The sequence below is a fragment of the Melitaea cinxia genome, chromosome 22, assembly GCF_905220565.1.
Source record: "Melitaea cinxia chromosome 22, ilMelCinx1.1, whole genome shotgun sequence".
NCBI classification, from domain to species: domain Eukaryota; kingdom Metazoa; phylum Arthropoda; class Insecta; order Lepidoptera; family Nymphalidae; genus Melitaea; species Melitaea cinxia.
This window is the reverse complement of record NC_059415.1, coordinates 8,534,648-8,606,736: the sequence shown is the minus strand read 5'-3', so window position 1 is coordinate 8,606,736 and position 72,089 is coordinate 8,534,648. Positions and strand designations below refer to the sequence as shown.

The 72,089-nt window shown below is 33.0% G+C and overlaps 4 protein-coding genes and 1 long non-coding RNA gene across 5 annotated transcripts in view; 3 read left to right on the top strand and 2 right to left on the bottom strand.

Moving 5' to 3' along the window:
• LOC123664670 overlaps positions 1 to 834 on the top strand; it is a 983-nt gene extending 149 nt beyond the window's left edge. Inside the window, exons 1-2 of the long non-coding RNA XR_006744861.1 lie at positions 1 to 117; positions 567 to 834. The exon at positions 1 to 117 is cut by the window's left edge and continues 149 nt beyond it. This is a non-coding gene — a long non-coding RNA (uncharacterized LOC123664670). The remainder of the gene's footprint in view (positions 118 to 566) is intronic.
• Positions 835 to 8,593: 7,759 nt separating this feature from the next.
• Positions 8,594 to 15,847, top strand: LOC123664669 (UDP-glucosyltransferase 2-like). Its single transcript, XM_045599183.1, has 4 exons — positions 8,594 to 9,421; positions 10,879 to 11,101; positions 11,899 to 12,118; positions 15,437 to 15,847. The coding sequence occupies exons 1-4, from the start codon at positions 8,594 to 8,596 to the stop codon at positions 15,720 to 15,722; spliced, it is 1,557 nt and encodes a 518-aa protein (XP_045455139.1). The 3' UTR covers positions 15,723 to 15,847.
• Positions 15,848 to 25,301: 9,454 nt separating this feature from the next.
• On the bottom strand, positions 25,302 to 44,073 carry LOC123664455 (UDP-glucosyltransferase 2-like). The gene is made up of 9 exons (XM_045598998.1): positions 44,060 to 44,073; positions 34,863 to 35,178; positions 34,068 to 34,290; positions 33,500 to 33,719; positions 33,038 to 33,305; positions 26,910 to 27,755; positions 26,582 to 26,804; positions 26,073 to 26,292; positions 25,302 to 25,587 (listed from the first exon to the last, which is right to left on the bottom strand). Exons 1-9 carry the CDS (start codon positions 44,071 to 44,073, stop codon positions 25,302 to 25,304), a joined length of 2,616 nt encoding a protein of 871 aa, XP_045454954.1.
• A 117-nt stretch (positions 44,074 to 44,190) lies between these two features.
• On the top strand, positions 44,191 to 49,442 carry LOC123664454 (aldo-keto reductase AKR2E4-like). The gene is made up of 7 exons (XM_045598997.1): positions 44,191 to 44,229; positions 44,573 to 44,656; positions 45,408 to 45,578; positions 46,339 to 46,449; positions 46,576 to 46,737; positions 47,539 to 47,742; positions 49,151 to 49,442. Exons 1-7 carry the CDS (start codon positions 44,191 to 44,193, stop codon positions 49,340 to 49,342), a joined length of 963 nt encoding a protein of 320 aa, XP_045454953.1. The 3' UTR covers positions 49,343 to 49,442.
• Positions 49,443 to 52,635: 3,193 nt separating this feature from the next.
• LOC123664453 (UDP-glucosyltransferase 2-like) lies at positions 52,636 to 56,151 on the bottom strand. The gene is made up of 4 exons (XM_045598996.1): positions 55,414 to 56,151; positions 53,992 to 54,214; positions 53,373 to 53,592; positions 52,636 to 53,041 (listed from the first exon to the last, which is right to left on the bottom strand). Exons 1-4 carry the CDS (start codon positions 56,149 to 56,151, stop codon positions 52,747 to 52,749), a joined length of 1,476 nt encoding a protein of 491 aa, XP_045454952.1. The 3' UTR covers positions 52,636 to 52,746.
• Between the last annotated feature and the right edge of the window lie 15,938 nt (positions 56,152 to 72,089).

The following is a 72,089-nucleotide window of genomic DNA, read 5'->3' as shown; positions in this document are numbered from 1 at the left end:
GTTTAAACGTCTCGAGTGATTCATTATTTTTTGTCAAAAAATGCCGTCTTGTGTTATTAAACATTGTAAAAGTTGTTCCTAAAACCAAAAAAAAGAGGATGGAATTTCATTTCACAGGTAATTATAAATTATTTAATTGATTTTATTATTTATTCACTCAATAAATTATATGATTATCTCGGAACACAAAACCTCGACATTAATTCAACTGTGTTGCCAGTTTTCGGCGAAATGTTTTTCCCTTCAATTGGGGAAACTACCTGACGGTCTAGACGTTAGTGAGACTGACTTTTAAATGTACGGACGTGTATTCGATTCCCACACGTAATATCACGCCTAAATAGTTATTCCGAATTTAGATGTATTTTTATCTGTTATTACCATTTACTGTGATTCGGTCATATGATAATGATGAAGTAATTCACATATATGGTATATTTTGTTAAGTTGTGGGCAATAGCTAGATTATATAATATTAGTGGAATTAACGGAAGATGTTAGATATAATATTTAAAGAATACATATTGTAATCAGTGTCAAGTTTTATTTTTTAATGATTTTTGCAGATTGCCGACAGATGTTGTTCTACGCGAGGAATGGGTTTCTATTATTCGCCAAAGCAGGCAAGACAATAATTGGCAGGCATCAAAATTTTGCGTTGTGTGTTCATTACATTTTAAAGAAGATGGCTTATGCTTTACCGAAAAATGTCGTAGGTTGATAAAAAAAAATCCAATGTAATTATTTGTAATACTATCTAATCTTTTGGTCTAGTCTTTAAATTGTCTGTATATCGATGTATGTGTGTGTGTGAATAAATGATGATGATTATTATTATTATTATTAATAAATATTTTAAATTATGTATGTTTTTTTAATTTGTCTAATGAAATAAATATGATACTACTGAAAAACACTAAAGTTTTATTATCTAGAGTTGTAAACATTGTAAAGTCCATTTAAACCTTATTAAACAAAAACAAAATTAATACCCGAAGCAAAGTGTGGTAGGACCGCTAGTTATAAAAAATCTTGACATATTACCTATTTCTTTCGTTATTTTTAAGGAAACCTTTATTAATGTTGTTATTATTATTAAAGTATTTATTTAGTTATAAATTCATGTATCCAAATAAAACTTTAGAACCTATTGTCGTAAAAGGACATTTTAAAAAATACAGGGAGTTTTTTTCTTTTTATGGTATCATTATACAAACATAGATGCACGTGTTCCTACACTGCCATTTCTAGTCGCCACGCACACATGAATAAAAAGTGGCTTCATACTTTTTGTTGCACACGCTCCATCTGCCTTTTGTTTATTAATCTGAGCCCTACTATGAGTAACGATCGCTATCAGGTGTATATGATAACAACCGGGACCGACGGCTTAACGTGCTCTCCAAGGCACGGTGGGGAGACCCACAAGGACTGCCCCGCACATGACAAACATTTGTATTGGCCATACAGGCGTTTGCCGTGGTCTGCTAGGCGTAAAACTCGAAAAGAGGTAGTCTGCTACATCTGATATTTTTTTAAATTCACCATTAACTATAAATTAGAAAGAAGATTTTTTTTTATGGAATAATAAGTTTGAAAAATTGTACAGAATATTGGAAAATTTCAGAAAACGTACAATAACTTCTCGGGTTGCACAGTCGCAAGACAGAACAATGACTATTAAATCATTTTATATATATATATTCATTATTATTATCGTTTATAAAATTTACAATACATAAAATAATGAAAAATAGCAACAAAAAACCACTAAGATTTCAACCTGTGCTATAGACATAATACGATTTTTCTTATAATGTTTAAAATATTAAGAAAATTACAAAAACCATGAGTGATGTTTATACAGTTTAAATAATTTTTAGGTCTGAATATGTAAATAATGTTGTTTTAATTTAGTTTTAATATTTCTATTTTAAATATTTTTGCAGAAATCTAGGGGTAGGTTGTAGTCGAGGAACAATATAAGCGGTTGTACGCTCACCATACATAGCTGCGTACGTTGTTGTCTCTCAGTGATCGCCCGTGTGCATGCAGAATGTTTAATAATATTATTTAACGACAAATTGAAAAATCTCCCCCTCTCTTCCCGTGGGTGTCGTAAGAGGCGACTAAGGGATAACAAGGTTCCACTACCACCTTGGAACTTAAGAAGCCGACCGATGGCGGGATAACTATCTAACTGGCTTTGAAACACACAGGCCGAAGACGGGCAGCAGCGTTTTAGGTGCGACAAAGCCAGCCTTGCGGTCACCAACCCGCCTGCCCAGCGTGGTGACTGTGGGCAACACACATGAGTTCACGCATTTTTAGCGCGAACTTGTGGAGGCCTATGTCCAGCAGTGGACTGCAAGAGGCTGGAATGATGATGATGATGATATTGAAAAATCGTTCTTTAAGAAATATAAAATCTCCTTTGGAATGTACTTGTAAAACTTTACAATGATTAAAGAGTTCTGATTAATTATTATAAAACTGACTTTTTATCTTTGGTTTATCTTTGGTGACACTATTATTTTAAGATTTTTAATTTAAGATATAAATCTTATCAAGATAAGTTTTGTATGTACGGCCGTAGCTACTAAGGTCATATTGTATATAGGATTCTCCTAATGCGTTATAAAGCATAATTTAGAACTTAAACGGGTTACGATTTTTAAGTATTGTAACATTTGCAAGTAACTGAGGTAGGGCACAGCAGGAATTTCCTGCTCAAAATATGGAGCAGCCCGACTGGGGTAATACCTCGACCTTACAGAAGATCACAGCAAAATAATACTGTTTTCAAGCAGTATTGTGTTCCTGTTGGTGAGTAAGGTGACCAGAGCTCCTGGGGGGGATTGGGGATTGGGTCGGCAACGCACTTGCGATGCTTCTGGTATTGCAGGCGTCTATAAGCTACGGTAATCGCTTACCATCAGGTGAGCCGTACGCTTGTTTGCCGACCTAGTGACATAAAAAAAAAACTGTCTTAGTTTATCACAACACCTCGTTCAATTTGGCGATTCCAGTTAAATTTGTTATCAATAGTCAGCTCAAGATATGTCTGTGTCTGGTTAGTCTCTATAGTTGGATATTTAGAATTTGCTTTACTTTTCGCACGAAGACAGTCATGGTTATGAGCAATTAAATTTGCTATTAGAAATTGTTTAATGTATAGAGACTTAATAATTAGTTCCCTTTTTTTCTTGCGTTGAGCACTAGACCAGAGTCATGGCACCATCGTAATACGTATACGTATACCGGGTATCCAAGTCGACTTGTAATTTGTTTACAGGGGCTTCGGGATTTCTGTTAGCAATTACAAGACTTGTATCATTCGCGAACTGGTAACATGTGCTATTAATGATACAGTTGCTGATGTCGTTGACACAAGGTAAAAAGAAAAGTGGGTCCAACACAGAGCCCTGAGCTGTACCCCTAGTCATAGATATACGTCTTCTGCATATATTATCTACTTGAACAGTAAAGGTTCGGTTTTCAAATTAGTTTTTTGTACCAGGTCAGTATTGGGCCACACACTCCACAGTCAATCTAATCTGTCAACTAGCTACCAATGCACCAATGTATCAAAGGCACGGCAAAAATCAATAAAGAGAACTAAGATGATTTTTTGTCATTAAGTGTTTGCTGTGTGGCTACGGTACTAAAGAATATAGCCACCCCCTCTCTCCCCGTGGGTGTCGTAAGAGGCGACTAAGGGATAACACAGTTCCGCTACTACCTTGGAACTTAAAAAGCCGATCGGTGGCGGGATAGCCATCCAACTGCTGGCTTTGAAATACACAGGCCGAAGACGAGCAGCAGCGTCTTCGGTGCGACAAAGCCAGCCCTGCGGTCACCAACCCGCCTGTCCAGCGTGGTGACTATGGGCAAGACACATGAGTTCACGTTTTTGGCGTAAACTTGTGGAGGCCTATGTCCAGCAGTGGACTGTATAGGCTGTAATGATGATGATGTATGATGATAAATTGGTCTTATGCAACCTACTTTTAAAGCATCCGGGTAGTAACCACTCTGAACACTACGATTAATTAAGTCTAAAATTGAGCCTGAAATGCTGTCGCTTATAACTTTAATATCGGAAACATTAATATTGTCCAAGCCTGGAGCTTTCTCTGAGTTTAATTGTTTAATTATTTTATTGACACAATTTGCTGATGCTAGTTTGAACAAGATACTTGAGTCCAAAGGTTTACGTATAACTGTAGAATCAGATAACTTTAAATTAAATTTTGGAATAATATATTTTACCGCTCTATCAAAAGCTGATGCAAAGTTCTCGGCAATGTCTTTGGTATTAATACTCTGTGCATCTAAGGCCCCTATGCTGTATAGCCATATCTAGTGACAGTGTTATTCTTCCTAACATTTCGTTAGCGATTTAATATATTTTCCTTGTGTTTCTAAAATTATTGATAACATATTGTATGTAATAATTGTTCATCTTGTATTCTAAAATTTTATGAATTTTATTTCGAATTTTGTTATAATCTAATTTAATTTTTGGGTCAAGACTATTTTTCCACTTAAAAAATATAAATGTTCTCTTATCACAGAGCCAAATAATCTTGTTATTTACCCAGGTTAACTAAACCTCTGAAAGAATATTCTTGTTTTTTAATAGTGCTTTTATTGTTTGCTGTCTTTTTTGCATGATCAAAAGAATTATAAATAATTTTAATTTTGTTTTTGTTTTAAACCATTCTAATTTTTTAAGTTCCTCATATAAAGTGTTGTAATTAATATTTACTTTCGAATCAACCTGTATACACCTTAGCACCGAGAATGTGTCGTCAACACAGGCAAATATTATTCCTCGATGGTCGGCCAGTACGACGTCGAGTACTGCCGTGAACGGATGCAAAGTTGAAAAAAGTGTATATATGTGATCTATACATGATTTGGTAACATTTTTTTTTTCTTACCTCAATTCTGGTAAAGTCTATTATTCCACAGATTAATACATGTTCACACAGTGCTCCTAAGTATGAATTATTGTATGCCGAAGTACCTTTTAAATCAATATTTATGTCAAAAACGAGAAGGAAGTTTTGCTTTGAATTAAACTTAGTTATGTGGTTATTGAGCTCCCAGATACCTTACGGTTGTAGAAGGTAGTCTATATATTTCACTCACAACTATGTCATAATTTAATTTTTATTTTTAAGGTAAGAGTTTCAAAAGTTTTAGTGTGTTGTTCTATTCGTGTAAATTTTATATGGTTCGGCACATAAATAATAATCCCGCCACCTTTTTGGCTTTTTCGCAGATGTGATTATAGCTTGTAGCCGGGTAAGTTGTATAGGTTAACTATATTGTCAAATATACCAACTTCTGTTAAGATTATGAGGACTAATGGAAACTTTCAACAGTCCGTTGCAATAAGTTCCTTATAAGCGATCGGATATTAAATTGTAATCAGGTTAAATTTATATATTAATGTAATATATTAATATAATTGTATAATTTTAAGGAAATTATTTGTTGATTAACTATTAAATATTTCTCTTATACTCGTATAATTATATCCATAATTCAAAATTAATATTTGTATGAAATTGCTCAAATGACTTAGAAAGGTTTCGACACTTCTGACTATTTCTCAAACTAACTCATAACTTTTCAACTCGTTATGTAGTAAATTTTACTATCATTAGACTCATTAGACATCGTTGCGTAAACTCTTCTGTTCCTACACCAAACGTACTTACAAGATTTGTTTAGTAACTGGGTTTTAGCTATATACAGTAAAGATTTTCGGTATTTTGTTTCGTTCTCCCGGATGTTAATTGGATCTTCATCTTTTTATATCAGAACGTTTGAAATTAGCTGACCTACTGTGAGACGATGTGTCTTCCCGGCTTCTAACCATTGCTGCTAGAGCATCTAATCTTATTTTTACAAACTAGGATTTAAGATTTCTTAAATCTTAAATTCTAGCTTTAGAAATTGTAATAGTTATAATTTGCCAATATCATTAGATATAAAGATAGATATACATATCTAATGACATTCACCAACCCGCCTGCCCAGCGTGGTGACTATGGGCAAAACACATGAGTTCACGTTATTTTTAGTGTAAACTTGTGGAGGCCTATGTCCAGCAGTGGACTGTATAGGCTGTAATGATGATCTAATGACATGGTAAATAAAAAATATTAACTAAGTTACAGTTTTAGTGTTTAAATTATCTGTGTAATCTATCCTTCTAATATGTATGTGTTATTTATATAATGGTCATGGTTAAAAGTAAAAAAAAAAAAAAAAACTTAGCGTATATTATTACCGATTGGAAAGTTTCAGTAAAAAATACTGTAGTTAGGATTTCTAAAAATTTTGAATATGTATTATATCAAAAGAGAATAAAAATATAGATAAATATAGATATATTCATTGGAAACAACATCACTGGTCGATATGTCGATGACGAATTGAGTTTACTATGTTTCAGAAAATGACAAAATGTGCTCAAGTGATAGCCACTTAATTTTTTGCTTTAACTTTAATCATAGACCCAACTGATGGAGACGGGTAATTAAAGTAAACTAGATGGTTCCTTTATTAAATAGTTATTAAACATATTAAGATATATAAATATATATTATTAATAATATATATAATAATAATTTTATATAAATAAATGTTTTTATTGCATTGAAAGATCCATTTAAATATTTTTAAAACAAAATCATGTTATTCATTTGTTGTGTGCAACTTACTAATTAAACCAAATGTTTTAAGCAGGAAAACAACATTTAATTAGTTAATTAAATGTTGTTTTCCTGCATAGTTACTGTACTCTTGAACAACTCATTTGTTTTGTTTTCCACATTAAAAGTTATTTTATAAATAACTTATAATGTTATTTGATAAAATAATATTTCCAACATAAAATATATTAAAATACGTATACCTAAGTTAAAAATTATTTTTTTTTTAAAGTTATACTTTTAGCGCGTTGGGGAAAAATGATGAGATTAAATTTTTACGATGTGCGCGCACACCGTCACAAAAAAAACCGACACCCTGAAGTTAGCTAGCCAACGAAGAAGAAGTTAGCAACGTGAAGTTAGCTAGCCAATGAAGTATAACTTCTTACGTGCGTACATAAGTACACACACACATTTTTTATTTTTATATTACCGTAGGATGCAAAACATATTTAAGGTCAACACTCTGTATTGAGTATTTTTCTATGTATAATGGTAAAAGGCCCATTTTTTTCATAACATTATACAAAATTAACAACAAATAAAACAAAAAACATAAATAGTGTAATTGAATATAAAATATTTAAGATATATTAAGCGAGAACGAGATATCTAAAAGAAATAAAAAAACCAGTCAAGTGCGAGTCGAGCTCGCGCACCGGGGGTTCCATACAAGCAATTTTTTTTTAATATTTTTATTATATGATGTAACTAAAAATTTATGCATTTCGCAATTTTTCCTTTATCTGTACTAGAAGACGCTGTTTCGTACCAAGTTTTAAGATTCTGAATTTACGAGAAGTACCAGGGTACTAATAGGTTTAGGTTAGGTCTTAATTTCCTTTCGAGTGTCGAAAATTTGCAGCATAGCTGTCTGTAGCTTTTGATTGCGTTGGCTTAGAAATTTGATTTTTTGACAGCTCCAAAGGACAGTAGATTGGAGTATTTAATATTAATTTCAGCTTGATACCTCTATGCGTTCTTGAGAAAAAGGGTATTAACAAATAGACGGAAAACAAAGTGTTCCTATAAGGGTTCCGTTTTTTTTCCTTTTGAGGTACGGAACCGTAAAAATTAGTAGAAGACCTCTTTCAGTTACGTTTTAACTGCTTTTAACGAGCACTTATAAAAACAAATCAATGTTCTATAGTCCACACAAGAAAAAAAATATCACAGAAGCTCACAGCAAAATAATACTGCTACCAAGTAGTTTTATGTTACTGTGGTTGTTACTACAATTGTTACTACAGTGTGTGAAACGACTTGTTTTCTTTATTAATACTTACCATTACATTTTGAAGTGTGATGTAAGTGGTTTATTGTTAATTTTCTTAAAAGTGTTTATAAAAATGTTTAGAATGAAAATATGCATGACACAGTTTTAAAACATGGTAAATATACAAAGTATTTAAAGCCATATGGTAATACTAAGATGCAATTATTATTATAACGTAATATATATAAAAAAGTTGTTCATACTATATTTAGGTTTAAAGAACTTTATTTTTTAAGAACATTACAGTTCACTTATGAGTGTTGTACCAGATAGATACTTTATTATATATCTAACAAACTTTTAATTAACAATAACAATTACAATACATATTAATTAATAAACAATTTAATAAAATTCACATAATACTTTTTAATAATAAAACAAAGCTAATTGTGGTTGAATTACTCGTATCAATACACAGAAAATTAAGTAAATTACTAACTTTTAAATTGAATGATAAAATATAGTTCGTTTTTTCCTTATTTCAGAGCAAAAACTTTGTTAACTTGAAGCTAATGTTGAGTTGTAATCTAGCTCCGATTAAATAAAAGCTAACGTAAACAGTTGCTAAGTAATATTCTAAATAATGACAAGGATACTTCTTTTAAGAATATTATGTATCTTCCTCTTAGAAGAAATTAGAGCTGCAAAGATATTGGCAGTATTTCCAACGCCCTCAATAAGTCACCAAGTTGTATTTCGACCGTTGATTCATGAGCTGGCGAGACGTGGTCATGATGTCACAGTCATCACCACTGATCCCGTGTACCCACCAGGTCAAGCACCGGATAACCTCACTGAAATAAATGTTCACGATCTGTCCTATAAGATTTGGATGGAGGAATTCTTTAAAGCTACTGTTGAAGACGACACTATAACTGACCAAGTATCTATTATAATGAGAGCGGTAACGAAAATCACTATAGATCAATTAAAAACAAAAGATGTTCAAGATATTATTCAGAAAAAAAAGGGAGAATTTGATCTGTTACTTCTAGAAGCTTACGTTAAACCAGCTCTGATATATTCACATTATTTCAAAGCTCCAGTGAATCTCGTCAGTTCACTAGGTGCTATGAAGTTTAACTACATAACAGTCGGTGCTCCAACTCATCCTCTCTTGTATCCACCATTTTTACACCAAAAACTATATAACCTAACGAATTGGGAAAAACTGCAGCAATTATATAGTCACTGGTGTATAGAAGACAATGTTTGGAAAACTGAGCAAGAAGCTGACAAACTACTGAAATCTGAATTTGGAACTGATATTCCAACCATAAGTGAATTATCTAATAATGTACATATGCTTTTTATAAATATGAATCCGGTTTGGGTAGACAATCAACCAGTGCCACCTAACGTTGTTTATATAGGAGGAATACATGTGATGCCTCGGAAGGAATTACCGAAGGTAATAAGTTTTTACCATATTTCTCTAACAGTTTTGTAATGTTCATAAAACTAAAAATAAAATTTTTGAACAAGAGCTAACCTATCTTTTGCGTAAATAGTTCGTACGAAGTAAATTTTGTTAATCCTTTATAACAGTTTGGCATACTAATTTTAATTACACTAAATTGAAACGTCACTTTTCGTAACTTTTTTCACAGTGAATATTTCTCAAGTGATATTATGCAACAAAGTTTATTGAACCTTGTGACTCCACTTACACACAATTAACAAATACAGAAAGAAAGAAATTAAGACGCGTCATAAATTTAAAACAGTACAGATTACTAACTTATTAATGAAAAGCGAAAAAATTACTACGCAAAAAATAATGAAGGATGACAAAAATTACCCCATTAATTTTTATGCGGATTTTACTAGTAAATAAAATGATCCACAAGGAAGATTTAAATGTATGAATTGTTAAGGTGTATGTTGATTACGAGTGACGCTACGCTTAAGCCTGTAATAACCCACTGGGCATATTCCTCTTTCCCCATGTAGAAGAAGATCAGAGTAAGCTCTGACCACGCTGCTCCAATGCGGGTTGGCGGATATATTCCCTACTATGAGTAACGATCGGTATGAGGTTTACACGATAACAAACGGGACCGATGGCTTAACATGCTCTCCGAGACACGGTGGGGAGACCCACAAGGACTGCACAAACACCCAGACCACAGTAAACATCTGTATAGCCATTACAAATGTTTGCCATGTGCGGGGATTGAACTCGCAACCGCCAGTGCAACAGCCACAAACCAGTGCTGTGACCGTGGCACCAACGCTTTTTACGAGTGACGAAAGTTATTAAAAAGTCCAGAATTAATCAAGGCACCTGGAAGCGTTTATCAAAAACGATGCTTAATGAATTTAAGACGTAAACGTTGTACATAAAATATGCTCTTTTGTAGTTATACGAGTATATGAAAGTTTGTGATGGCATACTCGTATATTTATATTTTAAGCGCAAATCACTATACCTAATCTGACTTCTCAAAATGATTAATTAAAATGCAGTACTTGTAAAACATTTAGTTAAACAGGGCGCAAATCTTTATCTACTTGAATACGAGTGTTACCTTAAGCAATTCGCGCACATTATAACAATTTACAGACCAAATAATCGTATCGAAATAATGTAGTTAAGACGCAGAGATACCAACACAATATGCATTTGTTATGTAGGAAGCAGCTGTCTCTTTGAAGGTCATAAGTTATCTAAATGCAGTTAATATCTGAAAAAGGGTAGTTTTCGCATAATTTTCTTAGTTATAAAGTATGAACTAAACTCTCACAAAAAAGTAACGCTGAAAAAGATAACAACAAAAAATTTGGAGTCTACTCACCAGATTTCTCAAAATATTTACTAAAGAGCAATTAGTTTTGACGATAATAACATTTTTTTTTTAATTTTAGGACATACAGTCTTTCCTAGACTCGTCGAAGTATGGTGTTATCTACTTTAGTTTGGGCACAAACGTCAAAACATCTGCTTTACCACCAGGAATTATACAGACTTTTGTAAAAGTATTTTCTCAACTACCTTATGATGTCTTGTGGAAATTTGACCAAGACGTTCTACCAGGGCAGACAAAAAATATTAAAATATCTAAATGGTTACCACAGTCCGATATACTAAGTAAGTTCAACTTTATTGGGACAAAACTTAAAAAAATGACATAATTTTGTCAAAATATTTGTTATAGTAATGTTTTTGAAATAAATACACAAAAGTAGAGATTATTTTGATACAGCCACTTTTAGGTAAGTTTAGTTATATATATGATGAATAATGCTCGAATAACTTGACATCAATATCTACCATATTCTTTCAGACAACCGATATGCAATATTTTTCCATCGATATGATCTGTGCTTTAGCGCAATTTTACACAAAAAAAGGTCAACATAGACTATGCAGGTTTTCGGCTTATGTTTCTTTCCTTGGACCTCTTCTACCTTTATTAATTTCTTGAATAAGCAATGAATTTGTATTTTTAACTGACTTCAGAAAAGGAGGAGGTTACTCAATTCGACCGTATTTTTTTTAATGTATGTTTGGGGATAACTTTGTTGCTTATAAACCGATTTTGATTATTCTTTTTTTGTTGGAAATTAGATATCCCAAGTGTGTTGCCAAGATAAAAAAACCACGATCTGATGATGGGATCCCAGAGAAATCGAGGGAAGCCCTCGAAAATCGTAGTGACGCCTAGTGCGTTTGTTAATTTTTTTCGTCTACTTACGTTGTATTACTTGTCGGCGTAATTGAAGTCGGTTTTTTTTCGTTTACAAGCAAACACAATTATTAGAGCTACGGATATAATTTGAAACCAGGTACTCCGATCGTCTATTGATAGGTTTCATATTTTATATTATTAAACTTCATGTCTAAATACTATAACAATTACATTACAAACTTTTTCATGGTTTCAGGACATCCAAATCTAAAATTATTTATCACTCAAGGTGGATTGCAATCTACGGATGAAGCTATTAGCGCTGGAGTACCGCTCATTGGTATACCGTTGTTAGCGGATCAGTGGTACAATGTACAAAAATATGTCCGACACCACATTGGTGTACAGCTTGATATAGAATCTCTGACAGAAGAAAAATTGATAAAAGCTATCGAAACCGTTACTGGTGATAGAAGGTGTTTTTTTTTTTTTTGTTTTTTTTATCGCAACTATTTTAGTATTATTTGAATTACTCATCATTACACAGTATAAATCAAAGTCGTTTCCCGCTATCTGTTTGCTAAGATTTTTAAAACTACATAACTGATTTTGTAACGTAGAGTGATTCCAGAGGAAAGTTTATATGTAAAATAGATACATAATACAGTAGAGGAACACTGATAGTTTTTGCAACCATGCGAAGCCGGGACAAAATAAATATAATACCGTGTTATTGCGATTAATATATGTTTCCAAAAAAAGTGATCAATTATCACTAAAAATAGTGACATACAAAGATAGCTCAAAGCAACATAGGCTGGCAAGAGTGTCACGTAAGTTAGTAGTAGGATGTAGGTCACACTATGTACGATACGATCGTTTTTTATCGTCGTTCAAAGTAATTTATTACCAGAGATTAATTTGATGAATAAATTGTAATCATATATCATAGATAAGTTGATAAATTTAATAAAGTATATATGTATCTATATATATATAAAAATTTCGAGTCACGATATATGTTCCAGATGAACTCCGAAACTACTGAACCAATTTTTATCGATTTTTTTAAGCATCTGTCCATGCAATTTAGTCCAATTTGAGAGATAGGGTAGCTTTTATCTCATTCGGACCCGGTAGGTGGCGCTGCTATTGGTATGCAGCTCCAAATCTATTGAACCAATTTTTATCAAATTTTTTAAGCATCTGTAATTTGATGTAACTTGGAAGATAGACCAAATTACTGATGTAACTCCGAAACTACTGAACCAATTTTTATCAAACTTTGTAAGCATCTGTAATTTGGTCCACATTGGGAGATACGGTAGTTTTTATCTCAATTGGGCCCGGTAAGTAGCGCTGCTATCGGTACGTAAGCATACAAATTTGGTAGCTGTTTTCTAGGCAGGACATCGTCTGGGTCCAGTAGGTATATATTTTTTAACAAATTGAAGGTTATAACACACACACACATTTTTTTTTTCGATTTGTGACCCTATTTCTATAACTAAGTTTATGGCGGTGGCAAGAGTACTCGATTTTTAACGAAAACCATACTGCTGACTAATGAGAAATTGTATTTTTGACAAGTATTTAAGCGTTTGTACACTATTTGTTCGAATGTTTTTGATTTCACTAGTAACATAAAACTGTCTTTACAGTTATTTGGGTCACTTTTACTACCAGATTTGTGAATAGGACTAATTTTTGCAATCTTTAAGGAATGGTGCGGTCAGACAAACACTTGTTTATACAATCAGCTAATCTTTGATAAATTATATCTTTCATACATTTAATAGCTTTGGTACTAATTCCGTCTATTCCAGTACTTGTGTTGCTATCTAGATTATCAATTATGTTTGATACTTCCTCATTACTACACGGTGCTTACTCTTTTAATGTTATGTCATGCTTATAACTACACAAAAACATTATATATATAGCAATTACAAACTGCATTACCTTCCGTAACAGGTCCTGAATCCAGTACGACTTTAAGGGGAGAACAGCTTTCTTTACTCTTATTTAATTTTAAGCTATTGATGGTTTTGCACATTTTCTTCGAGTTATGACTGCTGGTACTAAAGAAAGAATAATAGTAATCTTTTTTGCGGGGCCTTACCAGATTATTCCCTTATATACGCTCTCTTTGAAGGTTTTCATCGGTTGGATTCACTTAAGTTTCTTACCATAATCTGTTTCGCACCTCAATCGAGTCATTATTTCTTTATTTATCCAATCTTTTTTGGGTACAATTAAAAATTTAGTCTTGTTAATTTTATTATTATGTATATGTTCTAAAATAAATTTTTCCAATTTCTGATATTCTTTGATTTCATTGCAGTACTCTGCTTTTCAAGAATTTACGTAGAAATTTTCGAAATTGAGGGCTTCACATCGTTTTCATTATGGTTATTTCCGGTGCTAGCGTGCCGATTTTTAGAAAAATCTATTTATGGTCAGACAAAGACGATTCTATATATTATTGACATTTCGAATGAAATATTATTAACATTTGTATAAATACGACCTAATATTGTGCTTGTAATACTTGTTTGGTGAGTACTGAATTTTCTATTCCTCTAATCCTTTCATGTATTCAATGAAATGGTTATCTGTACTGAGTAGGTCAATGTAAAAAACTTCAAAAACAACTGCTTTTTCTCTGCGTTCTAATTGAGTACCTAGAAAACAAATCCATGAAGTTTTTGATATTGGTGTCGCCATGTCTATAAATAATACCAACGTCTAAGGTTAATTTATCTACATGTATCTACAGGTAAAGATTCCCATTTTCACGTAATTCCTCTGTTTCCTCAAATGAAATGCTGTTGTGTATGTAAAGGGAAACACCACCTCCCTTACTTTTTCTAAAGTTATATGTTCATAGTTGTACAAGTTTGCCTCATGTTCTGAATGAATCCATATCTCACTAAATAACATTAAGTAAATAGTCTTAGGTATCGTTTTTATTATTCACTGTACTAGCATAAAAATACCGTAATGAATTAGTGTGATAACTAAATACTGCCGACAGAAGCTGTCTGGTAGTATGAATTTCTTATATTTGTTTTACAATATTCTATTAATAAAATAAGTAATATAAATAGCAAGTTAATACTATTTTTACGTACATATATAAGTTAATGTAGTATATATTTTGTATTCACTCGATTCAGTTTGTAACATCCCACTGGTGGGCATATGCCTCTTTCTCTATGTAGGAGAAGGATATAGGTAAATTGGTAGGTAGGTGACATAGGTAGACTAGAGTGCCTGAGATCTTACACTGTTACATCTATCATGCCAAATACTGACAGTCCGATACGTCACATATGTAGGTAATGTGCGTCAGAGACAACGCTCTTTGAAGTTGCGATGCGCGGTATTATGGCCTGTTTCTGTACCGTCTGTTATATTCCAGGAACCGGAATATTATATAATATTACCTTAATACCTAATAATACCTAATTTTAAAGCATAGTAATCCATAAAAAAATTCTTAAGTTGTGGATTGTATATGTAATGATAGATTAGACACGTATTAGAATTTATTGGTAAAAAGAATATTACGTACTATTCAGGTGTGTAAGCTATAGTAATATAAAATTTCATATAAACCCATTTATTAAAAAGTAACAAATATCGATATGTCCCTCTGTACATTCTCCCAAATTTTCGTATATATGATATTAGAAGCATTGTAAATGTGATTTCAATATTGTATTCAAATATTTTTAAGCGTATTCCTGTACTTTGACATTAATTAAACTATTTAATTTACAATTTTACAGATATCGGGAAAATATACTGAGATTGGGCAAAATCATGATAGACCAGCCTCAGACTCCGCTTGAGCGCGCCGTCTGGTGGACGGAACACGTGCTGCGACACGGCGGCGCCGCGCACCTGAGGGCCGCCGGCGCCAACGTGTCCTGGGCTCAATATTTGGAAATAGAATTAATTATAATTGTACTATCAATAATAATTCTCGTTTTAACTGTGATATTTATAGCTTTGTATACATTATGGAAATTTCTAAGGCGAGTTAAGCCCGAAACCAAACAAAAAACTAATTAGCGTATACCAATTTGTACTATAACTGTTGATAAAAATACTCCGTCGGATGTTTATGTTGATTATATGAGCAGTACCTGCTTTTGTATAGTTATTTAAAAAAAAATAATAACTATATAAATGATAAATAGGTAGTTTTACTGAATCTTTATCTTACTTTTATTTTTATTGATAGGTATTAAGTTTCTTAAAATATTTGTTCTTTTTTATGGAAGCTTTATATCATTATTTTGTTATCTAAGTTTTCTATCATAAAAAAATATTTCAAGAATAAAAATTTCAAGATATCAACAAAGATAGACCTATATTAATCAATGTTAAGCGGATTCATATCAAATCGAGATCGTCATCTGATATTCGCAACTTTAGAGTGTATTTTATGTGTGCGCATAACTCGAGAATGGCTCGATCAGTTCGGCTAATTTTATTTTTTGTGTATTCCTTAAAGCCCACAAAAGGTTTTCATAGAAAAAAAAATTACTATTAACTATTGACAGAATGAAGTATGTCTGGGCAGCTAATTTAAAATAAAAAAATACTAAATACTAGCTGACCCAGCCACTCGTTGCTGTGGCTCAGTCATTTTAATTTATTAAAATATATGTAAATTCTATATTCAAACGCGCCATTAGAAATAGAAATACGGTGCCATCTACCGGATATCTGTGCAACTTTGATGCCAAACCGCCATCTATTAGGATTTTATAGAACTAACCGATAAATATATAAATTACATGTTTATTATACGACCAAAGTCGTAGCAATAACCAATATTGAGATCAATAAAATTGAAATAAAAACTCCCAAGTTGGACCAAATTACAGATGCTTACAAAATTTGTAAAAAATTGGTTCAATAGTTTCGGAGTTTATCGCTAACATACATCGTGACACAACATTTTTATATAAATCGATATAAAAAATGGCAAAGATAGGCAGAGAGATGCGAAAGTGTAAAATATGCAAGCTAATAAAAATTCCGGAATGACTTGCCAATCATTCATAGTTTTATAATTAAATATTTCAATATTCTAACTTCTTCTATATGGAATTGTGTGATGTGATTCATCTATCCCACGATGCAATACAAAAAAATTGCAAGGGTTATAACAAAAATTCTCCCAGTAAAAAAAAAAAGTTGCAAAGATTTTTCGTTGGCATTGTACTTGTAAAAAAAAATTACCTCTTTAAGTGTTTGAAAATTCATACCTCTGAAGAGAAACCACTAATTAACTCTGCCAAGAAAAAAATAATTTTTAATTCATAATACAAAGTCTGCGGTCACAGATTCTAAAAAGTATATGAATTGGAATTTCTTTCAACGTTTCCCTATTCTAATTAACTTCGCATAGACAATTTTTTTTTAATTCTCGATGTTTCGTGTTATTTTTTATTATTTTTTCTTTATATAAAAACTTATCACGCTAATAATACCGTGAGCTCGTTAGAAAACTATGTGTGTACATTTACGTGCATATACATTATGATGATACATTATGATTATTACTAACACTATGTCTTGTCTGGTAAATGTATAACATTTCGAACTACAAATTTTAACTTTCCCCGTCTTTCTCAAGATAATCTTAAGTTATCTTAAGTAGAAGTCTTTAGCTAGTAGTAGTTATTTTTGTTCAAGTTTTTCCTTTCTATATATATATATATATATATATGTACTACTTGTATGTATCGGTGTCGAAAAAAAAATAGTAGCTAGTCCGCTAGTATTAGTCCGCTGTTACCTATAGCACGAGCATTAAGTTGCTTACCTGAGTTAAAACACTAGTTACTTTTCATAGCGAAATGCACAAATATGACAGAGATAGAGAGAGAAAAACAGAGAAAGCGAGAGATAGAGAGAGTTTCGTTAGTTCAATAAATACAAGCATTATAATAATCAAAATTAAGTAGAAAGCTTTGTTTTAAAGTTCCAATTCGAGTCGGAACTACAAAAACTAAACTGTTGATCGGTCCTCAAAATGTACACCATTTTCTACAACTGTGAAATACATTAGAACCTCGTTTGTTTTTGTAGAACTTTTAAAATAATAATTACTACTTTAAACGGCATTGCTGCACCTTGTTAAGTGAAGCTGAATTTTATATTTAATTTTAACTAGTCATTTTTTTTCTTGAAGCTTCAGCCTGTAATATCCCACACATGTATATATGTATGTTTTTTTTTTAAATAAATTGTTGATATGACCTATATCAAAAAATTCTTTGTATCAAAATATAAAAACAAAATGAGGTTTCTTATAAACATAAAATAAAAAGTTCGTATACGTGTGAGTACCACAACTAACATATTTTTTTTCGTGAATATATAATTTTTTTCTGATTTACCTATATATAAAAAACCTTATACTATTTGAAGCATTTAGTCCGAAGTTTTTCGCGTACATACATTTCCGCAATTTATTTTTATTTATGTACTGGCTGCCTGGACACACTTCGTCCTGTCAAAAGTTAATAGTGATTTTTTTTAAAGTATTAAACCTTAAGGAATATATAAAAAAAAAACAAATTAGCCGAATTAGTCGAGCCATTCTCGAGTTATGCGCTTAGCAAAAACCATTTTTATTTATATAGATGAGTAATTTTGTCTTGTGAACTGTCATGGTCAAGTTTGCGGTAACTATGTAGTTTCCTAGCGTATATGTTTGATAATAGTAAGTCTTTATCATGCCATGTCATAAATCTTTCTATACTATATAATAATAAGTATAATATCTACGTTAAATACTACACACAAAAAATTAGATAATTCTAAATTACGCATATCTAATCTTAAGATTGGATATCCGTACGTGAATTGTAGTATGAATTGCAAAAAAAGCGGCCTATTCAAATTATCTATCTCTCTATATATAGCGTAAATCAACTAAAACGCATTTTTACTGACGATTTAAATTAATTACTTAACTTTTGGTTGTTAAATAAACACATAGGTAACATAAAACATATATTTTAACAACTAAGATGAGTAGAAATTAATAAAAATAAACAATATTTTATGTAAACTAATCATAAATACGTGTGTGACTTTGTTACGAAACGTTTGACCGCGATATTTGAATATGACCTGTCACTCCATTAGGCATTGGTGTATACTCATGAAGGCGACTGATGGACAACCGAAGTGATGTCAGAATAATCGCCTAATTTCTGTATACTGTATTATGTAGCTGACAGTAAAATTTGGTAAGCCTTCCACAACAAACGCCGGTAAGTGTTCTAAACTTCGGGTGCCAGAAATATAGCAACGTCATTCATAAATAATGGTCTATCTTATTTCAAGCCTGACCGATCGCATGAAATTTGGCACGCACAAAGCCTAGGACGGACACAACGGACATAGGCTAAGTTTCATCCCGGAAAAAATATGTAGGTCCCGTGGTACAGTGAAATGTCGTTCCAGACTCAACAGTAACTTAGGCGTAGTAAAGTAAATACGTATCATTAGCGATACTCAAAAAATCTCGTCTGAAAACAAATCATCGAAATCAGTCCACCAACCTGCGCAAAGTAAACGTCTCTTTTCTGGGTTATGGCATTTGCGTGTATAATAAAATCCCACAAACAATTTTTCAATTGTTTCAACATAAATTTAAAATTTTTATTAAAAAAGAATTTAATAGATAAAGTGTATTATTCGGTGCAGGATTAAGGATATTTGATAAATATGAGTGACTTAGTGACGCTGTATTTCATGCAAGATATTACTAATTTTGTATTTAAAACATAGTTTATGTATTATTTTCAAAACAGTAACTGCGGAGTTTCTTGCCGAGTCTTCTCTGCAGAATCTACATTACGAATTGGCGGTAGCTTTACTTTAAAAAAAATAATAACCAGTTTACAATTTTAATTTGTAAAATGACGATTCGAAAGTGCTTTTGAAGTCTGTTTGAATAGAGTTGTCTTTGGTTTTAATTTTGATTTTATAAACTTGTTGCTTCAAGACCGTCAGATAAATAAAAAAATTAAAGGTTTGGCAGTCTCTTGACTAATTTTATAGATAGACTTGCTGCACCCGCGACTTCGTCCGCGTGGAATTTAACAAAAAGTTTTCGTTCAGTTCTCAGAGCTATAAAATAAATACATTTCTAAAATAAAAGTAGCCTAAGTTAATTTTTACTACATCAGCTATCCGCCAGTAAAGTCTCGTCAAAATCGGTCCAGCCGTTTTAGAGATTAGCCGGAACAAACAGACAGACAGATAGACAAAAATTGTAAAAACTGTTATTTTGGTATATTTACGGTGTATACATCCATATGCATTTAGTAAAAAGCGGTTATTTTAATATTACAAACAGACACTCTTATTTCATTTATTTGTATAGATAGAATGGTATAGGTTATTTCTCCATGTAGGAGAAGGTTTTCATCGTAATTCACAATTTTTCTAATAATAAAAATCAACAAAATTTCATTTAAGTTTCAAGATCTCACAATACTTTCAAATAATAAAAATTATGGCATAGCAACGTGTTACATTGTGAAGAAATGTTACAAAATTTTAAGAAAATTAATAAAAATGATGGCATAGCAACGTGTTACATTGTGGAGATAAGATATTTTACTAATTTATCGTTCGAACCACGACAGGAAGTGGCAAAGAATAAAAAATAAATATATGATAAAATAAAAATTGTGACTGGGTCCACAACAAATGATAAATGGTTTTACTCGCAAACGAAAAAAAAAAAACGACTTAAATTATATCGACCAGTAATACAACGTAGGGAGATGAAAAAGTTGACAAGTAAATACGCATTGCCAGAGATAACTCAAAAGTAAGCAACAGATCGCATTCAAATTTAAATAGGACCACATGACAAGCATCATATTTTCAATAAAAAGAATCATGAAAATTGGTACACCCAGTAAAAAGTTGTGAGGTTATATTGATTATTATGATGTTATATACAAGTTTAGTCGAAGAAAAATAGTCAAGTAAATACGCTTTATTAAAGATAACTCAAAAATTACTTACCAAATCTTGATAAAACTTAAATGGGACTACATGACAAACACCATCAAAAACCAAAGAACTATCGAAATCGTTCTAACCAGTAGAAGTTCTGAAGTAACACAAATAAAAATACCACCTGTTTTGAAGCCGGTAAAAAAAAATTATTACTTGAAAAGATAACCTGGTTAGATAACCTGGCCAGTTCTTAAGGTGTACCACTTGGAATGTCATTTCTTAAATATCTATTTTTGTAAGTTTTCAGAAAGTTTAAACTACAAAAGTAAGTATTGAAATACTTAACATAGCAAAATTTATTTACGACTAGTCTAACTTGGTTTCATCTGTACTTAGAAATAAGTTTTGGGAAAAAGTTGAAGAGGTGCTCATTAATCTTTTTAAATGTTGATAGCGTGCGTACCTTGCTTAAGTTTAAACCCTTCTCATCTTTTTTTTGTACATGCCAATATGAAATTATCCAGAGAATATAATATTTAACAAGTGTCTCAGATTATATAATTCATATTCATTAAATTTTATTTTTTGTAATCGCTTTTAAATAATCTTCCATTTTCCTGCCAATGCTTCATTGGATTAATATTACTCATACCGACGAATTTCTTTTACCTATGACAACACTTATCAGTTAAGGGCATAAAATACGCATTTGCTTAGTGTTTCTAAGGGATTTAGATAAATACCTCATTTAGAAAATTATATACTAACATTATATCGCTAATTTTATCGTTTGTTTTACAACTTTTAATGTTTTAAAATAGGTGTTTTCACAAGGCAAATTTGTTACGTTATTCGGATGCATAAAAACAATATTGTGTGAGACGGTGCCATCATATTAAAATTCGACGTCTTACATACATTGTCACATTATTTGGTGGTATAAAGGAAGATTCAGGGAGGATTGCTGAGTTTCTAATCAAATTATCTAAGAAAGAAGAAACTTACATTATACCTTGAAGTTTTAAGTTCAACACTTTCAATGGCTTTAGCAATTACTTTACGATAATTGTTAGGTAAATTTCGTTTCGTGGCAATTGATAGCTTCCAGCCAATGACACCTTTAACGGATCTATTTCAAATGTGACAAAAGTAGTCCATGTTAGTACTTGAAACTAAGAAGCTGCTTGTCCATGAAGTGTTGCATTGTTCATTATTTTCCAAAACTGAGGTAGTGCGTGATGTTCAGCTCAAAACAGAGGATATATACTTTGGCAATTGATGCACCAATGTAAATAAATTCATAAAAATATTCGCAACTTAACGTTTGGCTCAATACGCTTGGTATTTCCTATAAGGCTAGTACTCGGCTAGACGACGTATTAGTGTAGTGTTAATAGCAACTGAAGGGTATTTGTTGGGTGGAAAAGTGTGTTAAGTTGCGCATCTGATTTGAGAACGACTATTCTTTACTATATACTACTTTACCAATTACAGTTTAAAAAAAATATTTCTTTGACTGGAGTCTTTTACGAGTAATATCGTGGCAGTCCGTAATCGAAAAACGAATTGCGCAGGCATGAGGACAATTTTAAAATTAATTTTCGTATTTTTTTGTATATCACTATGTCGGCAAACAAGCGTACGGCTCACCTGATGGTAAGAGATTACCGTTGCTTATAGACGCCTGCAACACCAGAAGCATCGCAAGCGCGTTGCCAACCCAATCCCCCCCCCCCCCCCCCAGGAGCTCTGGTCACCTTACTCACCAACAGAAACACAATACTGCTTGAAAACAGTATTGTATATTTAGCTGTGATCTTCTGTAAGGTCGAGGTCGAGCAAATAGAATATGTCTCTCTTTCACCCAGTGACAAGAAAACGTTGGATATAAGATAAGATAATGTCAAGATGAAACTTACATGCGCTTTTGAATTATGAATGATTCGTAACATACAATTATAACTGAACGCATACAGATAAAAATCTAATAATTAGTATTTTGACTTTTATCGCTATTATAAAAACCAACACAAAAAAAAATTCTCAATATCTCTCATTTGAGACATTGTCCGTTACATTTTTTTTTTGTATATAGATATTCAATCACGTTGTAGTAGTGTGGCGATAAATATTATCTTATTGACTACGTAGTTCCAAAGCTGATATTAATTATATTAATTTATATCTTTTATTTCCGTTGTTTTATTTAAGATTACTATCAGTAGCGTTATTTATTATCTTTTTATTTCGTAATACCACTTTGAATACATTTAAGTAAATTTAAGTCAAGGAATTTTTTTTTTATGTCGAAACTATTGTTACAGTGCTACCACCACTTTATAATTTTTAATTTTTTATCAATAGATTAATTATAGTGGATAGGAGAATTAGAGGTTAGGTGGAAAATTTTAATGAAATAAAAATATTAATTAGGTTTATAACAAATACATAAAAATCACAATTCACATTGTCGTATACTCTTATTTGAATATACGTATATGAAAATATAATATTTGTTTAACGATGTGGTTTGGAAACCCTAAGCGTTCTTTATTACTGCTAGTATATTTGTTCTGAAGCGTGCATTCATTTTAGCTTTTAGTGTCTGTTACTTTTTGGAATATGTTTAAACTCGGCCAATTCTCACGATCGTTCCTTTAAGCCTTACGTTTTCTTATTAATGTAAAATAACTTTATGCAAGTATAATGTTTCTAGTACCACTAATACTAGATAAAATTTTGGATACCATCAAATCAAATTCTTATGTAAAAATCAATTCATGTTTGGGAGATTAGATTGTTTTATTTTTTTACAAAAAAAAAATGTGAACTGGGGTCACGAAATAATCAATGTTTTTTCACATTCTTATTTTTTTATACTTCTTGCAGAATCAGGGAAATGCGAGTAAAATTGAAGTGGGCACCACAAGCACGTGCTATTTTGTCACGTTTCTGACAAAAATACTTCAAAAAATTAAAAAGTTATATTTATGTGCCTCTTGTTACAAGTGATCCAAGTCGAAATTCATCATTTTACAAGAGAGGAAAAACGAGATGAATAAAATTCTTGTTCGTAAGCTAAGTGTGCTAGGTTTAACTTGAGTACCAATATACATTCTTGTTTTTTGGTAAATAATTCACTTTTAAAAGTAATTTAGAAAAAAAAATATGTTTTATTATTTTTAATTTTTTATGATCACATTACAAAATAGGGTATAACTCGACTTATATCACTTACCACAAGAGGTACAATTTAAAGTTTAAATGGCCGGGAATACGCAGAATATTATTGAATATTGGGCTATTAAAAAGAAGTATTTCGATTCATTGATTCAGCGTGTAACATCTGCATCCCTCTTTCTCCACGTCGAAGGCCCATAGCCTACCACAACGCTGCTCCACTTCGGCTTGGCAGATAAAGTTCCTACTATGAGCAACAATCACTATCAGGTGTCTGTGATAACAACTGGGACCGACAGTTTAACGTGCACTCCGAGGCACGGTGGGGAGACCCGCAAGGACAGACAACTAGACCGTAAAGAATTATTTGTACAAACATCCATCCCAAGCGGGAATCGAACTTCCGGTGTGCGTGCACGTACACGGTACACGTACCACTACACCACGCGATATATTTCAATTATACCTAACAAAATATAAATATATATAAAAATAATAAATATAGTAGTTAGCGATATATATATATATATATATATATATATATAGATCTCTTCCATACAAAGGCAGAAGTTTGATAAGCATATTCTCAATGGAGAAATTGTAAATAGATAGTGTATAAGTAAAAAATATAATTGTTAAATAAATATAAAAAGGAACGAATTTAAAAGCATATGTTAACTCATAACAGTATTTTAGAGTAGACCCTTTGCTTTGGTTTACATTGTTTAACAGAGTTCTTTATCGGCCAACATTTTTTTTTGTACATTATAAACGTAGTAAAATCACTTATTTGTGTAATTAGCTTTATTAACCAAATACTAGAAATAAGTAACGACAGTTAAAAATTCGTTAATACAATAAATATCTTAGTTTTATAACTTATTAATAGGCTTTCAACCAAACTTACACTTGGTCACCAACCCGCCTGCCCAGCGTGGTGACTATGGGCAAAACACATGAGTTCACGTTATTTTTGGCGCAAACTTGTGGAGGCCTATGTCCAGCAGTGGACTGTATAGGCTGTAATGATGATGATGATGATGAATGATGAACCAAACTTACAAACTATGAATTATTTATTGTACAAGTACACAGTCTACTAACAATCACACAAAAATTGGCTTATTATGAAAAACTAATAAATAAATCACACACAAACGTATAGCTAAAATTAAGGAATGATCTTTGGACAACAATAAACGTGGCTCGGATAAAAGCCTTCATAACATTTCTCAATTTTTTCGCTCATCACTACATACCTTGTATAAAAGAAAGTCGCTTCCCGCTGTCTGTATGCTTTAGATCTTTAAAACTACGCAACGGATTTCGATGCGGTTTTCTTTAGAAAATAGAGTGATTCCAGCGGAAGGTTTATTATGTATAACACATGCATAATATAGTAGAGGAACACTGATAGTTTTTGCACCCGTGCAAAGCTGGGACAGGCCGCTAGTTAAAAATATCACAGACTTATTGAGTTTTAACCTTCATAGTTGATTTAATTAAGCGGTAAATGAACTTTAATAGTAACTTGAGGGTAAAACCTAAAATAGCTAAAATAGATACTATGACAGTTAGGATAGTTAAAATCAATTTAACTTCATAATATTCAAACCAATTCAAATCAGCAGCAGGGCATTGGAGGTGGTGTCCATCGTACTGCAAGACGTGTTCTATCCACCAAACAGCATTGTCAAGAGGCTTGATCGCGTATGATCTCATTAAGTTCCGTAGTCTTACGATGTTGTTTTTGAAGCTTAAATAAAAGAAAAAATAAAGTTACAACATACAACACTTGTTTATAAATATACAACACTTGTTTGCAATGAGACTTAAATAGAATAAATTAAAAGTTAAACTTTTTAATGAAGTGCAATATACACAGAAATAAATAAATAATTATATAAATGTATATGTGTAAATACTTGTGTATGTCTGTGTACATGTATGTGTTAGTATCTGTGTGTGTGTCTATGTATGTATACATAAAAAACCATTACCGTCGGAGTACATCCTAGCTTTTCTAAGAAGTCACATAATTGTCGATTTGTAGTTTGAATAATAAATCACCTGTGGTATTAAAATGATTGATGTTCAACATGGAATGGACATTTAAGAGCCAGTGAATGTTAATTTTAGTTAACAAAAATAAATAAAAATGAAGTTGACTATTGAAAGTCATGAAATTTCAATAATAAATAGCAAATCTACTAATAATGTAATCATTATTTTTTTTTTTACCTTTTGTCTTCAATTACAGTTTTCACTGCGTTTTTGAAATCATTTTCCGTTAATGTTGTTATGTCTAGTTGTAATCCAATTTTGTGATGAACATATTTTTCAACGTTGTACCATTGGTCTCCTAACATAGGAATACCAATCAGTGGTACTGTGGCATCAATAGCTTCGTCAGTCGATTGTAAGCCTCCTTGAGTTATGAATAGTTTCACATTGGGATGGTCTGAAACAAAATGGTTCTTTTATTAATTATGATTATTACAAAAAGCATCTATGTCATCAATATTATTATAGTGTTTTTGACATAAAATGCATTAAAGCAATACTTATTAATTGAATTTGCAATTGATTAAACTTGGAAAATTTAGTATTCTAAGTAATTGCAAACAAAATTAATTTTTGTAAAATGGTAGTTTTCACTCTTTTCTTTACAAATTAACCGATTTAAACTTTGTTATTTTGGTGTAATTTAGACATTTATAGACATGAATTTTATTCGACAAAAAACTTACTTAGAACATCTGTTTGCGGGAACCATTTTTCTATTTTAATATTCTTCGATTGTCCTGGCAGTGATTCTTTATCCCATTTCCAAAGGACGTTATATGGCAGAGCAGATAATACTTTCGTCATAATTTCTATTTTTTCTTTGGGTAAAAGAGATGGTAATACGTTTGTGCCAAAACTTACGTATATTACTCCGTTTTCGGATGAGTCTAAAAATTGCTTGAGATCCTATAAAAGAATTAACGTCTCATTTAGACTTTTAGTATTATTAGTCTTATATATTATTTATTTTCGACTTTAAATACCTTTATAAGAAAATAAAAATATACTTACCTTAGGCAACTCCTTTTGTTCAGCCTTGTGTATTCCACCTATGTACTGTATGGTCGGTGGAACAGGACGATTGTCTGCCCAAATAGGGTGTTCATTCAGAAACATCATTCGGATCTTCGGTCTTAGTTCTTCATATGTGGGGACGTCGTTACCGAATTGCTTCTTCATTATTTTGTAATCAAACTCTTCGGTTGTTGCAATGAGAAAATCTAACGCTACATGTTTAAAAAGTTCCAAGCCTTTCTCCAAAAATGATAGATTGTACAGCCTCTGTCGACCAGGAGTGGGGTACAGTAGTGGATGCATAGGCGCACCCAAAATACTGTATTGAACAGGCACAGCACCGAACGAACTAATCAGAATTACTGGAGCATCAAAGATATGTGCCAATCCCATAAGTGAACGGTTACAACCTTCTAGTAAGAGAATATCAAAAAACTTTTTGTCTTTATTTCTTAACAGGTTTTTCACTTGTGGTGTATCTAATTGATAATCAAGGATTGTTGAGAAGCTTTCGAAAAATTTTCTCACTTGAAGCATTATATCACCTTTATTGCCACTGTGATGTGCAAATAATTTTTGCCATCTACTATAAGATCCATCGTGGACATCAATCTCTGTAAGATTGGCAGGAGCGTTTCCTTTTGTGAAGACTGGATCAGTTGTGACAACATAGACTTCATGTCCACGCCTGGCTAGTTCTTGCGTTATAGGACGGAACACAATTTGATGACTAATCGACGGTGTTGGGAAGTATGCTAGAATTCTTGCACTGTCTATTTCTATTACAGCTAACATAAACAGAAAAAGTACCACCGCCTTTGTATCTGCCATATCGAATGTTGAATGGTACATTAACAAAAAATATCATAGTATACCTTTATATAACTTTTAGGAAAAACTGTTGACGATTTTATTATCAACATTTTATCACTAATTAAACAAATTAGTGATCGAAATTTCTCATTACCTGATAAAAATACTTATTATCATCATAAGTAATCAGTATAATACTGGAGTTTAAAATCTAAAACCGTGATTTCATAATTTAAACTCATGTAATCGTTTTTGTTTTTTTTTTTTTTAACACAACTAGGTCGGAAAACAAGCGTACGGCTGGTAAGCGATTAACGTAGTTTATAGACAGACAGATATTTTTGGCTCGAACTTGTGGAGGCCTATGTCCCGCAATGGACTGCGATAGGCTGAAATGATGATGATGATGATGATAATTTTGAGAAATCCATACTCTCTAAAACTGACCACAAATCATTATCCAGTGGATTAAGATCTGGACTAGATGTCGGCCAGTCTTCAGCTATGATAAAGTCCGGAACGTTGGTTTCTAACTAAGATTAAATGGATCGAGCTTTATGATCCGGCACCGAGTCTTGCTCAAAAGGACTATTCTTGGTTATTGAACATGTTGTTGTTAAGGGGCTTAACTATCTTCTCAAGAATGGTATCTTGATATACTTGTGCCGATGTTTTGATACCTTTTTCACAAAAATATGGCTAAGTCACTCCTTCATAGGGAACACTCCACCAAACCGTCACTGAAGTCAGATAATGCCCACGTTGTACTCTGTTGACTAATCGAGAAGCTTCCTTAGAGCTTTGAGCTTTTAAAAACGGTAATTTTGTTTGTTAAAAAATTGCTCAATTTATCGCGGTTTATTAAGTTTTTTAAATGCCCGACGTTTCGAATACTTTACAGCAACCATGGTTATGGAAGAACAGTCGTCCTAAAACCCGAAAAGGTTGTTTCATTATAATTAGTATGAATATTCTTATTGAGTGTTTTTTGGATAAAATTACAAATATTGTATATAAGGGTTTTTATACGCAAGGGTTTTTATACATAAGGGTTTTTATACGCATTATTTTTGTTTCATTGTATATTTTTAGTAAATGGTAATAGGGTCATAAACAAAAGTGAGGTTCAAAACTTGGAAATAAAAAAAGTACTTTTTTGTGTAAAAAATCAACATTTATTATTATTAAATGTATCAAAAGGATCATTTATTGACTAAATTCGGAGATCAAAACCTTATTTTCTACAAAATTTACCACATTTTCATTTTTTTAGTATCCACCGAAAAGACAACGAAGTCGACAGAAAAGATAAAATTAGACTTTTTATCAATAACGGTGCTTTGAAAACTCTATAAACTTATACAAAATAAAAATTACACTGCACTTAAGTGTTTAATATAAAAAACAAAACAAGTTATACAACATTTGTTAACCTTAAAAAATATAATAAAATTGTCCAAGGAAGTGATTTTCTCTTCTGTTGGCATTATAAATATCAAAAAAAAAAAAAATAATAATATGGTCAAAATATAGAATCTTCATCTCCACTGTCTGTTGAAAGGAAAAAGGATTATTCTTTTTTTAGTTTCTAACAAAGGAAAAATTATATCAGACTCATCAGAATCGGAAATTACCCTCAATCTTTTCTTAACGTCCTAAGACAACAGGCAAACAGGCAAATTTTGTGAAATTTCTTCTTCTGGCGCTATATAATAATATATAATCAGACTTTCGGTGTCTGCTCAGACGTAGCTACGAGTATACTTCTTGGACACAAGGCACCGACGTGAGACACAGAAGTTGGAGTAGAATTCAATAAAGACCTGTCTTGTTGAATTGTTATCTGTCCGATTTCAAAATGTGGACAATCGTTTGTGCTGGCCAGGACAGACAACTTAATCTTCTAGCGCGTAAAATGTTTAGTTCGTTTCAACTCCAAGAGCAACGCGTAAAAATGATGAAGAAGGGCTCATCGGCGGAGTATTATCTTCTAGAAAAGTAGTAGTGGCTTCTCGCATTTTTAAAAATTAACGGCGATTTCGAGATTTTTCTCGCCACATTTTGGTCCATCGTTTTAATTTCACCTCTTTCTTTTGTTCCTAGGGTATCTTTCTTTATCCATCTTACGTATTTCTTCCTTAGCAGTTTCGTTCAGTTTTTTACGTGCTTGGTGGATACTCATTTTTTTTTCACGTCGTCAATTTTTCTTTTCTTCATCACTTAGCTCGAGTTTTGATCTGTATGTTCGCGGCATTGTTACATGAAATACAGCTTAATCCCATATACTCACTGCTTTAGTTATAGTTAATAAAACAAGCAGGACACAACGAGATTTCTCCTGCTGAACATGCACATAGGAAACTGCAGAAAGCGGGATTGTTTAGCAAAATAAAAAATAAGCATTCACACAGTTACTAAAGCGCCAAGCAACACATGCTTTCATATGTTCATTTCTTATAATATTTGTATCATACAAGTTAAGAGACTTAATTAAAGTCACTTCCGTGGACCCCTTACCCTTCGGTGGACACAGTGTCCACTGAGAAGTTTGTCCACGGAATGGTAAATAAGTTATAAAATACTATGCAAAATACAAAATTTCGAGGTTAGTAAACAACTTATAGAGTTATTTCCAATGGCCGCCGATATCTCACTAGGCAAATTACAACAAGTATTCTTCAGGATAATACTTACCGAAATGTCAACGTAACAGAAAAGTTGAAACGATCTTTGACATAAATTACAAACAGTCACTTATTTAAAAAAAAAGTTTATTTTTTTTCACTCATAGCAATCGAACCACTTTCAACTATGAGTTTCAACTGCCAGCTAAACAGTTTTGCCAAGAAAAATAAATAAGTCATGTTGCGTTTCTTTTATTACAGTTTCGAATCTATATGTGGCTTGCGATATCACAGTCTACTACTAGACTATAAAGCATCAGCTTTTGACTAAAACAAGAATCATCAAAATCGGTAAGTTCAGTGAAAAGTTATACGGTATAATACAACGTAGATAATACATCGTGGGTCGACAAAAAAATAGTCAAGTAAATACGCATTCTTAGATATAACTTGAAGTGATTGTAAGATCTCAATTAAATTTAAATGAGACCACATGACACGCACCACCTTTCGATCAAAAAAAAAAACATCAAAATCGGTCCACCCTATTTAAAAATTCTGAGGTATATGTAACGGAAATAAAAAATACAAGAAATTTGTGAAACACTAGTGACAATCACGCGTTGTCAATTCCAGTGCAGATGATGTAGTGCGCTGCAAGTGAACGCCTGACGGACGAACCGCTATCTAAGAATAAGAAATTTCATTTGCTATTTTCTTTGTCAGGCTTAATACCTTCACCATACCATTTTATCCAATCATATGCGGAGCTTGACCAAATTTATATATTATATTGTTTGTGACGACGCGTTGGCGCAACGGTCGCCGGCGCACTGGTTTGTAGTTGTTGCGCTAGGGGTTGCGATTCGATCTCCGTAGAAACTTTTGTATTGGCCGTGCAGATTGTTGTCGTGATCTGGGTGTTTGTGTATTCCTTGTGGGTCTCTCCACTGTACCTCGGAGAGCACGTTAAGCTGTCGGTCCTGGTTGTTATCATGTACATAGTAGGAAATATATCTCCCAACCCGCATTGGAGCAGCGTGTAGGATTGAACGAATATAACTATAAATCTAAAAATTTCATGTCACGATGTATGTTAACATAAACTCCGAAACTCCTAAACCAATTTTTATTAAATTTTGTAAAATTGGTCCAACTTCGGAGATTGGGTAGTTTTTATCTCAATTCGACCCGGTATGACTGTGGCGCTACTATCAGTATGTAACTCCAAAACTACTGAATCAATTTTTAGCGAATTTTGTAAGCATGTGTAATTTGGTCCAACTTGGGAGACAGGGTAGTTTTTATCCCAATTGGACTCGGTAGGTGGCGCTGCTATCGGTATTTAAGCTATTAAATTTGGTAGCTGTTTTCCGGGCAGGACAACGTCTGCAGGGTCCGCTAGTACTTCTATATTTTCTATATGTATATATATGGTGTATATATATTAATTATAAATAACATACTAAAATATCATTTATACATATTTTATGTTTATGTATCTATCATGTCGTAGTTTATATCTACGTATTTTTGATAATGCCACGTATTTATATCATTAAAATAATATGTCCCCAATTTGTTTAACGTTATTTACTATTGATTTTTTTTTCCTTCTTAATATATGGACACTTCTAACTGCTGCTACTGTATCGCGTCCTATGCCCAAACATTATCCGAAAGTAAAGGTTATTATCGGATAACATCCCCTTTGTATGTCTTGTTCTGTATCTTTTCTATATATGTGTCTGTATTTCGATATACCGTATGAATAAAATAATAAAAACTTTTTCTTTGGTCATTTAATGTCAAAAAGCAATTAATCTCAGGAGAATAATTTAACTAGCTAATCCCCAAAGACAAAAATATACTTTACTGCGGTTTTACTGCGGAGTATGTAATCATCGTAACCTATAAATATCTATGAAGGCGTTGCTAAAGAAAATTTGCGGCATACTTTTGTCCTTTGATGTTAAAATATTCTACACCTGGTGAGTGAATCGTATACGTGTTTTAGTGGATAAGTGCCGACTAGTAAAGTTTTATTTTATTCTGTATATCGATAATCTTCTATCGATAAATGCTCGCTTGTCTTGCATCACCACTTTATTCTACGCCGGGATATTTGACTGACATAAAGTAGATTTACCTAGTGTGATCTGTATTTTAGTGCGGTGTTTGGCTGAAGCAAGAGATGTCAACAGAGATGGATACATATGTAAACAAAATCTACATATACATACATCCTTTTGGATTATAAATATTTCTAGATTATACAGTTATATTAAATAATTTACACTGCATTCGCCTCATAAATTCCTTAAATTTCAATTGACAAAAACGAATTTTTATCGTATATTACATATTGTTTATTTCATTTATGAATAGTTTACTAAAAATATCATAATGAAAACATTTTGACAGGTCAAAGGTTTATGAAAACAAAATCATAATTTTTCTACGCGTAGGTTGAGTAAAGATATATATCTTTTTTTGAAATAAAATTTGTATAAATTGAAAATTGTCCTTCACAATGAAACCATCCAAATAAATATGTAGCTCAAGTTTAATTAAAAATACAATACTTACAATACTTAATCTACTTAATTTGTAATATAATTAAAATTAATTTGTACCCGTAAAGAAAAGACGAACACAAGACGAGATTGACTATTAATTAACCTTTACCTTCCCATACAAGTAAGGTCTTATATTTGAGACAATGAAACGTGTAACTAATACTATAGTGACTAATAATGTTGCTAGTGCACCAAGTACTACTAATACTACTTCAAGTTCATAGTACTCAGACCAGGATACGTTCGCCCCAGGGGTGCGCAGGTATCCACTCTTGCCGTGTCTCAGAACATACTCCGTCGACCACACGGCGCGCTCTATCGACGGTTGTTGTTCGTCATATATAAAGTTGCGTAATTTAATCACATTTTGACGATAACTGAAAATAAATTGTTACTGAACTTATTTTTTTCAAGTTTAAAAGCGCCTAATTATGACTAAGAGATTTATTTCCATCGTTAAAAACCTTTCTCATAACTAATAGTTCAAAGACACTGTGTAAGTCTTGCTCTATTCATTTATTTACTAGTGTAAAAAATAAAATAAATAATAAACAAAATATACGAATATTACCTGTCATCTCCTATCACTGTTGTAATAGCGTCCATCAATGACTCCTCGGTCATAGATTCCAACAAAAGCCCTTTCCCAATATTGAATTTGACATACTGCTCTACATTAAACCATTGGTCACCGAGCATCGGTATACCAATAACAGGCACACCAGCGCTTAATGCTTCATCTGTTGACTGCAAGCCTCCTTGTAATATATAGAGTTTGACTTTTGGATGCCCTGGAATAAGACAATATTTAAAATAAAAACATATTTAGATTAATTATATCTCTCTCTTATATCCGTTTGTTATCATAGGCAAATGTAAGCAGCAGTAATCGATACAAATATGTCCACAAAAATGCAGTGAAGCAGGGTCATTCATCACTTTTATTACGACTATGCTTTGAATCATTATCACTATGATCCTAGTATGATTTTATTGTTTAATTATGATCGTCTGAATAAGTATGATTTCTAACGCCTATAAAAGTTTTATTTAGATTGCTGGGTTTTAAGATTGTTGAACACAGCCAAAATGTTTGGCTCTATAACATTAAGTAGAGATTCAATGTTCTAAGGGCTTACTTAATAAATCAGATTGCGGCAGCCACTTTGAAATTTCAACGTTCTTCGGTCGTCCTGGAAGCTCATCGTTATCCCATTTCCACACAACATCGTAAGGAAGTTTTGAAAAGACATTTGTGAATATCTTTATGCTCTCCGGTGGAAACATGGACGGCTTTACATTAGTGCCAAAACTTACATATATAACTCCATTTTTAGAATTATCGAGGTAAGTTTTCCATTTCTAAAAGTAATATAAAAATTGGTATTTGTAGAGAATTAGGATGATCGTTGCAAATATTTTTGTAAGACATTCTTAGAAAATAAAATTATTTAGAACGCTCAAACCACCTGTGGTAATTCACGCGTAGGGGTCTGATGTAGTCTTCCTAGATACACTACGTTTGGTGGCACAGGCCGATTAAAATCGAAAACTGGATGAACGTTCAAAAACAGCATTTGTACTTTTCGTCTCAAATCCCTTATACTTTGAGTATCTGGACCAAACATTTCCTTAAATAATTTATCTTCTTCCTGAATGTAATTATCAATAATATATTCCATTCTAAAATGAAGATATAGCTTTTTTATTTTTTCCCACAAAGTTAAATTAAAAATTCTCCTCTGACTTGGATTGGAATAAATAATGGGGTGTGCATTGGCTCCTATCATTTCAAAAGCTGAATAATGACCACTTAAGGAGCTAAATTCAATAACAGGCGCGTCATATACATGTGAATATATAAGGCCTGGTCTCATATAAGATTCACTAAAAATTAAATCAAATTTTTTTTCCTCACGGAAAAGTTTTTGTACTTCAGGAGATCTTATCTGTGTTTCAACAACGGTCAATAGTAATTTACATAATAACTTAGTAAATGTTATTGGATCAGATTTGATTTCCTCTCCGTATTTAGCGATGAAGCTATTCCAATGTGCATAAGATACATCTTTGACGTCTATTTCTGTAAAATTTGCAGGAGCTCCTCCTTTCGGAAATGCCGGATCCGTTGTTATCATTGTTACTTCATGGCCTCGTTTAGCGAGTTCTATCATTACCGAGCGAAACACTTCTTGATGGCTTATAGCAGGCGTTGGAAACACTCCTAATATTTTAGCACATTCACTGCCACTAAAAATTAAACACAAACAAAATATTAATTTAAACATCTTGAACGTTATCATGGCGCGTTGTTAGTTGCTAATGCGTGTTGTGTGTACTGACTTGACCGCGTTATAGACGTGAAGTTATCGTATATCGTAGCGTACCGTTCATTTTCGAATAAACAAAGTTTTGCTATATGACGTCTGTATCGGAGCAATGTGCGTGGTCAAGGTTATACTGACGTTATTTTTAACTTTTTAACCGACTTCCAAAAAAGGAGGAGGTTCTCAATTCGACTGTATTTTTTTAAATGTTACTTCAGAACTTTTACTGGGTGGACTGATTTCAACAAAAAAAAAATTAATCGAAGGTGGTGTGTGTCATTTGGTCCCATTTAAATTTATTTGAGATCTAACAACTACTTTTTGAGTTATATCTAATAATGCGTTTTTACTTACGATTATTACGACGACCTACGTTGTATTATACCGCATAACTTTTTACTGGATGTGGATTGTTTTTTTTTTTTCGTTTACGAGCAAATAAAATTATTTTATGTAATGTAATTTGAAGTTTGTTTTAGTAAATTAAAAAATGTAATGATTTTATTTTAAAATTATCTTTTGTAATAAATAAAAATGTAAACATTTCTAATGTTTACAAAATATTGTGCAATATTGTGTTAATGTCCTTTTGTATTTTCAATGACAAGATTAAGAAGTTATTACTATGTATTGGCAATTATCAGTGGCCTGTTTGTTGTTGAATTTAATTCTATTAAATTATATATTAAACTAAACTTTATATATATTAAAATATAAATTGATGATGATGATGAATGATTAAACTAAAATGAGGTTGGGTACAGCAGAAAATTTCCTGCTCAAAATATGGAGCAGCCCGCTGGGGTAGTAACTCGACATTACAGAAGATCACGGCTAAAGAAAACTGTTTTCAAGCAAGCAGTTTTCAGTGACTAGAGGTCTGGGAGGGATACGGAATAGGGTTGGCAACGCACTTGCGATGTTTTTAGTTCTGCAGTCTATAAGCTACGCTAATCGCTTATCATCAGGTGAGCCGTGCGCTTATTAGCCGACATAGTTATATATGTATATATATATATATTTAAAAAAATTATTATATAAAAAAAATAAAGGACATAACACGAGATTGAATAATATTTTGTAAACGTTAGGAATATTTACAATGTTATATATAATTATAATTATATATATATATATATATATATATATATATATATATATATATATATATATATATATATATATATATATATATATATATAGCTCTCCGAGGTACGGTCGGTAGACCCACAAGGACAGACATCTAAACCGTAAAGAAGTAAGTAAATGTGTAAGTAAATTTATCGAAAAAGAAATGTAGTTATATCAATCAGCTGTTACCTATATGATGATTATATCCTAGATCTAACACAAACATTAAGTTGCTCACCTTAGAACAGATAGATGACAGTGTGTGTATATTAAAGAAATTTATTTATTTATTATTATTTGGAAAAAAACGACGTTAAAAATTTCACTTGTAGATTTATGAAAATATAACATACAGCAAATTTTAAAATAAACTTCAAAATTGCTAAATTATTATATAACAGAACTAGTGGTCGGCAGTGATCTAAATTCGACCGTAATTAATTTAAATTATAAGTTTAACTATTATCAAGGTTCTGTTGTCAAATACTATACTTCTATAATAATAAACAAAAGAGTATATATACGTGTGTATGTAAAAATGGTAGTGTGTGTAATATTTTTTATTGGTGCAGTGTATTTTTTGTGCATTATTAAAAAAAAATATATATTAGCATTCTGCACTCCTTCTCCATATAAACTGTATGTGTGCGAAATTTCAGTAAAAAGGTGTACAAAGTTTTTAGTTCACGTAAATAGATAATATTTGGTTATCCAAATGTGAAAGTGAGTTTTGTTTGTTTTATCCATTTTCACGGTTCAATGATTTTATCGATCGCCATGAAATTTGATATGCACCTAGAATTAAAATTAATAGATATATTATAGGTTTATTAAAATTTTATACGACATAGTTGTTGATTTAACTTGAAAATAACATAAGTAAAGTCTAAACATAGCTTTATGTATCATGGTATGTTGTTGTCAGAAACAAGTAAAGCAAGAAAAAACAAGAAAGTAGTTTGCTAAAATACTTCCATTCTGTTAAATTCATTTATTTCATTAAATTTTAACACGTTTAGGTACATTGCTTTATCACAAAAAAATAACTTATCTTTTTTTTTAAATATCATCATAAAAAACATCACTACTATTGCTACTCAAAGAAATAATCTACTCTAATCACAGGCAAAACTTTGTAAATAAAAATAGCGTAACGAAAGTACTTGTGACGATCACGTATGACGTATCACTTCCAGTGCAGATGATGTCGTGCGATAAAAGTGAACGCCTGACAGACGAACGATATTGTACAAAGATTCATTTGCTATTTTTCTTTGTCAGGCTTGATTGTTCAACTCTACATTTTATCCAATCGTATGCGGAACTTGACCGAATTTATATTTTACTAACGACACGCCCCAGCTTCGCACGGGTAAAATGCTGATTTTTAATATAAAATGTAAAATAAATATTGTATATTTACAACATCAAATTATAAAATTAGTGGAGATTTTATTAATAAATAATGTTTGTATCATTCTTTTTGCGCTTATTAGGAAGACAAATGGATGGCTAAATAAATAAATGAATTATATTTGTGATATATGTTTATTTGATTCATATTTTTTTAAAGCACATATTTTTTATATTCAACTGATTTCTTTTTCCCTTTTTGATAATTAATTCAATTTGTATTCTATTAATCAATTTAAGATTACGATTTTTGAAATAACATGTCTGTTCATTATTGTTAGTGGAAACTTTATTGATAAATGTGTTTTGTAAGAAATTTAATCGTATGTGATGTTTGTATTGTTTGTTTCCCAAATAAATAAAATAATAAGTTACTCTTAAATTACTCCTTATTTCATCGGATATTTGTGAAAGTCTCGTCAGAATCGGAATTGTTTCGAAGATTCTACTCATTTGAGGAACACAACGCAACCCTGATCGAATCACTTGTTTATCTATTCATTTTTTTCTTTTTTTTCTGCAATCTCAACCTTACAGAAGATCACAGCCAAATAATACGGTTTTGAAGCAGTGTTGTGTTTGTGTTGATGAGTAATGTGACCAGATTTCCTGGGGGAATTAGGGATAGGGTCGGCAATGCGCTTGCGATGTTTCTGGCGTTGCAAATATTTATTAGCTACGGTAATCGACGTACGCTAGTTTGCTGACCTAGTTATATAAAAAAAAGGGCTAAGATCTAGATTAGGTAAAACCGAATTTCGGGACCGTGGGGGGATGGGGGAGGGGAGGGTGGGGAACACTACCCCTGGTACCACTATCACACCTCGGAACCCCATGGTTATGGAGATATCGATGGTTAAAGTTTTGAGGTTAGAAGAAGAATTGGTCATTTGTTAGTTAAGTGGCCTCCAATTTATGGGGTGAAATGGGGGTGGGAGGGTAAAGGGTGGTGGGGAGGGTGGGTTTTTTAGCCCCCCGTAGTGTGCGTTTCGCGTAAACCCCGTGGTTTCGAAGATATCGTGTTTGAAGTTGTGGGGTTAACTTTACGTGATTCAGAGATATTACAATACTTTAGAGCTCCGTGTCTGACTCCACCTTAACTCCGGTGCAGCGGGAAGTGCACTCATATGCTCCATTCACCAACTTTCACATTTTATTTTCGAACAAATTTACGTAAAAACGATCTCGATTGCAAGATCAACAAACGATACGAACTGACGCTTAACGACTGACAAATCGACATTTTTAAACAAAATAACGCGTCAGACATAATATTCTAATAAAATTAGTAACATTGCGTGCTAGAATATAGGTTTAGAAATTCGAAAAATACCCAAAACCGAATCGGAGCACCCCACTGTCCACGTGGTCTTGGTCTGTCCTACCCCTAGAGTGTTTTTTTTGTGCCGCGGAGGCGCGGAGGGAGGGCAGCCCTCGCCCGCCGTGCGAAAGCGCGCGAACGAATGCGTAGAGGAGCGGCTGAGGCTGGTCGCCGAAGGCGACCAGCCTCTGCTGCGGAACGGAGCATGAGTGAGCGTGCTTTCGCACGCAAGGGCGGAAGGGCTGCACTTCCCGCAGCGCCGGAGCCAAGCGTTCCTCTAACTTTCGAAATTCTTCTTCTAACCTCAAAACTTTAACCATGGATATCTCCATAACCATGGGGTTCCGAGGTGTGACAGTGGTACCAGGGGTAGCGTTCCCCACCCTCTCCCCCCCCATCCCCCCACGGTCCCGAAATTCGGTTTTACCTAATCTAAAGCTTTACCAAAAAAAGTTTTACGGAATGGATAAAATTTGTAAAAAAAAAAAACAGGAAATATAACGATTATTTTTATTTAAGCTTCACTCGCTTGGCAGTTCGCAAGACATGATAACGCCAGTTGAATCAGCTTATGTTGTATAAAAATAAATAAACCTCATGTTCATACCGATATTTTCCTGTCACTATGTCAATAACACAAATTGACACATCCTTCGATGTCATACCCAATAACAGTAACCTCGGTAATCGTAAACGACACACTGAGTAACGGTAAGAAATATCGTAAAAATTATAAGTATAATTTGTATAGCATAATTGATGTTTTTTACTCGTCATATGTAATCAGTTTTCTTTAAGACACAGGATATGATATAAAATCTGTGCATGACAAACATATTTGTGTTTGCTTGCAAACGAAAAATTGTTACCCCGATTTCTAGCTTGATTATTCCAAAAAAAGTTATTTTTCAAGCAATTCTTTTTCAAGCAATAAAAAAGAAAAGCATTCAAGAATTTATTTATAATCCATCGTTACCTGAAGCATACATGGTTTACTTAAAATGCTTTATTTTACTATAAAGGCCTATCCAAATGTTGACATTTTGGGAATAAAAGAGATAATAATAAATCATAAGTTTGGTCCTAAATAAATATTGTGTAAAAGTTAGGGCCTCGGGGTAAGAGACAAACATGGGACTATTATATTAAGGTTATATTATTGTGTCCACAATATTTTAACATCTTTAAGAAAAAAGTCAAGAAAAACTCAAGTAAGAGTTTTGGGTACTTTCTTATATTTTTTTTTTCCTCGAAACGATGTACAGTACAGTAATTTTCCATTTTAGTTTTTTGAAATATAATTGCGTGAGTCTTTAGTCCTAGCCTAAGTTAAGTTAAAATCGTTATTAGACATTACAAAAAAAGAAGGATGTTCTCAATTCGACAGTTTTTTTTTGTTTTTATATGTGTTAACTCATAACTTTTTGATGGGTTTAGCGATTTTGTTAAATCATTTTTTTTATGTTTGTGCTTTCCGTGTGGTCCCACGTAATGACCAAGAGTTTAAGAGTATTTTTTTGAGATATTCTCAATAAAGCGTATTTAATTGACAATTTTTTCGATTGCCCACTTTGTATTACTTGTCGACGTAAAAAGGGGGAGGTTACTCAATTCGACCGTATATATATTTTTTTTTAATGTATATTCGGAGATAACTCCTCCGTTTATGAACCGATTTTGATAATTCTTTTTATGTTGGAAAGAAGATATTCATAGTTTGGTACCATGATAAGGAAACCAGGATCTGATGATGGGATCCCAAAGAAATCGAGGGAAACTTTCAAAAATCGTAAGGGTGATTAGTAAATTTAATCATATTTTCATTTAGTACTATAAAGCACTACTATTTAATAAAGGTCTGGAGTCGATCTGATCATGGAGAAGAAAGATAGTCGAGGGAACTCTTCAACAATTTATAGCAATTACCTTCTTTTTGAACTTAATTCGTTTCTATTGATGAGAACTTTGCACCTGTATGAGTTATAAGTGCCATTACAGTCTGATGATGGAGAAAAAAGTTAGTCGAGAGAACTCTTTAACGATTTATAGCAATTACTTGCTGTTTGAACTTAATTCGTTTCTATTGATGAGAACTTTGCATATGTATGAGTTATAAGTGCCATTTCAGTCTGATGATGGAGACGAAAGATAGTCGAGGGTACTCTTCGACGACTTATAGCAATTACCTGCTGTTTGAACTTAATTCGTTTCTATTGATGAGAACTTAAAACCGATTCGATTCGCTGGAAACTACTAGCGACGTGGACGAGATAACCGACAACGTGGTGAAGACGGTGTGTACACTGGGTCGCAGGCACTTTCCACCAACAAAGCCAACGAAGCAGTCCAAACTTTCTCCCGAGGCCTTGGATCTGATGCGGCAGAGGCGCGAGTTGCCGGCTGCTTCGCCAGAACAGAGGGCTCTTTCCAAGAGGGTACGGAAAATTATTCGCCGAGACCTCCGCTGCTCAAATACGAGAGAGGTTGCTACTCTGATTGAGCAGAATAGGGGGTCCAAAGTTTTCCAAAGACCATTGGGGAGAAGCCTTCTTGCGAAGCTTAAAACAGCAGATGGCAGAACCGTCTGCTCTCGCCCTCAGGTCCGAGAAGAGGTTGAGAATTTTTATGGACAGCTGTACTCGTCGAGCGCACGCGAGCCTGCGACTTGGGACACCGAAGATCCACGGGCACCATTGTTGCGCCATTATTCGGAGTGTATCCCGGACTTCGAAGAGGATGAGATTGGTGCAGCGCTCGGGCAGCTTAAAAACGGAAGGGCCCCGGGGGATGACGGAGTTACCACTGAACTCTTTAAAGCCGCAGGGTTGTTAGTTTGTATGAAACTTATACAGCGGGGTCGGTTTAAAGCAAAATAGCCGCGTTGCAACCCTATGTGTTCAAGAAACATTTATATTGATCACTTATAAGTAGTGAAGAGAAGACTCGACGAATTCCAACCACCAGAGCAGGCTGGGTTTCGAAATGGCTACAGCACCGTGGACCACATCCATACTGTTCGGCAGATTATCCAAAAGACGGAAGAATATAATCAACCGCTGTGTATGGCATTTGTGGACTACGAGAAACCCTTCGACTCCGTCGAGACCTGGGCTGTCCTGGACTCTCTGCAGAGATGTCATATCGACTGGCGATATATCGAGGTACTAAAATCTATGTACGACGCGGCGACGATGACCGTTCATGTCAATGACCAAAGAACAAGACCTATTTCCCTCCGGCGCGGGGTAAGACAGGGGGATGTAATATCACCGAAACTGTTTACCACTGCGCTAGAGGATGTTTTTAAGACCTTGGATTGGGGGGAACGGGGCATCAACGTCAACGGTGAATTCATCTCTCACCTTCGTTTCGCCGACGATATTGTCATCTTTGCGGAGACGCTGGATGAGTTAGGCCAAATTCTGGCCGGCCTAAACGAGTCCTCCCGACGTGTCGGTCTCTGTATGAACTTGGATAAGACGAAAGTTATGTTTAACAACCAAGTCATACCGATACCGGTATCGGTCGATGGTACCCTTCTCGAAGTTGTTCAGGATTATATTTACCTAGGCCATACTATCCAACTAGGCCGCAACAACTTCGAGAAGGAGGCCGATAGGAGGATTCGGTTGGGCTGGGCGGCGTTTGGCAGACTCCGTCGAGTCTTCACTTCGAAGATTCCGCAATGCTTGAAGACAAAAGTTTTCGAGCAATACGTCCTGCCTGTGTTAACATACGGAGCCGAGACGTGGACACTGACCAAGGGACTGGTCCACAAGTTTAAAGTCGCTCAACGTGCAATGGAACGGGCTATGCTTGGGGTCTCTCTCAAAGACAGGATTAGAAATGAGACTATCCGCGAGAGAACGAAAGTAACCGACATAGCCCACAGAATTAGCAAGTTGAAGTGGCAGTGGGCTGGTCATCTGTGTCGCAGGACCGATGGCCGTTGGAGTAGACGGGTCCTAGAGTGGAGACCGCGTCTTGGCAAACGCAGTGTGGGACGTCCTCCGGCCCGTTGGACCGACGATCTACGTAAGATTGCCGGTGTCGGCTGGATGAGGATTGCGGAAGACCGGGATGTGTGGCGCGAACTTGGGGAGGCCTATGTCCAGCAGTGGACTGCGATAGGCTGAAGTGAGTGAGTGAGTGATGAGAACTTTGCACCTATATAAGTTACAAGTGCCATTAAAGTCTGATGATGGAGACGAAAGATAGTCGAGGGAACTTTTCAACGATTTATAGCAATTACCTGCTGTGTGATCATCTGTGTCGCAGGACCAGGTTTGATGATGGAGCCCATAAACACTCGAGGGAATTTTTCAAGAATTTACAGCAGTTACCTTTTGCTGTTTGACGACCGCTTTGATATACTCGTAATGGTGCATGTGCCGTGTCGGCGGCGCCTAAACACCGACGATCGCGGGTTCTATTCCCGCTCGGGGTGGATATTTATGTTTATACAAATATTTATTTTAGGTCTAGTTGTTAATCCTTGTGGTTCTCCCAACCTAGCCTCAGAGAACACGCTAGGCTGTCAGTCCCGGTTGTTATTACGTACACTTGATAGCGAACTTTACTCATAGTATGTCGATGCGTTAGCGCAGCGGTCACAGCACCGGCTGTTGCGCTGGAGTTAGTGGGTTCAATCCCCGCGCACGACAGATATTTGTATTGGCCATATAGATGTTTGTCATTATCTGGATGTTTGTGCTTGTGTATTGTGTATGTTTCCGAACCCCCGACATAAGAGAAAAAGCATTCTTGTTAGGTCTACCCATCACTAAAAAATTTTTTAGTCCATTTTTTCGTCGATCTACGTTGTATCACTCGTCGATGTAATTGAAGTCGATTTTTTTTTCGTTTGCGAGCAAACACAATTATTTAATATTCTCAACACTTAAGACTGCTTTTCTATCCTAAAAATTACATAACTTGCCTTATCTTAAGCATTTTGTTTATTATCTGCTTAATTGTTATGCTTAATACTAATCTCTTATCATTATCATAAAGGCTTAAGGCATTATATATAAACCGAGTTAAACATTATTTTTCAATAAACGTGACAAAATGTTTTCTATTTTGTTACAAATTTCTGTGATATTTGCAGTAAGTATTCCATTTTTTTCCCTAAAGTATTATAAATTCTTACATGTAAAATAATATGTCTATACAAAACTTATTTGAAACTTTCCCACAACAGTTCATTTACATAAAAGAATGTTATTGTATTTTAATAACGTTTAAAAACAACTTCTTAAGCTTTATACGACTTTTTATTTAATTTCGCGGACTTTTTTTCAAACTGCCGTGTTTAAATTATTTATTTTTATCAATGAAAATCTTAAGATTTCAAGGATATGTTTAGTAACATTTCGTAATATTATTTTATTTCCAATTTGAAACATAAATCACAGCACCTTATATTTTTTAACTTTAATTAAAACTACAGGCCGCAACTGCAAGTCTGGCCCCTACTATAGAATTGAACGATGGGAACCATATACCTGTGGTAGCTTTTGGTACTTTTGGAAGGGTAAGTATTTCATACTTATTTTATTGCGTAAATTAGATGAATAAGGTACCTTTTTTGTTGGTCCGTACTTATATATTGTTGGTTCTAATATATACAAACTCAAATCACTCTTGAAAAACCCGTACAATCAGAATGGATACATCATATCATTTTTTTTGTAATTACTACTTTCTTATTTGAAATCTATACAAATAAATAAATTTGGAGTGTCTGTTTGTAATATTAAAATAATCGCTTTTAATTAAATTCATGTCTGTATACACGGTACATATACTAAAATAACATTTTTTTTTATAATTTTTGTCTGTCTGTGTGTCTGTATGTCTGTCTGTTTGTACCGGCTAATCTCTGAAGCGGCTGGACAGATTTTGACGGGACTTTCACTGTCAGATAGCTGATGTAATAAAGAGTAGCTTAGGCTACTTTTATTTTAGATTTTTTTTTATAATTGCGAACTGAAAAATATTTATCTTGTTAAATTCCATGCGGACAAAGTCGCGGGCACAGTTAGTTTATAAATACAAACTTACTTTTCTTACGTAGTGAAGACAATACTTAATTAAGTTATTCCTTAATTCTTATACCTTATATTACAGAAATAAATAAATTGATAGTGCCTATATAATTTTAGTAACAAAAAATTTGGAGTAATAATTAAAGAACTGAAAGACAATGTGCGCTATCGTTGTCCTATTGTTAGTGAGATTTAAAATTTTAAGGGTACTATTCCATTTCTCTATTTATTTGAAAGGTAAAAGAGGTATACCGAATAAAACCAGCGGTGATACATGCCATCGAGACTGGATATCGACACATCGATACAGCGGCTATATATCGAAATGAGGAACAAGTAGGCGAAGCAATCGCTGAGGTGATTAACCGTGGAATAGTCAAGAGAGAAGATCTGTGGATTACTACGAAGGTAAAGCTTAAAGCTTTGTGTCACTGATATCTAAACGTTTGAACTGATTTTTATGTATTATATGTATGTATATATTTTTACTTTGTTTTCTAAATGGTTTGGATTTACAACTAAATCAGTAATGCAGGGTTAAATAAAATATTTATTTAACGTATTTTTTTAATACATTATCAGTTACATAACATTATTTCATTCTTTATCACTCAAATATTTACCAAATGTGTCCCTATGGATGTTTTTATTTAAAATATTATCTCGCGCAAAAATATTTTTTGAGTAAAATAGGCATTTATCTGATAAGCGTGGTAATTTAAAAATATGTTACAAATTTAGGATATCAATGTGGATTAAGATAATTTTATCAAGTTTGCCATCCACTTATAAGCAGTTTTGTGTTATTATGATAGAGTTTGCTTTAATTGTACTCGTAATAGTCTTACTATTGATCAAAATTCTCTTTCCTACAAAGGGACAAAGTTATATAACGTAATCGGACCGGCTATCAGGTCACAGCTCACTAACACTTTATGGACACATAAAGTGTTAGTGAGCATAAATATCACAAAAATTCAGTAATCCCATAATATTTTTATCTATGACTGCAAACGCGATATAGTTTTTTTTTACATTGTTTTGATATAATTCCGTTATCTTGCACAGATACACTAAAATAAATTTAATATTATAGGTCTTTACTCTGATCATGCCGTATTCTTTGATAAGTTGAAAAATTAAAAATGATAAAAATTATTTCTTTTAGATTTCTCCTTCTATTACAACGAGAGAAGATGTAGTCCCGGCTATCAAGGAATCTCTACAAAAGTTAAAATTAGACTACGTCGACTTATACTTGATACATTATCCAAGTTTTGTGAGTACAAACAGTTAATACATGAATTTTCTAAAAACTCCAAATGCCTTCTAGTTTTATGATGTTCAAATTTATTAATTTTTGACTCTCAATTTCAGAAATTTATAAAATATGTATTGTTTTCAGAGTAACACATCAAATCATGATTATCTTAATGTTTGGCAAGGTTTGGAAGATGTACAGAAGTTAAATCTGACTAGATCTATTGGCGTGTCTAACTTTAACAAAGATCATATAGACCAAGTATTAGCCATTTCCAATACGGTACCATCTATAAATCAAATCGAGGTAACATGTTGACTGACATTGATTTGTTTTAAAAATAATTTTAGTTAGTTATTGTTTAATTATATATTTAATATCTGTGTGTGTATTGACTGTGTAGTATATATACTTAATACGAGTATGTGTGTGTGCATTGACTGTATAGTATATTTAATATGTGTGTGTGTATTGACTATGTAGTATATTTAATATGTGTGTGTGTGTGTGTGTGTGTATCGACTGTGTAGTATATTTAATATGTGTATGTGTATTGACTGTGTAGTCGCCAGTTCCCAAGGCAGGAAACTTCGTGCCTATGTTTTACGTAACAGATGCCTGATACCGATAAATATTTTTCCCTAAATATGTATGTAAAAAAAAATACATATTATTATATTCAAGATTCAAGGCGAGAATCAATCCAATAATATAAAATATTATACTATTTGTCTACGCTACTACGCTTCAGCCTGTAATATCTATATACTGTTGGGCATAGGCCTCTTTTCCGTATGTAGGAGAAGGATCCTTCTCCTACATATCATTTGTATAATCACATATATATATATATTAATTGTCATTGTCTGGGGATTAATGCTGCATGCCGTAACACAGGTTTTCCTAGTATGGCAGCAGAGGCATCCCGCATCCTAAATAAATATAATTACTGTGAAATTGCTTTTTAACTACATTTAAGTACAAATGTTAATCTTTTTATTTGGAAAAAATAAAGTATTATTATTGTTATTATTAAAAGCAGAGTTACTGCAATCAGCGCCAACGGGCTAATCATAAAAGTATTATTTTAATATATCCCTATTTTAGGTTCATCCTTTTTACAATAATTTGGAAGTAGTACAATATAGTCAAAGTTTAAACATAACTATAATGTCATACGCAAATTTCGGATTCATGGTGCCCAGACCATGGTTGGAAGAAGTACCGTACCAAACCTTGGAAGAACCGATATTAAGGCAATTGGCACGGAAATATGAAAAATTGCCAAGTCAAATCGCATTGAGATATTTGGTATGTATTTTGATAACGCTTACACGAATTAAAAGTTTACCTTATAGATTCATCTTTCAAGGATTTAAAATAACTTAATCTGATTGACTTAAATTTTAAAATTCTCAAACTAAGTTTATATTTATTTATTTATTTTATTATATTAAGATACATATAAGAATATAAAATACAATTACTAATAATAAGATGCCACATAAACTCATTTTTGTTTTGTTTTACCGGACATCAGTATTATCGATATTATCACAAGGTAACTAGGTATGTACGTAATATGTTCGACTTAATGTTGTACATCATTTTATTTTCAAAGCATTTATTAATTATATAATAATCGTCACACATATACAAGTACTTAAATCTGACGACAGGTTTTACTATCATATAAATTGTGTACTTCCGTTGTAAGTTGTAAGTAAAAGTAAAAAAAAGCTTATTTTATTCTTTTCAGCAAAATAATCTGGTAGCTCTTACAAAGTTTTTTACTTTTAATTTACTGTATATCTATAGCTTCGGTCACAAACCCGCCTGCCCAGCGTGGTGACTATGGGCAAACACATGAGTTCACGTTATTGTGGAGCTTGTGGAGGCCTATGTTCAGCAGTGGACTGTATAGACTGTAATGATGATGATGATATCTATAGCTCAGAAATAGTCTAGTAGCAGTTGATCAAAAATGACCATGTCTCTCTTCTTTCTTTACTCGAAGAGTTTCGAAAGTTTTTAAATATATTATTTAGATTGGCCACAGCGGGATATATCCTGCTCAAAATATGGAGCAGCCCGTCTGGGAAAGTACCTCGACCTTACAAAAGGTCACAGTTAAATGATACTGATCAAGTAGTGCTGTGTTCCTGAGATTAGAAAGATAGCCCGAGCTCCTAGGGTAAAAGGGATAGAGTCAGCAATGCTTGCGATGCTTCTGGTGTTTAAGGCGTCTATAAGTTATAATAACTGTATACCATTTGGTAAGCTTGTTTGCTGACCTATTGGTATAGCTTCACTTGAGCCTGTAATATCCTACTACTGGGCATTGGCCTCTTTCCCCACGTAGGAGAAGGATCAGAGCTTAATCCACCACGCTGCTCCAATGTGGGTTGGCGGATATATTCCCTACTGTGAGTAACGATCGCTATCAGGTGTACATGATAACAACCGGGATCGACGGCTTAACGTGCTCTCTGAGGCACGGTGGGGAGACCCACAAGGACTGCACAAACACCCAGACCACGGCAAACACCTGTAAGACCAATACAAACGTTTGTCATGTGCGGGGATCGAACCCACAACCGCCAGCGCAATAGGTACAATCCATGGCTATAACCGTTGCGCGGCGTCTTATTCGTATAAGTAAATATATCTTTATGTCATCATACGTTAACTTTGAATGACAATGTATACATTCTTTCAGCTTGATCGCGGGACAATAGCGATTCCGAGATCGACGAACACGAAACATATCGAGATAAATATAGATATATTAGATTTCGAACTGACTGAAGAAGAAATTAAATTGATCAACGAACTTAGGCAAGAGGATAAAGTGTATTCGTTCGATCCCGAAATTTTACCAGCGTTTAATGATTACTTCGGCTTAAATTAATGTTTACTTTTTTATGTGCTTAACCCTCCTATGTATTGTGAAGTATTTCTTTGAGAACCATTCTAAGTCACACACGAAAGTAAACAGTATTTAAACTGTAGAAATGTTTTACTTGAATATGTCAAAAATTTCCGCTCCCTAAATAATCTATCAAGACGGATATATTTTAGATGTATATTTTGTAGATTTCAACCTAGATATTATTAGGTTAAGCATAAATAATTAATGTGTCAGGTTAAAAGACTATACTGACGATATATATACTGCAACTCCAGTCACTTTAACATAGAATAACTAATAAAACCCCAAAATCCCTCACTAGCATTATATAGTTTGTTTTATTTTTACGGCTCAAGCTCACCATTACAAAATTTGGCATAATTTTTAAATTCCTTGCCATGAAATGTAGTATAACCAGTAAAATCTTTGTGTTTGCTTGCGAAGCTACATCTAAAGCTAGTGTATACACACTGCATATAATGTGCAATAAGTTAGCTAACTCGGAGAACTTTGAAACGCAATTTTTTTTTTTGTTAAAAATATTTTTTTATATCTATATTAAAATTAAAGTTTTGTTTGTTTAAGTGCGCTAATTTCAGGAACAATTATTTTTATGTTAGATAGCCCATTTACCAAGGAAGGTTATTTTTTACATGAAATTAACGTGTATGAAATCGCGGGTCACAGCTAGTTCTTTATACAAACCTTGTCCTTGTCAAGGAAAACAGAAAAAAATATCTAATTTGGGGCAGCGTTTCGAAACTTGACTCGATCGGTTATTATCATTTAATTTTATATTTCCTTAATTTGCAAAGCCGTATTAAGTCAATTACAAATATCTTTTATCGTATTACCACTAAGAATACACATCAAATAATTATAATGATATAATGATTGTTTATTAAAGTATCTGCTAATCTGCGGTACGGAAGTCAAATTTATTCAGACTTGGTTGGCATTCAGAGCAGTTTCAAACCATCTGTGGACTGGAATTAAATAAGTTACGCCCAGTATGTGCATCTGTTAGTTACTGTTCAACTTTGTTCCTGATTCCGGCTTATCAATGTATGGCTGTGTGACTGTTTGAACTAAATTAATCAAAGCTTCTTATATATTTTATTGGAAATATCCGATTATTTCGGTTGCGGATATGATGAAGCTCATAGATTTCACTGAAAGTTTATTAGACTGATTTAATTTTGAGCAAGCACCGCTGATTTTAAGTTCAAAGTTCTTTGAAATTCGTCTCATCATAAATTTTTTGTTGATGAAAATGTTGCGTTTCTGGACCTGGATTCTCCTTTTATGGAGAGTGATTATTTGAGGGATTTATGAATTTTTTCTCCGCCAAAATCTATGAAAGGCAGTATGTAATGCAGATCTTAAGAAGAAGAAATATACTTTATTGTGCATACAAGTTAACATACATAATAGTTAATAAGTTATTGGCCAGCAATGCGATGTTTATTTATTTATTAGTATTGGATCTCCGAGACACGGTGGAGAGACCCTCAATGACAGACACCCAGATTGGAAGCAAGTATTTGTAAAAATAAAAATATACATTCCGGGCGGAAATCGAAACAACAACCACCGCCATTTTTTGCGATTTAGAGATAGCAGATTTTTCTGTAAATAAGAATTTAAGATTAAAGGTTTTAACTTAAATTAGCAAAATATCATCATATACAAATTCCTTTTTCTCAGGAGTTAAAATGTATCCAGAGCTCAAATTGTACCCAGTACAGTCAATTAGTAATTCCGGTGTGCACATCTAAGACACAGATAGACAGATAAGAGAGAAGAAAAAACTCGCCTTTAGTAGGTACTATTAAAGAAAGCCATAAAATTATATTTCGTATTATTTCAATGTTGACTCGTAATAGTTTTGTTGTAAGGATAAATTATTTGTGTTTTTTTTTTTCTTATTCATAATATTATTCCATGACTAAGTTTCCTGTTACTTGTTAATCAAGGTTATGTGTCATAGATGTATTCTATAAGCCGCGACTGACGAATAGTAGAGCATTAGAACGCTGACTTTGATCTTTCATGATATAATTTTAGCGTTATCTCGTGCTTCTCCCTGAACATTTTATCCTAAAGGTTAATATTAGTGACATAACAATGTCCTACCAACTATATTAATTTTTTTATATTATTATAACACAAAATGAATTGTGTAAAGGTTTTTTTTTTATAATAATTAGATGAAGGATAAAGAAATTGTTACGTAGATTAATTTTTGCGAAATATTTATTTTAGTAAAGCATTAAATGACTCGTAAAACTATGTCTAGCTCTCTTACTAATGTCTAAAGTATTGAAAAAAAAAAATAGTTTGAACGAACATAAAAAAGTGTGTGAGTACGACTGGAGTTTACTCCGAAAAAAAAAAACGAGTAACTGTAAAATTTAAAAATAGAATCAAATAAAGAAAGACAAATAAGCTATCTGTACTTTACAGCTGAATAAATAAAAAAAAGTAACAGAATTAAAATCATCATCATCATCATCATTTCAGCCAATCGCAGTCCACTGCTGGATATAGATCTCCATAAGTTCGTGCCAAAAATGCCGTGAACTCATGTGTTTTACCCTTCGTCACCACGCTGGGCAGGCGGGTTAATGACCGCAGGGCTGGCTTTGTCGCACCGAAGACGCTGCTGCCCGTCTTCGGTCTGTGTATTTCAATGTATGTGACAATTTTAATCACGAATAATTTACATAAAAAATACAATTAGTATTTTTAAATTTATATTTTTAAATTTATATTTCTAAAAAAATATTGAATTATTTCCTAATTTATCATATCAGGCGTTTTCTGGAATAATTTTCAAGAAAAAAATGGTTTATCTATTTCGATGTTTAACTAACCGAAAGATTTTATGTAAATCTTATTTTTACGAACCTTAAATGTAAATAAAAATTATTTGATGCCGAAGGCAATATTTTTCAATTACCTCAAAGCTCATAAACTTTTCCTCCCATTAATCAGAGAGAACTGGCGAAAATTTGTATGGAAATTGCTTCCATAATTGTCGTGAAATCTTGTTAACTTTGGTCCATTTACGGAAAACTTATTTTAAACATGTAACGTACGAGTATGGTGCTGTTGTTTCGTATTTATGTGAAAACTTTTTTATTTATGTATCTGTATACGTCAACATTAATTTGTAGAAAAATATTATAGATCTATACATCTATACAAATAAATAAAATTGGAGTGTCTGTTTGTAATATTAAAATAACCGCTTTTCCTAAATTGATATGGACACGGTACATATACCAAAATAGCATTTTTTACAATTTTGTCTGTGTAAAAATTAATATTTTTTTTCTTTCAGTATAATAGTTATATACAAGGCTGTCTCACCAACCATGCTTTGAAACTTTTGTTTTAATTCATTGAGTTTTTTCTTTGTTATTATTTTTCCTTGACCTTAAATTCACGATTATAAGTTTAAACATCATCTTTAAACATACTAGTGTTATAAAAATAGCCGTGATTGGTATAGTTGATAAAAATAAAACAAATTTGACATCATAATAATCGATCCAGGACATATTAGCACTCGGTGCTCGGAGGTGCGCAGCTCCATTGCGTAAAACATATTCTGTCCACCACACAGCGCGCTCAAGAGAATTTTGAGGTAAGTCCGTCATTATAGAACGTAATTTTATAATGTTTCTGTAATACCTAAAACGTAAAAGGATCATTTAGGTTTGATGACAAAAATAAACATTATATGACATTGAATGAGTAGTGAATTATAATGATATAATACCTAATCCTTTGAATAAAGTAACACGTCAGATAACTTCACGAAAATTCGTGTTTTTTGAGGACTCTTTTGACACTGATGATGAAATATGCTGCCTTTTTGCTTATGATATCATCAGCGGGTTAAAATACATAAATATGTATTTATAATTAAAAATTAAGATTAATTGCAAGCATGAGCCAAACGAAAGAACGCTCACTGGTACAAAATAAGTTTTAGTAAATAGTAAAAAAATAATCAACTCACTCTTTATCACCCATTACAGTTTCTATAGCATTTCTAAGTTCATCCTCTGTCAGTGTCTCAAAATTCAATTGCCGACCAATTTTAAAGTGAACATATTTATCAACGTTGAACCATTGATCCCAAAGGATAGGTAGTCCTATTAGAGGTACTCCAGCGGCTATCGCTTCGTCAGTTGACTGTAGACCTCCTTGTGTTATAAATAATTTGATGTTCGGATGTTCTGATAACAAAATTATTATCGTTAAGAAAACTCTACCTAACTCACTGTGGGATCATAATATTACTTGAGATCATTTTCATTTAGCTGTAAGTCTTGTCTTCTGTAAGATTGAGGCGTGAGTCGAGTACGGTAGTAGCTATTTAATTATTTTTTTAAAATTAAAAAAAAAATATGTTAATTTCGTGACAAGCTTTTAATATCATAAAAATTGTGGAATGACGTTGTATGTTGAGCAAAAAATTTAAGGGAAAAAGTTATTTAAATCTTTTTAGCTAATTAAAACTAAAACTTGTTTTTACAAATATTATATATTTAAATTTGTCAACTGTAGTTGTTAGATAATTCATTTTTTTTTTCACTAATGGAGATGAACCAATAATATAATTAAAAAATCCTTACGCAGGAGATCAGACTGCGGATACCAATTCGACATTCTAATGTTCTTGGGTAGCTCAGTTAATTCTGTGTTATTCCATCTCCAATAAACATCATACGGTAGTTTCGAGAATACGCTAATAAATATTTGAGAAATATTGTTTGAAAACGTCGACAAGTCCGCTGTGGAACCGAAACTAACGTATATTGCTCCCTTGATAGATGAATCTAAAGACGACTTCAGGTCCTGGAAATAACAACAAGTATTACAAACAAAGAAAGACGCACAACAGTATAAGACGTGCCATAGTAATTAGACGTAAAGAAGTGAACAAGGGAAGTTATGTTAATAACTATAAGATGTATTTAAATATATAAAATAGCTAGCGACCCGCCCAGGCTTCCCATGGGTATATTATATCTCGGACTCTCTAATTCGGTGATAGCTCCAAAAATATTTGTATAAATTACATAATAATGAAGATATAATGCTTAAGGCGACTGACGTGTTTTAATCAATAAGAATAAGTAAATTTACATTCTTTGCTTACATACTTTATTAGTTTAAGATAGAATATATGTTATAATTTTATTCTTCTTTTTATTTATTTAAGAATTTTCTGTAAGTATTAGAATGTAGACATTTGTATGTAAGTTAATTATACATCTACACTACCTACCTAATTTAGATAGTAAATTTCCTTTTTATGTATGGGTTGTCTGGAAGAAATGGCTAATTAGCCATAAGTCCGCCCATTGTACTTCACTGTCTGTAACTATTTTTATGCTTTGTTTGTAATATATTTATAGTGTACAATAAAGTGTAAAATAAATAGATAAATATTAAGTACTGCTTCTGTATAAATATCTTTCGAGTTAATTAATTGTAAGCACATTACCATTTTTTCAGAAGTTAACTTTAGTATATAGAGCTATCCAGGCATGTGTCATCACGAACTCTTTTGCAGACGTATCAATGGGAAATAATTACTCCAAACGTTGTTTTGTTACATAACAAATGGGCTTAGGCAGCGTTTTCAAGTAAAGTTCTCAGGCGACTCGATTGATTCCCACCTTTTTAGTAAGTATCATCATACCTCAACAAATTGACACAAAAGCTAAACAAATAGTACATTACCGAACTTTCCTACAAAAATGTTCTGTCTATTAATGAAAACCGCATGAAAATCAATTCATTAGATTTCGAGCCTATTGTGATCATATACACAGATAGACGTGACGAAAGACTTAGCTTAATAATATGTATAGACAATAAATAAATAGATGTAAAAAATACTTAGACATATAATATATGATAATGTACTATATATATATATATATATATATATATATATACATATATATATATATATATAGTACATTATCTGTATCTTTAATTCAGTAGTGCAAAGATTTTTAAATATTTCAGCATTAAGTGAAACAAACCTTTGGTAATTCGTTGTGTGATACACGATGCAAGCCACCCAAATATATGACGTTTGGCGGAACTGGCCGATTTGAATCCCAAACAGAATGTATATTTAAAAACGTCATTCCAACATTATTCTTCAAATCTCTTAACGTAGGCGTGTCGGGCCCATATTTTTTTTTATTTATTTCATCATGTTTCAATAGCAGTTTATTATAAAACTTTTGTAATTTATACTCGTGAAATATTTCCGAAATCTTTTCCCAAGTTGAGAGATTACGGTAACGTTTCTTTATCGCCAAGGGATACAATATGGGATGAACTACACCACCGACAGTTTCAAAGGTATCAAAACTACCACCAAAAGAACTGATAAATATGACAGGAGCTTTAAATAAATGTGATAAAATCAACGCTTCCTTAGTGCAATCTTCAATAAGTATCAGATCAAATTTTTCATGTTTTATCAAATTTAACATTTCTGTAGTTTTCAACATATTTGGTACCAAATCGGAAACGGTTTCCAAAGTTATTTCAAACTGATTATACAAATCGACTTTATTTAGCTCTTTCCTCGCCAAATTAATTCTTGTTTCCATTCCGATGTATGTTAAATCAATTTCCGTATAATTATCAAGTTTCTGATCGTTTACGGAAAAAGTTGTAACGACTGTCACTTGATGACCTTTCTTTGCTAGTTCCTGCGTTAATGCTTTAAATACCATTTGGTGACTTAGAACTGGCGCTGGAAACATGCCTAAAATTCTTGCTGGACTACAATAATCGATTAACATTAATATCGTGAGGACACACCGAAAATTCCACATTTTATTATTTACTTTAAACTTAAGTGAAAAACTAACTTAAGTGAAATATCTTAGACTTATTAGAACAATAAGCTAGCGAACACGTGGTAATGATTTTGTACTACAAACGAAGACTGTACAGAGTGACGCTAAGGAAGTAGTCTTATCTTGTGGAAACAATAATTAAGCAAATTGACATAATTCATTCTTAAATATTGATTTAAAACTGTTGTCACTTCTTAATGTATATATACTTAAAATTAAATATGTGAGATTGTTTTGCAGCTCACAAAATTTTTAATGTAAATTACAAAGTTCAAGATTTAGCTTTATCTTTTGTCTTGCCTTTGTAGTGTGCGTGTACAAACACGCTCACACAAGTGTGTACGTATATGTGTATGTAGGTAATAAAATAATTTTTAACAAAAAAAAACCGACTTCAGAAAGGAAACTAAAAAGTGAAAAATAAATTTACTCAGTACAAAGTAATTCGTATTTAGATTTAGTTCATCAGAAATGATTAAATAATTATTTTATAATTTTGAAGTCGGTGCCAATTAAAACAATAACTACTCTAGTATCTACTCGTAAGTTGTATTCAGTTTTCTTTCATAATTTGTTTCATTGACTATTAGGTTGAATACTGTTATTATTCTGTTATTGTTTTGACATATCTAATAATATTTTTTGTACTTTTTTGTTGTGTGTGTGTTGTTTGTATTTGTTATTGTAGCCAGGTTGTTGTAGGATTTACTATATATATATACGGTCGAATTGAGTAACCTCCTCCTTTTTTGAAGTCGGTTAAAAAGAACTGATACGAGTATTAATGGTCCATAATTGGACTTCCCTTCCGGACACCGTTGCTATCGGTCGTGCTAAGCAAGCTCCGTGTTAAAATTATTTTTAACTAATATTTCATAAAAATTAATCGTAATATATTCCGAGAAGTACTAGGATAACATAAACACGTAATAGTGGTGAACTGTGAGTGAGCGAGCCCTGTGAAGTAAAATAAGGACAACTAGCTTGGCTATTGTTGCTCCTGCGCAACTACCGCTGCCCTACCAAGTGAGTGAAGTGTCCAAGCTCCGCCCCTTTTGTTGTTGTAGTGGGTGCTAGCTCCACCTCTTATTCACTTAAACTGCCGTCGGCTTGAAACTCATTTAGGCCTAAAGCATATTTTAAGATGTCCTTACAACACACTCCGCCAAGAAATATTCCCTCCAAATCTACTCGTCAACGAGACTCGTTGGTTAGCTATGGATCGGACCCTCAGCTTCAATTTACAAATGAATTAACAGGACAAAACACGCCGCCTAATTGTTTATCTCTCCGTAGTAAAAGGCCTAGGGAAACTGAAACATCGCCATCAGATTTTTCTCGATTTAAGGATGAAATTAAAGACCTAGTTACATCATTGATTGGTGAGCAAAGGATAGATATTAGGGAAATTTCTAACAGTTTGAAGAATTTAGCTCAGATTAACACAGGCATTGAATCAGCTGTCTCCTTACTTACTCAACAAAATGAAGAATTTCGCAAAAAGATCGAACAACTTGAGCTACAATCGAAAAAGGACAGAGAGTATATTTCCATACTGGAAGACAAAATTGAAGACCTTCAGAGATCGAGTCGTAAGTCGAGTATAGAAATAAAAAATGTGCCACGGAAACAACAAGAAAATCGGAATGACTTAATGAATATTGTTATGAGCTTATCTAAAACTGTTAATCTCGAATTATGCCCGAGGGACATTAAAGATGTATTTAGATTGAAAGCAAAGAAGGATTCGGAGAAAAACCCCCCGATTATAGTTGAATTACCAAGTACTATAATAAAGACAGAATTAATAAATAAAATTAAGGAGTTTAATTATAAAAATAAGTCAAAATTACAAGCAAAGCATTTAGGGCTTACTATCAACGAAGACACTCCAGTATTTGTATCTGAACAACTGACTGCTAAGGGCTCCCGACTACATTTTCTGTCACGCGATTTGGTCAAAACAAAGAAGTTTAAATACTGTTGGACATTGTACGGTAAAGTTTTTGTGAGGAAAGACGACACTTCAAAAATTATTCATATTCAAAGTGAAGCACAAATACATCATCTTTTGCTGGAAAAGTGACTATCAAATCCATTTAGTAGTTATGCCATATCACTATTTTGTATTTTAATATTGTTAATTTTTTGTAAACTTATACTTGGAATGGTTAAATTACTTTTATATTATTATCTAAGTAACCCTAGTGTAAGTAAGCTCAACTCTTACTCATTTACAGACAAACATAAACGCAAACTTGACTCAACAAATATATTATTTATTTACTTTACTCATTTAAATATTTTCTACACAGCTAAATTACATATACAAAAACATACTCTAATACTCACAATACATAGTTTAAATAAATTACTTAGATGCATATTTAAAGTTGCATTAGGCTCAATTATAATATATTTCAATTCTTTTATACACGTATATATATGTTTGCATGGTCGACACGTAAACATTTTTACATATTATATTACTTTCGTAAATATGCAAAATTACATCATTATAGGTATTATTAAATTATGTGTCAAGTACCATACGTGCATGAATGAAATTTTTCGTATGTACTTATTGATATTTACCCACCATATGTTGATTAAAAGTGTTTTAACATGTTGGACGGCTTAAACTTGATTCAAGAATTAGACGATAAACAGCCTACTTTTTCAGTAAAATGTAGTATAGAATCTTTTGAAAAGTATATTGGCTGTTCATATATTAACTCATTAAAGATCCTCACTCAAAATATAAGAAGTATATACAAGAATCTTGACGATTTACAAATAACGTTATCCCAGTTACCTTATGAAGTAGATGTTTTAATACTCACAGAATGTTGGTTAAACTTAGAAAAACCAGTACCACAACTTACCAACTATACTTCTGCTTACACAACTAAATTGCTGAATCAAAGTGATGGGGTAGTCGTCTACATAAAAAAGAATCTACATTCTAAAATTGAAGAGCTTAACCTATCTGATGCTACAGGTCTTCAAATAAGTATCTCGAAATATGTGATATTAGGTATTTATCGTTCTCCGTCACATACTTGTGCGGAGAACTTCATATATTCATTGCATAATCACCTTGATTCTATTTCTAACTCTAAAAACGTTATGATATTAGGAGATATAAACATAAATTTAATTGCCACATCCACCGAAAAGTCTCAGGAACGTTATAATAGATTAAAATATTTGGATATATTGTCTTCACATGGTTTCTTACCTGGTCATACTCTCCCTACACGTGAAAATAGTTGCCTTGATCATGTTTTGGTGAAGCACGATTGTACCTCTAGTTCAATTTTTGTAGCCGTTTTAAATACTACAGTAACGGATCATGATATGGTTATTCTTAATATCAATAAAGTAAAAATTAAAGATACACATAAAAAGTACAAAAAGGTAGTGGATTATGATAAGGTATATCAAAAACTTATAACCGCAGATGTGTCTAATCTTAACTCATATAATAATCCTAATTTATTTGCGATGCGACTTATTGAAATGGTTAGGTCAGCTATAGCTGAAAATTCACAAACTGTACCCATTTCGAATAAATCTAGAATACTTAAGCCATGGATAACGCAGGGGGCTGTACGTTGCATTAAGCTTAGAAACTGTATGCATAATAAGCTGAGATCCAATCCGTATAATGTAATCTTAAAAATTACTTATATTCGTTATCGTAACTTTTGTACTAACCTAATCAGAAAACTCAAACGAAATTATAATAAAAGTAAAATTGAAGAAAATATTAAAAACCCAAAAACAATACAAAGCTAATAAAGCTTCGAATCTAGAATTGTTAAACATAACTGCATTACCCCAAACTTCAGTCAATTACATTAATACCTACTTCATTAATATTGGTAAAAACTTAGCTGAGTCTATAAATAAACGGTTGGGAACTCATTAAATAATATTACCATTGCTGGTGCACAATCAGCTAGTTTATCCTCTTTCGTCTTGCTTGATACCGATCCGGGTGAGGTTTTCCGCATTCTTATGGGTCTGGATTCGAATAGTGCACCTGGGTGGGACGGTATCACAACAAAATTTATAAAGAACGCTAGAGACTTTTTTGTCCCACACATAACAACTTTGACTAATCTCTGCTTCCGTGCTGGTATTTTTCCTACAATACTTAAACGATCGATAGTGACTCCCGTGTACAAGGGTGGGGACAGATCTGACGTAAACAACTATAGGCCAATTTCTGTACTAAATGTCATTTCAAAAATAGTAGAAAAAATACTAAATGTAAGACTTCTAAATTATTTAAATAAATTTAATGTGTTATCCGACGCCCAGTTTGGCTTCAGGAGACACCTATCAACCGAAGATGCTATTATAACCCTTACAACGATGATCGTCAAGGAAGTAGATAAAGGCAATAAGTGTTAAGAAACCGTTCTATATGGGGTACCGCAGGGAAGTGTTCTTGGTCCGACGCTCTTCCTGGTGTATATAAATGACCTCTGTAACTTACGGGACGTCGGGGGAACGATCATCTCCTATGCCGATGATACCGCTATCGTCTTTACTGGCAAGTCGTGGAAGGATGTTGGAATTAGTAGTGACAGAGGTTTAACCAAAGTATTCAAATGGCTAGATGATAATCTTATGACATTAACAAAAACAAAATATATTTGCTTTGCTCCTAATAATGCTTCTCAACCAGGAGCGGACTTCCGCGTTAGAATTCACAGTTGTTCAAATGTCGATACAATGCAAATAGATTGCAACTGCCCGGATATTGAGAAAGTGATGTCTATGAAATATTTAGGTATAATAGTGGATCAGAGATTAAGTTGGCAGCCCCACATTGAAGCAACTGTGAGCAGGATTAGGAAGCTTGTTTGGATGTTTAGAGCATTGAGGGATGTAATGGCGGTTGAACTATTAAATAAGATTTACATTGCCATGGCCCAATCAGTTTTAAGCTATTGTATCACGGTCTGGGGAGGCGCCAATAAGTCCAGCTTCCTAAATATTGAACGAGCCCAAAGATCAATTGTTAAGGTGATGTACTGTAAACCACTTAGATTTCCTACTGATACTCTGTTCAAGATTAGTGGCTTGTTGTCAGTAAGAAAGCTTTACATACTAAACATTACACTAAAATGTCACAAAAATTTGCCTTATGACCATCGCAAGGTATTAAAACGTAGGAAAGACTTAGTTGCACCGTCATATTCTTGTCGAACGGTCTTTGCCAAACGTCAGTACGATAGCCAATCCGCTTACGTATACAATTCTATTAATTATAAACTAAAAATTTATCCAATGACATTACGAAAGTGTAAACAAGCTATAACGGAGTGGTTAAGGGATCTAACATATGAGGATGTTGAAAAATTGTTAGTTAGAATAGCATAAAAAAGTAAAGTAAATAACTAGATGAGTATATGTATTTGCATGTATGTACACACACACGTACACACACACACACACCCACACACACACACACACACACACTCACACGCACACACACACACACTCACACGCACACACACACACACACAAGCACGCACGCACTCACAAACACATTCTTGATCACATTCACTCACTTATAAAGCGCACTTTAATTTCTAACAAAATTCTGTTTTTTATAAAATCGTGTCATATTGTTGCCGTTTGTATGAAATCTTAGTTAAAGACTTGGGAAGTTGCGAGTCATTCCCACAACAAGTATCTACGATAACTTATTGGGAAGACTCAGTGTAACTTACATTGTAAACAGATTTCATGAATAAAGATATTATTATTATTATTATAATATTTTCTTTGTTAATTCATAATTTAAGTTAATTTTAGTTATAATGTTATTTTCTTTCATTACCTTATTTCTATATTTAAAATAAATTAAATGTTGTATTATTTTTCTTTTTTTATCCTTTTTTATGGTCTCTTTTGTAACAATTAATTCCACAGATTTATAATCGCAATTAGCGAACTAATCGATAAATGTATAATGATAGTTTATTTTTATACAGTTTTTTTTTTTTTGTCTTTTAAAGTAGTGTATTACAAACTATTGTCCACTTAACTGTATGTGGACAATATGTATTGCCTCCTATCAAATAAATAAATAATGATGGGTAATGAAAAAACACATTTATAAATAAATCTAAAGTTGCAGACAACAATTAGTATGTTTAAACAAAACAATTGCTTACGTTCATAAATCACTCACTTCTCAAAGTAAACATAAGCATCAAATAATAAAACTAAGTGTTTTGTATTGTCATTGTAATTAATTACTAATATTACAAATCTGAAAGTGAGTTTGTTAGTTTATTCTAATTTTAAGCCACAAAGTGCTAATCAATCACTAAGAAGTTTGGATTACTAGTGAGTAGCCAGAATAGGAGAGGATGTATGTTGGAGCACGGCCCACCTGATGGTTAACTGAGACCATAGCCTATAGACGACTGCAACACTAGAATCATTGGAAACGCGATGACGACCTTTCATTAAGCTGTGATCTACTGAGATCATACCGAGAGCGACTCGTCAGAAGGACTCATAGGCTATCCAGGGTTTGGCGAAGCTCCTCCAAATTCTCTACAAATATAACGATATCGTCATTGAAACAAAGGTGAGAGATGACTTTGCCGTTAACGTTGATGACCCCTCCCCCAATAGAAGGTCTTAAAGACAACCGTTTCAATATGTACGATTTTATTTTTGTGTTACACACAGGAATTCTAAACTTTTTTTTTTTGAATATCATATCAAAAATTGACCGCTTCAGCGGGGATCGAACCCGCGTCTCCGATTGACCGTGTTGGCGCTCTAGCCAATTAAGTTATGGAACGATGTACCCGCTAGATCGAAATTTCTGATATAATGATTTTTATATTCCGTGATTTTTATAACCGTTTCATTTGTAAACAAACATCATTGTATATATGGACGACAAAATTCCCTCTACTCGATCATTCACATTTTTCAGAGACGAATATATATATATATATATATATATATATATATATATATATATATATATATATTTTACATTATCTAATTTTATTAAGGATTCTCACTAACCGACTTCCAAAAAAGGAGGAGGTTCTCAATTCGACTGTATTTTTTTTAATGTATGTTACATCAGAACTTTTAACCGGCATGACCGATTTCGACAATTTTTTTTAATCGAAAGGTGGTGTGTGTCAATTGGTTCCATTCAAATTTATTTGAGATCTAACAACTACTTTTCGAGTTGTATCTAATAATGCGTTTTTTCTTGACGCTTTTTTCGTCGACCTACGTTGTATTATACTGCATAACTTTCTACTGGATGTACCGATTTTAATAATTCTTTTTTTGTTGGAAAGCGGATATCCCTAGTTTAGTACCATGATAAAGAAATCAGGATCTGATGATGGAATCCCAGAGGAATCGTGAGAAACTCTCAAAAATCCGCAATAATTTTAACTGGGTGTACCGATTTTGATAATTTTTGATTTAATCGAATGCTGGTCTTTATCATGTGGTCACATATAAATTTTATCGAGATCTGATAACTAATTTTTCAGTAATCTCTGATAACGCGTAGTTACTTGACTATTTTTTCGTCGATCTACGTTGTATTACTCTTCGATGTAATTGAAGTCGGTTTTTTTTTTTTCGTTTGCGAGCAAACACAATTATTTTGAATAGACTTTGTCTCAATTATAACGAAACACTAGTAGTGATCTGGTATTACTAAATAGTTTAATACTCTTATTTCTTTCATAGCTTTTTCATCAATTTTTAAAATACCTTGAATACAATTTTAAGCATAACTTGTCTTTATACAGAAAATATGGTGTATATGGTTTAAACGTGTATTATTAAATTTAAACTAGCAGTTCATTGTGGAAGATAGACACACAAAGATGAATGATAAAGATCGTATCTTGCAAGTTGTTATAATTCGCCGTAAGACGTCTTAAGCCACAATTAAAGTCTGATAAATTTTTATTTGCAGACATAAAATCACTCGTAATTGTTTTTTAATATCTTCAAGTGATATACTCTTTATATGTATACATGTATATGTATGTATGTACTTATATAATTTTTTTATAAGGAAATCTTTTAGTTCCAAAAATAACACATGAACTTTAAAATAACAGTTTAATTTTTATATTGAAATAATTTTAACACAATATGTGTAATTGACATAATCACTTTAGCCTATCACACACAAAAGTACGCGCCAAAATGGCGTGAACTCATGTGTGTTGCCCATAGTCCACGCCGGGCAGACGGGTCGGTGAAAGCACCGAAGACGCGTAATTGATAAACTTATATATAAAGACAAATCTACTAAAGACTTAATTTTCTATAACATACTGTACGAATAATTAACCCTTACGTCAGCTGTAGAATGACTTAAATACTTTACATTTTTGTGTTAAAAATATAGCTTACTTGCGCAACTAAGTTGCAAGTCTCCGCGGTATAATATGTAAAGCCTACTCTTGATTAACTAAAAATATATGACCTACATACATACGAGTAAATAAGTGTTGTAGGATATATTAACTTTAGGATACGTATAGATTGTAATTAAAAAACGTGGCTTTCAACTTCGGTTTGACTATTTCATACTATACATAATTATATTTCTAAATTTTAAATTTCTAAACTTTTTAATGTCTAATACAAGTAATATATCGATATAACGGATTGACATTTAAGAATAAAAAATCGAACTCGAGTTATGATATGGCGACCGATGAAAGTCTTTTTAAAAACAATTTTATTTAAATTCACAATATTTATTAATTCAAAAATTATAAAATGAAATTACAATTATATTAAAAATAAAAGTAACTGTTCTTTGAGATAGTTGATACAAGACTAATTTAAAATATATTTTAATAATTAAATTGTAAAACAATCAAAATGCTGAATCGCTTATTCTATTGTTCCCATGTTCCATCTATTCTTCCTTAGTAAGCTTGATTCTTGTGTTACGGCGTGGTAACTCCTCCCTCCTTAAGATGGAAGCTAGTAACGCAGCTTCCAGGAGCGTCCTCGCGACATCTTTCTGTTCTGACATCTGACTGTTTGCTTCTGCTATATACTTTCCACGCGACTACGCCTCCTATCAAGACATAGAGGAGTAGTGTAGACCAACTCGGGATTAGCATAGTATTGAGCCAATTGGATTCTTCTACTTCTTGAATGTCTTCTGCTTTATTCATGAGTTCATGGATGCTGTCCAACGAAAAGTCGTCTAAACGTAATTCGTACTTGACCTCTTCTTCATGTATGATGTTTTGATTAGGTAACGGGATAACTTCATTGATATTGATAATATTTCTATGTGTTCTCAACGTTCTGTTCAATAGATTAATTTGACAATCTTCTGTGACGGTGACGAGAAAGACATTTGACGTTTTCAAATATTTTGTTTTAGGTCCACATTGAATTCTTGAGATTTCAGGTGCAGTTAATATTGTTAGCCACGTAGTTTCTGATATCTTCTGAAGCTTTCCCCGTTTCAAGTTTAGACGAGCATGTGTGCAGTTTCCAGCTTGTTGTCTGATAAGAGAGATGATGCAATCTTCTGATTTTTCTATTATTCTTGTGTCCAACGATTTGCAAAGCATGGTGTCATCGGAGATCTTCTTGCAATCTTCCTCTAAGTATGCGTACTCATCTCTTCCAAGTGCAAGGAATTTGGACTTAGGAATTATAGTAAGGTTTTGTTTATTAGGGATGGAATAGATATGGATATAATCATATATATTATCATCAGTGGATGGGATTTCCAATATGAAAGTTAAAGAATGTCTTGTACTATAGGCTTTTACGACCATAGACTTTTCTATTTTATGGATATTTTCCATAGAAATCTCTACAACTGGTTTGAAAGATGAAATTTTCTGCAAATTATTTATTTCTAAAATTAAATTTCGTGGGTTTATAATACTAGGATGCATTATGCCTAATTGCGAGAATGACATAGCATCTTCTAACAACATTAGCTTATCTAAAATTAACTGCAAACTAAAACTTATTTGTACGTATATCTCTAAAAAGTGCAACTGATTTATAATAGTGTTTGCATTTACGGTAATATTTTTTAACATAGAAGCTATTCGGTTTTCATTTTCATTTATCTTATTTACCTGAATAGAAAATTCATTAATAGTATCCTGCGCTAATGACACTGTTCGTTTCTGGGAGTTGCTAATTTTATTGACTGAAGAACGGATATTATTAATTTCATTTTCTATACGAATCGCGTCTTCGTTATCTAAATTACCAGTGATAACTTTTACTAAGGAACCTAAACCGTTAATGAGACCGCGCTTGACTCTATTTCTAGGTGCCATGAAACTTAACTTTTTGTCAATAAGGTTCAGACTGTGTTCGATCTGATCCCTATAGGTTTTATGTAGGTCTACTATTGGAGTCTTGTTTTCGGCTGCTTTTGTACTTGCATATAGGGACATCAGTTTAGTGGAAACTTCATGTAGATGAGTTATATTGTAAGTGCAGGCAAGGTTAAAGGAATCAATTTGTTTAATGATATGACCTTGTTTAAGTAGTAGAATTCCGTTAGTGTTATCAATGGGTTGTATTGCTACGTCGGATTTTGATTGGAACACGAAGGATCCGGTGATGAAGATGATGACCCTGGAACAAGATGAGGTCTACGTAGGAGTTTGAAGTGAACTCTTATAGACTTAGAGTTAGGATGGTTACCTATAATTTCTGCTACATTATTGGGATGAAGATGGATGATTTTATACGGGCCCTTAAATACCGGCTTCGTTTTGTTGTTTCTCACGGTTTTGGCGACCTGTTTGAAAACTGTTTCACCTACCTTAAACGTTATTTCCTCTGCTGTCTGGTTGCGTTTTGCTATGATTTGTTCCTTGTGCTTTGACATGCTTGCTGCAACACACTCCTGTACGGCTTCAGCGTTTTTTTGATGTTTAAGTACATAATCTTGGTAAAATTGCTTAGTATAATGAAGCTCTAAGGGGTTTCGAGATGCAGTATGTCCAAAAAGTAACTCATGTGGGGTGTATTCTGTTGCTGAATGAATAGTATTATTGTATGCAATAACAGAGAATTTCATGATTAATTGTTTGGGTCCGTCCTTATTAGTCATTCTTTGGATCCTAATTATTTCTCCTATTGTCGAATGAAAACGCTCTATGGGTGAATTTGAATTTGGATTATATGGAGTTGTGAAATGAATATTTATATCATGTAAAGCACACATCTCCTTTATGACATCGTTATCAAACTTACTGTCAGAGTCAGTTGTAATTTTAAAAGGGGTTCCTAACACTGAGAAAACATCAAATAAGGCTTCTGCTATATGTACGCTAGAAGTTGCACTTAAAGGGATTGCCTGAGCATATTTTGAGAAATTATCGATGATAGTAAGAAAAGTAGCTCCTTCCGTGGAATATAAGTCCATGAATAGATGCTGCATAGGTTTAGTTGGGGTTTCTGTTAGGGCTAATGGGGGTCTTAAGGGATTTCTTTCATACTTAGCTTGTAAGCATATATTACATTGATTGACAAATGCTTGAATAGTGAGTAACATGTTGGGCCAATGGTAACTTCTATGGATTTTCTTGTACGTTTCTTGGATACCACGATGAATCGTCTTTCCTTCGTGATACTTTTTATTTCTTGTTGTTCTGTCTTATTTTCTACCAAAGTAACGCGTGTAGTACATCTCAATAGCTTAGGGCCTCTATCATTGAATATCGTTGTATACACTCTAGAGAATGCGTGATAAAGATCTTCATTATAGAAATAACAATGGAATACTCGATCGGCTATGGTATGTTCTTTTAAAAATTGTATAATTTCTTTTTCAGTATTATTCACTGGGATGAATACATCCTTAATAATTTTACGAGAACTTGTTGATCTATTGTCTACTCTATAAGTTGAACCAGGGGTTGATCTAATATGAAATTGCTTAAGTTGTCTGTCTATGGCATCTTCTAAAATTGGTATTCCTTGGTTTTCGTTATCGGGTTGGGTATGATTGGTCGAAACGAGATTGTCAGGGTCAATTGCACTCATACTGTCAGATTCGGGTTCTATGCTAAGAGGTCGTTCGTCATGTCTAAGTGTTGTGTCCTCGTCAATATTAGTATTATTACCTACAGAAGGGATTTCTTGTTGTGTTTCTGTTTCGGTCTCTTCTTCTCGGCGTACATTCTCAAATATCCTATTTATTATTTCGTCATCGTCATTGTCGTCTAGATTTACTGCAAGAGAATCGATGCTTTTATGGAAAATTTTTACTCGGGAGAGAGCGTCTGCGTTTGTATTTTGTCGTCCTTTTTTATAAATAACCTCGTAGTCATATTCGGCTAGTTTTAATCTCCATCGCGTTAATTTAGAGTTGGGGTCTTTTAACGACATTAACCATGTTAGGGGCCTATGATCGGTATATATTATAAATTTTCGACCGTAAAGGTATGGTCTGAAGTATTTAACTGCCCATACTATAGCCAATAATTCCTTTTCTATTGTTGAGTAGCGAGTCTCGGTGTCAGAAAGAGTCCTAGATGCATAAGCTACGGGCTTATCCGCGCCTACGGGTCCTTGTGATAATATTGCACCAAGGGCTACGTCTGATGCGTCTGTTGTCAGTATAAAAGTCTGGTCAAAATTTGGATATTGTAAGATAGGTGCATTCGTCAAGATTTGTTTGCATTTATTAAAAGATTCTACGAATTCTGGTGAATGTATTACCTTACTATGTTTCTTTAGACATAGAGTCATGGGCTTGGTCAGTTTTGCGAAATCTTTAATGAATTTTCTATAGTACCCTACTAGTCCTAAAAAACTTTTAATGTCTTTAGGGGTTTTAGGTAAAGGAAAGTTCAAAACAGCTTTAATTTTGTCCTGGTTTTTAACGACTCCTTGTTCTGTTAGTTCATGACCTAAGAATTTGACGTGCTTTTTCAAAAATTCGGATTTTTCTAATTGGATTTTTAAGTTATGAATCTTAAACTTATCGAAAACTTGTTTAATTTTTTCAATGTGCTCTTGTAATGATGTGGATATTATTATGACATCGTCTAAATAAGTGAAAACGTTTTCTATACCCCTAAGGATGTGATCCATTAGTCTTTGAAAAGTGCTAGGTGCATTTTTCAGACCAAACGGCATTCTAAGAAACTCGTAATGTCCTCTCTCGGTAGAGAAAGCTGTCTTTTCGATATCGTCTGGATGCATTTCTACTTGATGATACCCACTAGCAAGATCTAACGTCGTGAAGTATTGTGCTCGTCCTAGTCTGTCTAAGATGTCATTAATGTTAGGTAAGGGGTATTTGTCCTCTATGAGTCGGTCATTAAGTCTTCGATAGTCGATAACTAGCCTCCACTTCACCTTTCCGGATGAGTCTGCCTTTTTTGGAACAATATGGACGGGACAAGACCATGGAGATATACTCTCACGTATAATACCCTGTTTTAGTAAGTTATCTACTTGTTGTTGTATTTCCTTACGCTGTTGTGGGGCCTGTCGGTAATTTCTAACAAATATTGGGGTTTGGTCAGTCAGTCTAAGTTTATGCTTAACATCGTGCGTGAAAGAAAGTGGAATATTTTCAGAGTAGAAGATGTCTCTGTACCGATAGCAAATTTTTGTGATTTCGCGACGCTCTTCATCATTCATGTGGTCTGTACGTATTTTTCGTAAATTATTACACAACTCTTCGTCTAAGTCTGGGTTCACTGTATGAGAATTTAAGCTACATTGAGTTATATTCGAGTTACTGTTATAGAATTCTAAAGGAATATTCTCCGTATTACGTATTACTTTCTTAACTGTATTAAAATTAATAATGGAAGTTTTGAATTTTCCTCTACTAACCTGCACTATTGCCGCGGGTGATTTTAAACCATTAGACCAAATGTACTCGTCATGAATATATTCACCGTCAGAATAATTAGTTTTTAAAGTTATAAGTTTTTCACATCTGGGTTCGATGGTTAATTTTTTACTGGGATGGTCAAAATGAATAGGTAAGTCTGCTGTCGATGTATGTAAAATCTTATTTTTTAAGTCGATATTACTACATAATGTTTTAAGTAGGTCTAAACCTATCAGTCCTTTGTACTTCGGGTCAAAGTCAAATATTAGAAATTTATGAACTATATCTGTGTTAAAAGCTGGGGGTAATGGTAAATAAGCTACATAATTATGCTGCGTGGTTGCATGTGCTGTCTTTATTTCGAATGGTTCAAATTCTACACAATATTGAAAGATAGAATTTATAATTACTTCGGGGGATATCAATGATCTAGAAGCACCAGTATCTATTAGGAACTTACCTTTAAATTCTGGTAATTCTATATAAGGCAGATGGTCTTTATCTTGATTGTTTAATTTTATTACTTCTCTTCTCCTGGGTCTGGGCTTATCGTAAAAACCTGCTGGTCACTTACCTCTTCATTAACGTATGATTCTTGTTCATTTAATACGCTATCGTACGGATAATGTTCATGGTACATACCTTGTTCGTTTTCATACGGCTGTTCTTCGGGTGAACCTGTGTAGTATAACTCTTCCACTGCAAACTGTGGCTTTTGAGGTCTATTGACTGATCTCATGGTCACGTCTGAAACTTTTTGTTGCTTAGGCTGACTTACCTGCTGTTGGGGAAAGTTTCTTTGAAAACCTCCCGCTGGTGATCTATAGTTGCTTGATGAAGGGCGATTCTTCCATGGTAACATGGACTGAACCCATTGCTGGCGTTGCTCAGGTGACAAATTATTTTTTTGTGGTACAAAATTGTTATTTTGTCTTTGGACTGGGTTATTTACGAATGGTGTATAATTTGGAAACTGAATTAAGTTTTTAATTGGTTCTCTAACCTTGGCTGAAGATGATGTTGGTGTATTAACCTGAATATTATTAAATGTCTTGCTATATGCAAGTCTAGCCTCCTCCTGTCTGGCTATAACTATAGCTGATTCTAAATTAAGCGGCTGAGCTATTCTCACTCCTATTGAAACTTGGAAATCTAAATTATTGGTATATTGTTCTATTACCATCTTTTCATAATATGATTTATCAGAATGCGCGCCTACTGAGAAAAGTGCATCCAATATATCTCGTAAGCGTTTGCCAAACGATTCTGCGTCTTCATTTTTATGACGTCTCATACGACTTAATTCCTGCATTAATTGTATTTCATTACGCGGTTCCCGCAATCGTTGTATGAGGGCAGCCTTAATGACTTCCCAAGAGGTAAGAGTTTCCTCATACGCGATAGCTTCTGTGGCTAATCCACTTAATCGGCTTTTAATTAAACATAATATAGCTGGATGAGCTCTAACTGAACTATCTAAAAGATTTAAAATGTTTTCTACTTCTCTAATGTAATAATTCAATAGTTTCGGATTACCATCGTATCGCGGCATGAATTCCGAGATAAGCTTGAAACTTGAGGCATCACACGTTTCAAACGACATTTTTATTCTTTATACTTAGTAACTTTATAAAATTTTAAAAGATAATAGTTTTAAGTAAAAGTATTTATTTAATTTTTTCAAATTAAATAGAAAATTATTAATTATATAATTATTTTAATTAATTGTTATTACTATTATACTAGAATGTAAATCTCTATAGCGATTTTAGCATTTAAGATACACACCCTAAAAATATAATGTTTATTTATTTCAACTAATATTAATACCTATTTTATTTTAATAGGAAGTAAATGCCTACAGCGATTTTAGCCTTTAACAAAAACACCCTTAAAAGTATAATTAAAATATATACGGAAGGAAATATAGCAAAGGAACTTGGAATTGAGAGAGTACTCA

Coding starts and splice junctions, on each gene's coding strand:
- LOC123664669 (XM_045599183.1), top strand. CDS start 8,594: ATGACAAGGATACTTCTTTTAAGAATATTATGTATCTTCCTCTTAGAA. Junction 9,422..10,878: donor CTCGGAAGGAATTACCGAAG/GTAATAAGTTTT, acceptor TTTTAATTTTAG/GACATACAGTCTTTCCTAGA. Junction 11,102..11,898: donor ACCACAGTCCGATATACTAA/GTAAGTTCAACT, acceptor TCATGGTTTCAG/GACATCCAAATCTAAAATTA.
- LOC123664455 (XM_045598998.1), bottom strand. Junction 33,306..33,499: donor ACAGTGATAGGAGATGACAG/GTAATATTCGTA, acceptor ATTTATTTTCAG/TTATCGTCAAAATGTGATTA. Junction 26,805..26,909: donor AACAAAAGGAGTTGCCTAAG/GTAAGTATATTT, acceptor ATTCTTTTATAG/GATCTCAAGCAATTTTTAGA.
- LOC123664454 (XM_045598997.1), top strand. CDS start 44,191: ATGTTTTCTATTTTGTTACAAATTTCTGTGATATTTGCA. Junction 44,657..45,407: donor CTTTTGGTACTTTTGGAAGG/GTAAGTATTTCA, acceptor TTTATTTGAAAG/GTAAAAGAGGTATACCGAAT. Junction 47,743..49,150: donor AAATCGCATTGAGATATTTG/GTATGTATTTTG, acceptor ACATTCTTTCAG/CTTGATCGCGGGACAATAGC.
- LOC123664453 (XM_045598996.1), bottom strand. CDS start 56,151: ATGTTTCCAGCGCCAGTTCTAAGTCACCAAATGGTATTTAAAGCATTA. Junction 53,593..53,991: donor TCCGCAGTCTGATCTCCTGC/GTAAGGATTTTT, acceptor TTTTGTTATCAG/AACATCCGAACATCAAATTA. Junction 53,042..53,372: donor ACTGTAATGGGTGATAAAGA/GTGAGTTGATTA, acceptor TTTACGTTTTAG/GTATTACAGAAACATTATAA.